Raw genomic sequence first — 70,339 nt, forward strand, 5'->3', positions numbered from 1 at the left:
TGTTCAGCAGGAACTTGTCTAACTTTGTCTTGAATCCCTGGAGGGTGTTTTCCCCTATAACAGCCTTCGGAAGAGCGTTCCAGCTTTCTACCACTCTCTGGGTGAAGAAGAACTTCCTTACGTTTGTACGGAATCTACCCCCTTTCAACTTTAGAGAGTGACCTCTGGTTCTCTTTACCTTGGAGAGGGTGAACAACCTGTCTTTATCTACTAAGTCTATTCCCTTCATTATCTTGAATGTTTCGATCATGTCCCTCTCTCAGTCTCCTCTTTTCAAGGGAGAAGAGGTCCAGTTTCTCTAATCTCTCACTTTACGGCAAGGTAGAATAGAAAACCTGATTACCATAACATAACGTGTATCTCTTCTCTCTCATCTCAACCCCACCCCCCAGCACTTCGCTCATCGGATAAGTCCCTCTTATCTGTATCCTTCTCTTCTACAGCCATCTCCAGACTCCGTCCCTTCTACCTTGCCGCACCGTATGCCTGGAACAAACTGCCTGACTCAATACATCAAGCTCCATCTCTGGCAGCATTTTACTTTATTTATTTATTTTTAAAATTTCTATACCGTTTTATTCCAAAACGGTTTGCAAAAAAGGTTACGTACATAAAATACTGAAACAGGCCAGAACAAATAGAAGCAAAAGCAGAAAGATTCAATCCTTACAAAAGGTCAAAGGCTCAAAGAAAAGCATCAACAAATAGTTGTGTTTTCAACCGTTTCCTGAATGAACTCCTATCGCTACATTTTCAAATTTGGCCAACAAGGCTATTCCACAGTTTTACTCCTGCATATGACAAGGTCATTGCATTCGTTTCCACATATTTAGGATTGGCATTTGTTTTCAACAGTGCTGAACTTTCGGAAAGCAATGATCTTGATGGTTGATAACCAGACATCAAACTCTTAAAAAAATTCAGGGATTGTGCCATATAGAAATTGGTGACATAACACAATTGCTTTATATTGGATTCCAAATACAACTGGCAGCCAATGCCATTGTTGGAGATATGGGGTAATATGCTCATATCTTGGCGTTCCAGTTATCAATCTAGCCATGGCGTTCTGGATCACCTGCAATGCTCTGCACCTGGTTTTGGTTATTCCTACGTATAGGACATTGCAGTAGTCCAGCCACGACAAAATCATTGCTTGTACAACAGCACGAAAGTCAACTGGTGACAGCATTGGTTTTAAGTGACATAACACATGTATCTGTGCAAAACATACTTTATCACTTGACAACTCATTGTAAGTCTTGGGTCTAGTTTTACTCCCAGGATTGTCATTGACTCCCTCACTGGCAATACACTTTTAATGTTTTTGGCCAATTGACCAGGTCAGATTTCCCCCCAAACATTACCTCTGTATTTTCAACATTCAATTTCAAACCTTGACTTTCCATCCATCCAGGAATTTCACTCATATAATTACTCATCAATTTCTCTAACCCATCTCCCCATACACACACTGGGAAGATGATATCATCTGCAATATGCGGTATTCAACCCCTAAAGAATGGAACAGCTGACCAATTGTGGCCATATAAATATTGACACAATAAACAGTAATCCGCTCAATCAGAAAAGTGCATTACAATGTCATTTTCTACTTAATTCAGGAAAAAGGCCTCAGAAAAGGAGCCTACGCACAGTCTTCTCATCAACTAAGGTAAAATCTTAAGTCATATAAATATTGAATAATAATGCTGAAAGCGCTGACCCAAAGCCCACTTCTTTGAAGATGCTTTCAGTCCCAAGCTCCAACCTACCTTCTAAGCACCAATATCTGTATTATCAATTCCTCTGTGCTTATGAAATCTCTCAATTTGTATCTGAAAGCTTGCAAATCAACGTGATAACTCAGTCCCCAAAAGCTAAGTGCAATCGCATCTGCTAACAGCGTTGCCACTGATAATGAGGACTGAGTTACCACGTTGATTTGCAAGCTTCTATATACAAATTGAGAGATTTCATAAGCACACCCCTGAGGAAGGCTTTCATAGCTGAAACACGGACCGTGTTGGGGTCTAGTACAAAAAGGATAAAAGACTCTCTGATAGGCTTGCATTATTATTATTATTTTTTGTATATGTTGTACCCATTTATATGCTTTTAATAAATTGATTGTCCTTATGGCTGATGTGCTTTGTCCCTTCCCCACTCTCTTTTGTGTCTTGCCTTCTCAGATCCAGGCATGCCCTGTGATCCATGCCTGGGTTTTCTAAAAGCTGGAACCGGCCCTCTGTTCATGTAGTTTTCATAGTTTCAGGTCAGTGCCTAATAATACAGGTAGCCTCCATTTCTCCTGTTAATCCCTTTTGTACTGGAAGGAGAGATGTAGGGTGAAGAGGTTACCCATTCCAGAAGGGAGACTTTTAGGCCAGTCCTGGATTTCTGCCAGTTTTATCCTGGTGCATTATGGGACCTGCAGCACCAAATTCTACACTGTTGTGGAATGTAATTTTAAAACCAGGACCGGCCAAAGTCTCCCTTCCGGAATGGGTAACCTGATCAGCCTAGAGAGAAGTTACTTAAGCATAAAATGAACCAGGTCTCACTATAAGCAGAACAGGAAAGATTATTGAGCAAGAAGGGTTTAATTACCACACAATCTAAAGAAGGAATTTTTTATGGTCAGGGCCTGTGCAAGGTTACTAAATGATCTAACTGAAGCTTCAGCCTTACTCTTCCACTTTCCCAAGATTTTGAGAATTAAATTCAAAAATGATGATGCTCCGAGCACTCCCACATCAATCCTGTGAAAATGCACAATTGGACATCATACATTTGAACATTAAATTTTGCTTTGATTGTATATGTGTGCCTGCTCTCCTGCTAGGGTTACCATATGGCTCCAGAAAAAGAAGGACGGATTTAGACATCCGGGTTTTAGACTTCCCCCTCTGTATTCGTGGGGATTAGGGGCAGAGCTGGCCCGAGAATATGGAAAAAATGTGAATAATATTCGGGCCGGTTCTGCCCTTATCCCCCCCTTCGCCTGGCTAATTTTAGCCCTGTGAGCCCCCCCTTAAGCCTTACTTGGTGGTCTAGCGGGTTTTCAGGCAGGAGCGATCTTCCCACGCTCCTGCCCCGTGCAGATCGCTCACAGGAAATGGCTGCTTTGAGCTCCCATAGTCTCTCGAGCCATTTCCTGTGAGCGATCTGCATGGGGCAAGAGCGTGGGAAGATTGCTCCTGCCCCGTAAACCCACTAGACCATCAGGTAAGGCTTAAGGGGGGGGGATGCTTACAGGGCTTAAAATAGCCCGAAAAATGAAAGTAATTTTTTTTGTTTAAAACTGTGAATAAGCGAATCCGTAGATACAGAATTCGCAAATACGGAAGGGGGAAGTGTACTTCCATTGCTTTCAGTGAAAATAATACAGAGATGTCTCTATCTGACCTCCTTACTTCCTTTGTTTCAGTAGAGGACTCGTTCCATCCTCCTTTTTCTGGAGCCATATGGTAGCCCTATGACCCTGCAGGTTTAGTCAAGTGCTGATGGTTCTTTAAGTCTGTGCGGCTGTCAGGCTCAATTGGTTTGGTTTGACAGTTGTTCTTCTTTGCTTCCCCTCAGGAACTGTCGCCCTAGGGGACTGCCTGGTCTTACCTAATGGTTGAGCCAGCTCTGTTCGCTTCCTGTCCTTCTCCCTCAGAACTGTAGTGTAATCACATTCTACTTACATGCTGGACCACAGCACCTGCATATTTCATACGCAGGTCCTCCACACCATCATTCACCATGTCAATCAGCGCAGCCTCTTTGTCATTGCTACCATAGAGACCTGAGGTGGAGACATAAATGGAGAACATAAGCCTTACTGGGTCAGACCAATGGTCCATCAGGTTCATAGATAACGGCGCGAAAGACAAAAGCCCAACCCGACCATGTGCCCAAGGCCCCGCCCCCAGGAGGGGCCTAAGGCTCCCGGGCCTATTCTGATTGGCCCAGGCGCCTTAGGCCCCACCAGTAGGCGGGGCTTTGGGACGAATGGGCCAATCCGGCCTCATTCTGTCGTTGGCTGCCTGCTGGACAGGCGGGTTTGGCTCCCGTCTGTCCGGCCAACTAAACCAAAGGTACAGGGAAGGGGGGTGGGGGTGTCGTGGGGGTCGGCCAGGGGGGTCGTGGGTCGGCTGGGGGGGGCGGTCGGAGGTTGTTGGGGGGGCGGTCGTTGGGGGGAGGGGGGTTTGCGTCGAGGGCAGGAGGGCATGGGATCCCTCCCGCCCGTAATGTAGTGCGGGGTGGGGGTAGGGGGTCGCCGTGGCCAGGAGGGTTTGGGCTCCCTCCTGGCCCGAACAACTAGCGGGGGGGGGGGGGTCGCCAGGGTCAGGAGGACTTGGGCTCCCTCCTGGCCCAAACAACTAGCGGGGGGGAGGGGTCGCCAGGGCCAGGAGGGCTTGGGCTCCCTCCTGGCCCGATATTGTCGGGGAGTCGGCGGGACAAGAGGGCTTGGGCTCCCTCTTGCCCCAATGTTGTCGGGAGGGGGGGGGGGTCGTGGTTTGACATGGCAGGAGGGCTTGGGCACCCTCCTGCCTGGATCGTTTGGGGGGGGATTCTGTAACCGGTGTTGTTTTTGACAGACACCGGTTACAGAATCCAGCTTTTAGGCGAAGGACTGGCTCCTCCTTCGCCTAAAAGCCCTTCTGTTGGACGTTTGTGGCCTAGGCGTGTTTTTGTTTCATTATGGCTAAAAAGTGTAGACGTGCTGTGGGGGTACTTGTAGACGTAGTGGAGATTGGGCATTTAGGCAGAGGAAGGCCATAATCAAAACATGGACGTTTGTTTTGGTTATGGACACTTTCCCTGCTTCAGGGTTGAACGTTTAGGGACTTAGGCCAAAAGGGGACTTAGACGCTTTTTTTGATTATGCCCCTCCACCAGTCTAGTGGACAGTCACCCCAATGTAGTTTTCCATCGGGTGACCAGAAGTCTGTTGTGGCAGAGACATACCTGCTCACCAAGGATTGTAACCAACTTCAACTTTACTTCAAAGTAGAGACAACTTATCACTGTTCAGTTTTGCTGACCAGTAACCATTTCAAGAAACATTTTAAAAAATATCCCCCCTCCCTTTCCATATGTCAGCTTTATGATTTAAAGACTCACATTATGCTTTTTATTAGGTCTGTAAATGTTGTAACAATGCTTTCAGGGCTTGTCTAAAAGCTACAGACAGCCATGTCAGTGTTGCATTATTTCTCTGCAAAACCCCCAATATAGAGCCCCACTCTGTCACACACCCATTTCCAGAGACTTACCGTACTTCCGTCCTAAGTATCGCAGGATTGTGTTTGACTGAAACAGAACAAAATCGCCATCCTGGAACTGTGGTAACTGACCAAACACCTAATGAATAAATCATACAAGAAAGCGAAGATCAGAAACCGAGGAAATAGATTTGCTAAAGCCTTAGCTGGTCAAAGGGAGAAAAAAGATCCGTAAATACCAGGAAATGCAGTCAGAGAACCAAGAAAATGTGGCACAAAGGTACGGAAATATTTTCCATTATATTGGAAGCCACAGGATGAAAAAAATTTCCACATGCAGCTGGATAATTTGTCTGTACATGTTACATCTTATGAACTCCAGAGGAATAATGCAAGCATGAAGAACGTTAGCAGTAAATTTGAGAGACTGAGGCCTGGATTCTGAAAGCGGCACCGTGGTCAGCAGGCACCTGAAAAAAACAGCGCCAGTCACGTGTCACTCTGATTATGACGCCGTTTTCAGAATCACGGCGCCTGCGTCGAAGTTAGGCGCCGGAAATGTAGATCAGGGTTTTACAGCCCTATATTTATAGTAATAATAACTTTAATTTTTATATACCGCAATACCACAAGCAGTTCAGAGCGGTTTACAGAGACAGCGATATTACAAAAACTTTCAAAATTACATTAGCATGGTAAGGTTAATTCAAGTTTTTTTTTCAAGTTTTTATTAATATTTGATGAATCGCTTATTCAATTTGCTAAGCGATGTACAACTTTCTAAATAAACATAGTTATGAAAGATTTTTTAAAGGAAGTAAGATCCTTTTCTTCTCTAATATATTGAGGTAATGAGTTCCACAGTTGAGGAGCCATTACCGAAAACTTATCGTGTCTTCTAGTGCCTACAATTTTCAGGGAAGGGATGGTTAAGAGGTTTTGAGAAGTCGACCGAGGAATTTTTCCTGGAAGTGTTTTAGAAGTACAACATGGTAGAAATGGAGTCAGTGAAATTTGTCAAAGAGATAAGTTTTGATTGACTTCCTGAAAGTTTGGTAAGAAAGTGCGTTCGAGATGAAGTTGGTTCAACATTTATTCCATTTGCCTGCTTGGCATGATAATGTTCTATCGAGGAATCTCTTGTAGATGCAGCCCTTCAAGGATGGAAAAGCGAACAAGTAGGCACTATGGGGTAAATTCTCTATAATACGTCTAAACTTAGGCGTGCTTTAGACATCCATAGTAATTGAATAATTACGGCGTTAAGGATCTTAATAAGCGTTAATTGGGACTTAGACGTAGCTAGACGTCAGGTAGACGTCCAAAAAAGATAGACGTAAGATAGACGTATAATTACAAAAACATCATACAGACATCTGGCGTCTAAGCACGGCCATTTGGAGACATCTAGATGACGTTTCAGAAAGCCGCGTCTGTTCTGCGCTCAGACGTCTACCAGACGCCTAAGTACTGTTTGATTGACACTTGCGTTTTCTGGACGTCTAAAGCACGCCTAAGTTAGATGTACTATAGAGAATTTACCCCTATGTGTGCAAGCTGTGCCTGGAAATTCGAAATGATGAGATAGATAGATTGGGGATGAACCTGTTATGGTTTTGAAGCAAAGGCAAGCAAACTTAAAAATAACCCTTGCTTCCACCTACATTCAACATAGAATCACGTTTAGCGGCACAGAACATCAACCCCGCCCATAACCCCGAATCTTGACATTTGACACCGCTAAGCATCTGCAAAGACGCTATTCCAGCATCGTGTTTTCAGGTGCCTCATGGCACACTCATTTTTTTTTCTTTTGTTTTTGTTTTTTTAACAGCACAGTCAATTACCATGACATTAATAGCCAATTAAAACAATTAACTTAGGTGCTGGCAGAGCGCCTAGAAGGCTTCCTAACAGCGCCGCATTCGGAATCCAGGCCTGAGATCCTACTCCACATATCCTGGCTTAGGAGCGAGGTTCATTACTGTGACTGTATGCACAAAATTAAGGCCCCCTTTTATCAAGCTGCGTAAGGTTTTTTTAAATTGCAGACCGCTGCGGTAAAAGCACTGACGCTCATAGAATTCCTGTGAGCATTGTCGCTTTTACCACAGCAATCTGCAATAAAAAAAAATCCCTTACGCAGCTTGATAAAAGGGGGCCTAAAATAATACCTTGCACAATAATTCACCCCCAAAACTAACCCATTCAGAGACATTGCCCCTGGGGGAAATTCCAGAGAGCATTTCCTTTGGAAAATTGGCTTTTGCAAAATCTGTGGACGTGCAAGCTCTCCATACTTCCTGAAAATTTCCCTTTATAAGACATATGCCTGTAAGCAAAAAAATGCTTTGGCCATACAAATAAAAACATTCCGATATATTTTGTATGCATTTGCGGTTTATCTGATTGAAAGAAATGTTCTTTTGTAAATAAAACATCACTTTCTTAACAATAAATCACCTCAGTTTGTCTCTGGAGAACTCAATAGGAGTGAGGTAAGTGCGTATATCCTACTTGGGTTGCTCAGGTTAACCTTAGACCTTGTTTCAATCTCTCTTTTCTACCTCCAAAAGCCTTTTGTGAAAAATTATTTTTCCATCTTAATAATTCAGTTCAGATATAAATAACATCTTCCTTGTCATAAGGGGTGACTACCAGTTATGATGTTTATAACACCCTTGTTTTCAAGTTTGGGGTATTCATCCCACACAGAGGTTTGGGTTCGATGGCAGGTTGGTAACAGTAGTTTTGTAAATACTCTGTCATTTTACTCACGGTCGTCTTTTTCAGGCCTACTTCTCCAGCCTTCCACTTCTTCTCTGACAGAACTTCTTCTTTCCACTCAACGCCCTGATCTGCGAGAAGTAGGCGGATGGGTTCTGCACGTCCTAGGGATTTAAAATAAAAGAGAAATCATTCTCATTGGCAGGCATTTTAAAAGACAGGCATTTCTCCAGGCAGAAAACCTAGACTATTCTTGGGAATCCCTTCTTTTTTTTGTCTTTTTCCTTTATTCTTTCTGGTAGTCTTTGATGCTTTCTCCTATCAGGAGAAAAGCCAGAATTTCAGACCCTAAGTGCCCCAGTGGCAAGAGTGCTTCGTTCATTGTGTCCTCTGGAATGCTCATTCAACACCTCTCATAGACAATCATGAACCATTGTGGTACTGCAGTGGACTCTGCCCCCTTCCCAGTCCCAAGCTCGCCCACTACCCAGTCTCTCTTTTTTGTCTTTTGGAGAATCATTTTATAGGAAAGAATCCCTTAACTTATTTATTATCATAGTGGAATACCACTAGAGCTGCATTTTGCTTAAAATATTTAATCACTATTAATCACAAAGCTTGCGGGTCAGTGGTTGTGGCCATTCATACTCTGATTCTTATGTGAGCCAAGGATAATGAAGCCATTGTGACATCACTGATGTGATTGGCTCTTAGGCACTGGTGGAATGAGGCATTATGACATCACAATATCTGCTCTGGATACCAGAGACTGTCATTCTGTAGTGTCTGTTTCAACCTCAGTCCTTCTACACCAGCATTCTTCAGAGCAAAGCTTGCGGGTCAGTGGTTGTGGCCATTCATACTCTGATTCTTCCCTCTCTCCTTAAAGAATGACATGAAGATGGTTTCCCGCGGTTATCCGCGGGGACGGGAACGGTGATGAATTTTGTCACCGTGTCATTCTCTACTCTCTATACGGCTGTGTGCATGAACCGCAAAGTAGGGGCTCCTTTTAACGAAGCGGCGGTAGCGGCTTTAACTGCGCGCGACATTTAATCACGCGCTGCCCCCACGCTAGCTGGGAAACTACCGCCTGCTCAAGAGGAGGCGGTAGCGGCTAGCGCGGCCGGCGCTATTACGCGTGTTAAACCGCTACCGCGCCTTCGTAAAAAGGTAGAGAAGAGAGGTTTTTGATCTGGGAAGGGGGCAAAACGCGGACCTCACGGACCTCGTGGATCTAAAACCGCACGTCCTTAAAAGTCCGAGGTCCGTGCACTGACAAGTCCGCCTTCGCTTTCCCTCGCGGACCTCACGGATCTGAACTGCACGTCACATCCTTAAAAATCCGAGGTCTGCGCCACTTTTAGTTTCTGGCTCTGAGAGAGCTCTAGGACAACTTAACTCTGACGGATCCTAAACTAAACTAAACTAAACCTTAAGTTTATATACCGCGTCATCTCCACAGGAGTAGAGCTCGACACGGTTTACATCTGAAAACCTGGTTATTCTCAAAAAGTAACTCTTCCTCCCTCTCTGGTCATTTTAGTCCTCTAATTCTTTTCTCCTCTTTTTGCCCCCACTGGAGTTCCTTTCTACCCTAACTCTTGTTAACCGCGTCGAGCTTTACGAATGTAGAGATGATGCGGTATACAAGCCTAAGGTTTAGATTAGATTAGATTAGATTACTAAAGAAAGGAACTCCAATGGGAGGAAGAAGGGCTTGGTAAAAAGGAAAGAAGGAGGGGACTAAGTAGAGTGGAGAGGGAGGGAGTGGTTACATTTTTAGAGAAAAGCCAAGTTTTCAAATGTTTTCTGAAGCGTTGGAGGGAGGACGAACTCCGAAGAGGGGCAGATAAGCTGTTCCACAGCTCGGCGATCTTGAAGAAGAGGGATGTTCCAAGTTTTCCTGCATGGGAGATGCCTTTTAAAGAGGGGAAGGATAGTATGAATTTTTGAGTGGATCTGGTGGAGTTAGGATTCGGGGAGAGCCAAGATAGTGGAAACAGGGGAGGAAGGATGCCGTGTAGAGACTTGAAAGCTAGGCAGGCGCGTTTGTAGTGAACCCTGAGGAGGACCGGGAGCCGGTGAAGCTTAGACAGAAGCGGGGAGATGTGGTCGAATTTGCTTTTTGCGAAGATTAATTTAGCCGCGGTGTTCTGAATCCGCTGGAGTCTGAGAAGACTTTTCTCTGTTAGGCTTAAGTAGATGGAGTTGCAGTAATTCAGTCTAGATAGAATAATGGATTGAACGAGGACAGCGAAGTGTTGTTGGTGGAAGCAGGATCTGACTTTCCTTAGCATGTGAAGGTTGAAAAAGCATTTTTTTAAACTAAGGAGTTGAGGAGATCGTTGAAGGACAGTGTAGAGTCGATGATGATTCCCAGAATTCCTAATGCTTTTCCCTCCCTATGCTAGGATCCGTCAGAGTTAAATTATCATAGAGCTCTGTCAGAGCCAGAGACTACAAGTGGCACGGAGCTCAAAAGTGGCGCGGACCTCGGATTTTTAAGGACGTGCGGTTTTAGATCCGCGAGGTCCGTGTTTTACCCCTTCCCTTCTGATCTTGCTTTCTCCATCATTCCTGGAGCAAATAAGGAACAGAAGGAGAGAGTTACAGACTTGCCTCGAAGTGGAAAATAGGTGATAACGTAGCCAGGCACTGCAAAAAAAAAAAAATAGAGCGTTTAAATTACAAATCTTAGAGAGGTGAATAACACACAGTAGATATTGTTTTGCCCAAAGGTTTACAATCTGAGTTTTGTACCTGAGGCAACATAGAATGGGGAGGAAGCAGGAGCTGAATGCCTGGCTCTCAATCTGCTGCTCAACCCATTAGTCCCTCGGTGTCAGGTCAAAAGCGCGCCGGGACAAAGGCACGCGCAGACAATTGAGCGCAGCGCGGAGGTGCGCGCCGCAGAAAATTACTGTTTTTAGGGCTCTGACAGGGGGGCGTGGGGGGGAACCCCCCCACTTTACTTAATAGAGATCGCGCCGCGTTGTGGGGGGTTTGGGGGGTTGTAACCCCCCAGATTTTACTGAAAACTTCATTTTTTCCCTGTTTTTAGGGAAAAAGTTAAGTTTACAGTAAAATGTGGAGGGTTACAACCCCCCAAACCCCCCCCAACGCCGGCGTGATCTCTATTAAGTAAACTGGGGGGGGGGCTCCCCAACAAAACCCCCCGTCGGAGCCCCTAAAAACTGTAATTTTCTTCGGCGCGCGCCTCCGTCTTGCGCTCAGTTGTCGGCGCGCGCCTTTGTCTTTCGCGGGGTTGTCTATGAGCCAGTCCCTCTGTCCCAAACATCGCTGTCAGAAGGATGAACCCTTTAATCGGCAGATGGTGAAAACGGCTTTCTTCACGTAACCTGATGTTGAACGAGAGCAACAGTGCCAAGGTGACGGGCATTTGGAGATGCAGATCTCCCGTAAGAGCCATAGAAGACACATGTTGCTTTTGAGCAGCAATGCCAAATAAAGGGTTAACTACCACAAGGTATATGACAGATTCAGCGTGGAGAAAGCAAGCAGGGTGTTAAGCTGAAGGCTGACAGCGTCATTCGTGACTGAAGTGCTTGGAGTAATTTGAGATTCCTCTCTATTGATTTGCAAATTAATCATCTATTCAAAAAGGGGGCTTTCTCCCCCCCCCCACTTTATCTTAAGCAACTTAGATCTATGTGTTCATACTTTCACGAGAAACATTGTAGTATTCTGGTCCAGACTTTAATGTTGCCCCAGCTGGACTATTGTGATATATTGTATCATGGTATATCAGTCAAATTACAGAATTGACTTTAATTGCTACAGAACATGGCTTGCACGTTTAATTTTCAGGTTACGTAAATTCAGTTACGCATCACTGGCTTCTGACAACTGCTCATGTTCCATTGAAATCTTCTTATTTTATTTTCAAGATTGTGCATGGTTTCACTCCAGTCATCTCATACATTTGATTCACATCCCATCTGGGTCTAGGGCTAACCAAACTTTACACTGATTAGAATTGGGCTTTCCGTCTTTCATAGGGATTTGTTTTAAAAAGATACTGAGGCATTCTTCCTCCTATCAAATGGTTTTTATCTGGAATAATCTACCATTAACATTAAGACGTCATTTCCCTCTGCTTTATTTCGTAGAAGATTTCTTAGATTTATATGTTCGATCTGCTCTATAGACACTTCTGCCTCTCTCTCTCTCTCTCTCTATCTCTCTCTATTTCTCTTTCTCTTTCTCTTCCTTTCTCTTTCTCTCTCTTTCTCTTATCCCTCCTGTTTCTCTGTCTTTTTCTGTTCCTTTTCTAAGCAGTTCCAGATACTCTGGATCCTTTTCATTAATCTAGTTCTATTCAAACGATTGTAGATACGAATATTTGATACATGGTTTTTATTATGATTCTATGTGTTTGAGCTGCTTTCTGTTTATAATTCTTATAATATTCAATAAAATTATTGAACTAAAAAAAAAAAAATAAATAAAGAAGTTTGAAAACCTCTTTATTTGATAAATATTTGACAAATGTTAGCTTATACCTAGGGCTCCTTTTTCTAAATGGTGCTATTGATTTTTAGCACGGACCAGCAAGGTAAATGCTCGTAGAATTCCTATGAGTGTTGGAGTATTTACCTCACCAGCCCGCACTAAAAGCCTATAACGCCGTTTAGTAAAACCCAACGTTAATTATCGTACAATGTGTTAGGCCAATCATGAAACTAATTTGCATGCAAAGTCCATCGTCCATCGATCACTGTTTTAAAATCGGACAATGAATCGGCCCACAGCGACCCACTCGGCTAGAGCAACTATTTTTAGGGCATCCGGGCCTTTGTTTACTCTGTTTATAACCAGCTGGGTTGTAAAGAGTATTCATGAATACATTTGATGTTGCATTTTTAACCTTCTGGTTTTAATTCCTGGGATATACTGTTTGTTTAGGACAGGGCTGCCCAAGTTCGGTCCTCGAGATCTACTGGCAGGCCAGGTTTTCAGGATATCCACAATGAATATGCATGAGAGAGATTTGCCTTCACTGCCTTCTTGGTATGCAAATCTCTCTCATGCATGTTCATTGTGGATATCCTAAAAACCTGGCCTGCCAGTAGATCTCGAGGACCGGACATGGGCAGCCCTGGTTTAGGACATTCTTGAGGGACATAAAGCCACTGTCTGGTCTCCATCTTGCCCCCTTGTGTTTAATGGCCTGAACCTAGTGTACTACTCAGGCTTACAGACAGATAAGCACAAAAGCATGATGAACTAGTAACAAAACCTAGTCCAGATCCGATCAGCGTATTTATATACGGTATATGCACAAACAGAGGTGCGCACACAGAAGCAACACACATCCATGCACACACCTGTACTGCCCAGATATGCACAGCCTAAAGCAGGACTGAAACATGGGACACTTACTTCTTACTGTTGGAGCTGGATGTTTTGTACTCGTCAGTTCTGGTGCAGCCTGTCCTTATACTGTGGTATGAGATTTATTTACCTGCAATTCCTGCCGCATCAGCATGAACTCAGACTGTTTAAAGAGTAACAAAATAGGATGGGAGGGGAAAATGTTCTTTTTTTGTTGGTTTACACAACTCGGGGCTTGCAGTCAGGAGAGAGACGGAAGGGTCAGAATAAAGATGGGCAAAAGGGAGAATAAAGGACAGAGATGAGCGAGAAAGGCAAAAGGGAAAATAGCATAGAAACTTATACACTTCTCGTCCTCTCAGGGTTTCCGCAGCTGTCGTTGTGCTTGTTGCAGGTTTCCAGGTCTCGCAGCATCTGGTCAGGTAGAAACCGACGTTTCAGCCATCATGCTGTAACTTTCTTCAGGATATGCTATGAGGTCTGGGAACAGGGCAGTCCACCAATTTGAATTTTGGAGGGAAGAAATCTGAATTGTGTTGTGAAAGTCCATAAAATGAAAAAGTCTCTGGTGGGTTTAAAGGTTTGTTCCCCTTTGTAAAGGGTTACCATACATCAGGGATGTCAAAGTCCCTCCTCGAGGGCCGCAATCCAGTCGGGTTTTCAGGATTTCCCCAATGAATATGCATGAGATCTATTTGCATGCTCTGCTTTCATTGTATGCTAATAGATCTCATGCATATTCATTGGGGAAATCCTGAAAACCCGACTGGATTGTGGTCCTCGAGGAGGGACTTTGACACCCCTGCCATACATCCTCTTATAAGAGACATGTCTTCCTGTTGGACTTCTTCAGATATATCCTCCAGGTTCTTTAAATTTTAGGAAAATATCCTCTCTTTCTTTATGTGCCTATGGCCAACACACCTACCCACATAATGAAACCATCTCTGGCCTATTAGTTAGTCTAGATCAGAGGTGGGCAACTCCGGTCCTCGAGGGCCGGAATCCAGTCGGGTTTTCAGGATTTCCCCAATGAATATGCATGAGATCTATTTGCATGCACTGCTTTCATTGTATGCTAATAGATCTCATGCATATTCATTGGGGAAATCCTGAAAACCCGACTGGATTGCGGCCCTTGAGGAGGGACTTTGACACCCCTGCCATACATCCTCTTATAAGAGACATGTCTTCCTGTTGGACTTCTTCAGATATATCCTCCAGATTCTTTAAATTTTAGGAAAATATCCTCTCTTTCTTTATGTGCCTATGGCCAACACACCTACCCACATAATGAAACCATCTCTGGCCTATTAGTTAGTCTAGATAAGGGGTGGGCAACTCCGGTCCTCGAGGGCCGGAATCCAGTCGGGTTTTCAGGATTTCCCCAATGAATATGCATGAGATCTATTTGCATGCCCTGCTTTCAATGCATATTCATTGAGGAAATCCTGAAAACCCGACTGGATTCCGGCCCCTCGAGGAATGGAATTGCCCTGGTCTGGATGCATGGGGATGCTAGAGAAAAGGGCATTGGTGACCGACCAGCACATCTTCAATCATATGTCATGCAAAGACTTTCACATGTGTCTCGGAAGCCAGCCAAAGTTACTTGAGGGATATCCGTTTGTCTGATAAGTACACTTAGGTTTAGAATCAGTTAAACTCAAATTGACAAGTAGATTATTGTCTACTTCGGTACTGTAAGTCGGTCATTGATGTGTGTTCATTAACTAAAAGACATTTACACATTTGCTATGATTAAATATTTGTTTAGCAAAGGTAGCAACCATTTTTATATCCTCTTATTATTTTTCTCTGCAAATATGGTAACCCTACCTTTGAATCATGAAACTATGGTATCTGAGATACACCCAAACATTTCCCACAACTGCCAGAGACTGTCAACGACTTTGCACAAAACAATAAAGAGGAAAAATGCTTGGGGAGAAATGGAGTGAAAGGTTACGTCCTGCCAGCAGAGCTGACTACACTTGCAGATTACAATAAACTACTGAAGAGTCAGACTATTGAAGTCCCCCAGAGCTTCTTTTATTATATATTTATTAGATTATTTATATATCACCTTTCTGAGGTACAGTCAAAAGCTGATTCTCCTATTAACCCTGGAAATAAGGATTTCTTGACTCTCATGAGTGAGCTTGGTTGTCAATAGTGCGTTCATACCCTGACACATGCTGCAGGCCACACAGACTTTTCTATTTCCGACTTCCTCTGAGACCTTCTCTTTGGATGTTTTGGATACATTGCCGTTGCCATGGATGGATCATTCATTAATCACTTTTTCTGTTTCTTTGCTGTCTCCTGTGACATCTGTTGTAGCTGCCCTGCAAAAGTTTAGCAACTGGAATAAATTAAACTTGACAAATGGATGTTAAAACCTACTTCTGGCTTGACTAATTTATCAATTGATGAGAAAGCCCAGTCCTGGGGTTCAACACTTCTTCAAGTCCAAGACCTACCGTAGAAGCTCTCCTTGGCCTTTATGTTGTGATCACCTCATAGATATCCATGGAACGTACTATCAGGATCTCTTCATGCTCAGACATCAGCTGCATAGGGCAGAAATCTCCGGAGAAGGAAGATAGATCCTATTAGCCTAGCATTCCATGAGAATCAACTTTCTCTGAGGACAAGCAGGCATAATATTCTCACATGTGGGTGATGTCATCCAAGGATCCCAGTACAGGCACTGCCCATACTGTAGATGGGCAGGTGCCTTCCTGCCCAATGTCTGCTCGCAGGGCCATCAATTCTTAATTTTCCGTGGAACCAAGAAGCTGTGTCGTCAGTATCTCCTCAGCACGTCAAACTTAGGAGTCTTTTTTGTGCCTTCCCGAGCTAAAGTTTTTATTCTTTTCTTAACAATTCTTCAACTTTTTCATTTTTTTAGCATTTCCCTTGAATTTCATTGAATTTAATCAATTTTTTTATTTTGGTCTTTGGGCCACTTCAAAGCCCTTTTGATGGTGTTTGGTTTACTTTTCACATGAACTCCCTAGGCTGTCGAGCCTTTTGACTCCATGTTGTCTGTTTTTTTACCTCCATGTTAAAGAGGGTGCTGAGAATCTTCAAGAAATGTACGCAATGTAATTGAACCATTTCAAGCTCTAACCCCCCACAATTGGTGTGTTCAGTGTCTGGGTTCTGACCACTGGGTCATTTGTTGTGAACTCTGTATATGCAAAAGGGGTCACTGAAAGCCAACCTTTTAGTCTGTGACCCTGTGCAAAGCATAAAAAAACACAAATCTCAACCTCGTTCTCAGTCCAAACAGCAGTCATCCTTTTGGCTCTTTTCTAGAGAGCATTGCCAGTATTCTCCTGATTCTACCGTCCACTCTCCTCATCAGAGGGAGATTGATCTATTTTCGCCAATGTTGGACTCTTGTCACAACAGATCAGTGGGTATGAGTCGTAACTCAGGGCTATGCCCTACATTTGATCAGAAAGCCTCTAAACCACCCATCAAAGAGTCTCTTTTCAACCCCCTCCAGAAGCTCCTCCTTCACCAAGAACTTTTGACCCTTTTCCATCTAAATGCAATAGAACCTGTTCCTCTGCAGGGGAGGGGCCGGGGGTTCTACTCAAAGTATTTACTGATACCAAAAAGAGCGGAGGCCTTCAACCTATTCTAGACCTCCACGCCCATAACAAATTTTTGCTGAAGGAGAAGTGCTGAACGGTCTCTCTGTGAACCCTTCTACCCCTACTAGAAAAAGGAGATTTGCTTTGTTCTGTAGATCTCAAAGAAGCCTACATTCTCATATCCATCCTATTTGCTCAAAGGACGTATCTCCACTTCCACATAGATCTCTGGCACTTCCAATACAAGGTCTTGCCCTTTGGACTAGCCTCTGCTCCTTGTGTCTTCACAAAATGCCTAGAGGTAGTTGCGCCAACCCTTCATTTGGAAAGTAATTTTCTTAATAGCCTTCACAACTGCACAAAGTGTGAGTGAACTTCAAGCCCTTGTGTTGGATCCTCCCTACACAAGATTCTATCATGACAGAGTAGTCCTTCAAAAACATCCTAACTTCTGGGTCATGGGACCACCGAGTGACATCAGAGGTAAATCCAACACTGGTGTGAGGAGCATGTTGGAGAAGCCACTTGTGCTGGCTAAGATTTAGAGGTATTGGGGGGGGGGGGGGGGGAGAGCACGAGTGTGGAGTAGGGGGTGCAGAAGGAGTGGGGGCGTGGAGATGAGAGCGTGGGGAACGCCACCACCCTGGGTGCCTCCTACCCTTACTCCAGCCCTTTCGGATTTCACCAGGCTTATGTTTATTCAGTGCTTACCCTCTTCCAGGGGCATGAATCAGGCCTTTCTTTCAGAATGATAATTGGAGGATAATGACCTCATTGGCAGAGTGCCTTGTGAATGTGACATGGTTAAGGGGCTGGAGAAGTTGCCGCACAGTGAGAGATTGGAGAAACTGGGCCTCTCCTCCCTTGGAAAGAGGAGACTGAAAGGGGACATGATCAAAACATTCAAGATAATGTAGGGAATAGACTTAGTAGATAAAGGCAGGTTGTTCACCCTCTCCAAGGTAGAGAGAACGAGAGGGCACTCTCTAAAGTTGAAAGAGGATAGATTCCGCATGAACGTAAGGAAGTTCTTCTTCACCCAGAGAGTGGTAGAAATCTGGAACGCTCTTCCAGAGGCTGTTATAGGGGAAAACACCCTCCAAGGATTCAAGACAAAGTTAGACAAGTTTCTGCTGAACAAGAATGTGCGCTGATAGTGCTAGTCTCAGTTAGGGTGCTGATCTTAGACAAGAGGGCCGCCGCGTGAGCGGACTGCTGGGCATGATGGACCACTGGTCTGACTCAGCAGTGGCAATTCTTATGTTCTTATGCCTCTGACCTCTTGGCAGCAACGCTAGAATCAATTTTTTTTTTTTGCCAACACAATTGCTTCCTTATGGAATACCTTTGTTCAATCCAACAATGCCTCTTTTTTTGGACTGTATACAAGTTTTACTAGACAATGCTCCCCTGAAGACCAGTTTCAACTCCTAGACATTAATCTTTGTGCACTTTTCACCATGATGTCAGGACTTGACATTGAAACTTGGCATTGGACTCTCAAAACATTTTTTGCTGATCTTTGATACTTTGTTCACATTTGATCAGCTAATCTCAGTCACATAATCTTGCTTTGCAGCCTTACATTATTTTATTTTAGTTAGAGGGCACTGGTAATAGGCAGTCATTTGAACTATAAGGCTCGATATTCAGTTGACAACAAAGCACAAAAAAGAGGCAAGTGAGATGAAAACAATCAAATGAGACACGTTTATTAGTCCAACATAGAGAAACACTCTCATCTGTTGTGGTCCCAACTAGAATCCCAGTTTTGGCACTTTGGTTTTTGCTCCAGAGTACAACACAGTGACAAGGCTACTTATGTACACTATATCAACAAGTATCTCACTTGAAGTGGAAGTAGTGGTACCGTTGGGAAACAGCGATCATAATATGATCAAGTTTAAGGTTGAAGTAGGAATACCGAAAGGAAAGAGAGCCATAGCGACAACTTTCAACTTCAGGAAAGGAAACTTCGAAGCAATGAGGGAAATGGTAAGGAAGAAACTTAGGAACACTTCCAAGAAATGGCAAACGGTAGAACATGCCTGGTCTTTTTTCAAGGACATGGTGAGCGAGGCGCAAAATCTGTATATCCCCCAGATTCAGAAAGGGGTGCAAAAAGAGTTGAACAAAAGACCCGGCGTGGATAACTAAAATAGTGAAGGAAGCGATAGGAAATAAGAAAAATTCATTCAAGAAATGGAAAAAGGACAAAACTGAGGGGATCTGGACGATGGAGACAGGAAGGGAGTGGTGAAGGAGGAGAAAGAAGTAGCAGAAAGACTTAACGTGTTCTTTTCGTCTGTATTTACAAATGAAGACACATCCAACATACCGGAACCTGAGCAAATCTTCAATGGAGATCAAGCAGAAAAATTAACATCCATGGAAGTGAGCCTTGAAGATGTACGCAGGCAGCTAGAAAAATTAAAAACTGACAAATCCCCGGATCTGGACAGAATCTATCCAAAGGTTCTGAAGGAACTAAAGGAGGAGGCTACTAAACAAGATGAAATCAATGGGGTTGGGTGAGATGATAACTGCATGGGTCAATGATTGGCTGAGTGGTAGACTTCAGAGGGTGGTGGTCAACGGTACCCTCTCTGAAACATCAGAAGTGACCAGCGGAGTGCCGCAGGGCTCGGTCCTGGGTCCTCTCCTTTTTAACATATTCATAAGGGACTTGACACGAGGAATACAGGGTAAAGTAACATTATTCGCCGATGACGCAAAACTGTGCAACATAGTAAGTGGAAGCTTTTTACAGGGTAGTATGACACAGGACCTTCGTACATTGGAAAACTGGTCCTCGACATGGCAGCTAGGCTTCAATGCTATGAAATGTAAGGTCATGCACCTCGGTAGCAGAAATCCGTGCAGAACTTACACCTTAAATGGAGTAACATTAGCTAGGACCTCAGTAGAACGAGATTTGGGAGTAATCATCAGTGCAGACATGAAGGCTGCCAAACAGGTGGAGAAGGCCACATCCAAGGCAAGGCAAATGATGGGATGTATCAATAGAAGTTTCGTCAGTCGGAAACCAGAAGTCATAATGCCGCTGTACAGAACCATGGTGAGACCTCATCTGGAATACTGTTTGCAATTCTGGAGGCCACATTACCGTAAAGACGTGCTTAGAGTCGAGTCGGTTCAGCGGATGGCCACTAGGATGATCCTGGGGTTCAAGGGTCTCTCGTACGAAGAGAGACTGAGCAGACTGCGGCTCTACACTCTAGAGGAACGAAGGGAGAGGGGGGACATGATTGAGACATTTAAATTCATCACAGGACGTGTCGAGGTGGAAGATGACATCCTCTTCCCCAAAGGACCCTCGACCACAAGACGGCATCCGCTTAAACTTAGATGGGGGAAATTTAGTAGTGACATCAGGAAGTATTTTTTCACGGAGAGGGTGGTAGACCACTGGAATAAGCTTCCGGTGCAGGTGGTCGGGGCCACCAGCATGCTCGACTTTAAGAGTAAATGGGACTTTTAGTGGGATCCCTACGTAGGACGAGTCACTAGCATCTAGACTTATTGGGGTGGGTCAGTAGAGTGGGCAGACTTGATGGGCTATAGCCCTTTTCTGCCGTCATCTTTCTATGTTTCTAACTACTGCAACCAATTTGAAATCTATCCCTGAAAACAGGCGTGATCCCGGAGGATTGGAAGATAGCTAACTTTACGCCCATCTTTAAAAAGGGATCAAGAGGTGACCCGGGAAACTACAGACCGGTGAGTCTGACCTCGGTTCCGGGGAAAATGGCGGAAGCACTGATAAAAGACAACATTGATGAACATTTTGAAAGAAACAAACTTCTGATAACCAGCCAACATGGTTTCTGCAAGGGGAGATCATGCCTAACGAACTTATTGCACTTCTTCGAAGGAATTAACAAACGGATGGACAGAGGAGACCCCATAGACATCATATATCTAGATTTCTAACAAGCCTTTGACAAGGTACCCCATGAACGCCTACTTCGGAAACTGAAGAACCATGGGGTGGAAGGAGACGTACATAGATGGATCAGAAACTGGTTGGCGGGTAGGAAACAGAGGGTAGGAGTGAAGGGCCACTACTCGGACTGGAGGAGGGTCACGAGTGGTGTCCCACAGGGCTCGGTGCTCGGGCCACTGCTATTTAATATATTTATAAATGATCTAGAAACAGGGACGAAGTGTGAGATAATAAAACTTGCAGACGACACCAAACTATTTAGTGGAGCTCGGACTAAAGAGGACTGCGAAGAATTGCAAAGGGATTTGAACAAACTAAGGGAATGGGTGACGAGATGGCAGTTGAAGTTCAACGTTGAGAAATGTACAGTACTACATGTGGGAAGCAGAAACCCGAGGTACAGCTATACGATGGGAGGGATGTTATTGAAGAAGAGTACCCAAGAAAGGGACTTGGGGGTAATGGTGGACATGACAATGAAGCCGACGGCACAGTGCACTGCGGCCGTGAAGAGAGCGAATAGAATGCTAGGTATAATCAAGAAGGGTATTACTACCAGAACGAAATAAGTTATCCTGCCGTTGTATCAGGTGATGGTGCATCCGCATCTGGAGTACTGCGTCCAATATTGGTCGCCGTACCTTAAGAAGGATATGGCGTTACTCGAGAGGGTTCAGAGGAGAGCGACACGTCTGATAAAAGGTATGGAAAACCTTTCATACACAGAGATTGGAGAAACTGGGATTCTTTTCCCTGGAGAAGAGGAGACTTAGAGGGGATATAATAGAGACTTACAAGATCATGAAGGGCATAGAGAGAGTAGAGTGACAGATTCTTCAAACTTTCAAAAAATAAAAGAACAAGAGGGCATTCGGAAAAGTTGAAAGAGGACAGATTCAAAACGAATGCTAGGAAGTTCTTCTTTACCCAACGTGTGGTGGACACCTGGAATGCGCTTCCAGAGGACGTAATAGGGCAGAGAATGGTACTGGGGTTTAAGAAAGGATTAGACAAATTCCTGCTGGAAAAGGGGATAGAGGGGTATAGATAGAGGATTACTGCACAGGTCCTGGACCTGTTGGGCCGCCGTGTGAGCGGACTGCTGGGCATGATGGACCTCGGGTCTGACCCAGCGGAGGCATTGCTTATGTTCTTATGTCCCCTGAGGAAGGCTTGTGCCCAAATTGGGATCCTTTTTGTGCTGCTTTGTTGACTTTATTGAGGCTGGTTTTCTCAATATTCAGTTGGACATACGAGTATCTAATCTAATCTGAATTTTTGTATCGCTGTTATCCAGTACAGGTTCTAGGCGATTTACAAGCAAAGAGGCCCATACAGTCATGGGGAATTACATATTTAGGGTCACCATATGGCTCCAGAAAAAGGAGGATGGATTGAGATATCTGGGTTTTACTTCCATTATTTTCAATGAACATAAAACACGGCTGTCTTAATCTGTTCACCTATCCCTGGAAAATCATACAGATCTATTGTTTAAGAAATGCATATTGGTCCTATGGAAGCTTCGCACCATCAAAAAATTCTTTGACGAATCGTCTTTCCGTTTACTAGTACAATCATCCATCTTGAGTACTCTGGATTACTGTAATATTATATACCTAGGAGCTTATAAAAAGACACTTAATAAGCTGAGACTAATTCAGAACACGGCAGTCCGCCTAATCTTCAGCTAAAAAAATGGGAACACATTACCCCTTATTTCCAGAAACTTCACTGGCTGCCTGTGGAATCTAGAGTTCTCTTCAAGTTTGCCTGCATTAGCTACAAAGCTGTTTTCGAGATGCTACCAGCTTACCTCGCCTCTCAGTTCACTCTAAACTGTTCTAATAAGAACACCAGCAGACTAAATCTATTTAATTATCCCTCCCTGAAATCATGTCAATAAAATAAGTTTTTTGATAGAATGTTATCATTCCAGGCAGCTAAATCGAACATATGGCTTGGGAAACCCATACTTGAGGCTACTTCTTACCTCGACTTTAGAAAATTACTGAAGACACGTCTGTTTGACAAGTTCTAATCTCTAATCATGTTCTCCTATCTCATTTTCAGTTCTCAACAGCCGTCCACTTCCTACTTACGCCACTGTTCCAACTTTTAGATTTTAGATTCAACTGATGCCTTTCCAACTGTAATTGTTTTCCAGACTGAATTTTTACCTTGTTTCAGATTGAACGTTTTTACCTTGTATCTGATTAATGGTTCTTACCTTATATCTCAATCACTGACTGTATGTATCCCTGTTGTAAACCGCTTAGAACTTCTGGTATAGCAGTATTTAAGAAATAAATTATTATAATTATTATTTTTCTGGAGCCATACGGTAACCCTATACATAGCAGAAGTAGCTTCTACCTAGATAGGCTCCACTCATTGGATCATGCTTGGATTTTGGGTATTCTACACATGTTGCAGTATCCTAGAGAAATTCTCTCACGGGTGGGAAAAAGACTTCAAACGCTCACAGGTACTGCAATCAGATTGAACTAGTGCAGTCCCTTAGATGTGACCTATCATTAGTGCTTACTTTTTGTTAGTTTAAATTTTTCTTTTTTACATTATTATTTTTTGTTTTTTTATAACTCTTGCACTTATATTAACGTAAAGCACTTAACTCAAAATGAAAACTGTAGGTTCAACAGAGCTTCAGTTTCATTATAGGAGCTTCTTTCAGGAAGTACTTAATTTCATTTTCCAACATGTGCCTTTTGTAGACGTGCTCATCTCATGCATATAGCTGAGATGTGAATGACACGTTGTTTTCCTAGGCACCTTCCGAGTTAGGCACCATTTATAGAATCAGGCCCTATCTGTCCACTTAGATATCATTAAAGAATGGGATCTGTGACACCCCCCCCCCCCCCCACAGAAAAATGCCTCCACTGTGAAAGCAGTGTGGAGGATTTTTCAGGTGGTCACTGAGATTTCAGACTGTGGCTAGCTGGGTTTAAAGAAGAGGAGCAGGAGGTCCTTCGTCTCCTCCCTCCCCCCCCCCCCCCACCATGGAGGAGGGGAGTATAAAAAGGACTGCAATAGGAAGTTCCTGGCTTCTGGCTACTCTTTTCCCTTGCCGGAGCCTTGTGACTGAGGGGGACTCCTTAATGTCTTTGGGATGGAGCAAGGAGAGAAGCTTGTGGTTACCCCCTGGATCCTGCTCAAGATGTGATATTTGGTGGGAGGCTCTCTGAGTTACCCAGGGAGTGGGCAGATAACTAAAGAATTTGGCTGATAAGTTTTGGACCCAATCTCCTGCTGAGCCTGGACCCTAGAAGGAGATCCCGCTTCATTTGGTACCACCAAGGGGAACGGGTAGACAAAGAAGAAAAAAGAGGAATTGGACTGTACTCTATGAGGAAAAAATGGGAAACTTTCATCCTATGTAGGGTTACCAGATGTCTGGATTTCCCCGGACATATATCCTCTTTTTGAGGACTATGTCGGAAGTCTGGGCAGCTTTTTAATTTTACAACTTTTGCCTGGGGAAACTGGACACCTAGTAACACTATAGCAGCTTGTGCACCTATCTGGAGTCCTTGTCCCCCGTCCCCCCCAGACACCCATCTAGAGTCCTCCTTCCTTTTCCTCCCCCTCAACAGGATCCAGTGCTTGCTCACCCGGCGCTGCTATAACTTGGCCGTCAGCAGCGTGAGCAAAGCAAACACATTGCCTTCGGCGACCCGGAAGCTTTCTCTCTGCTGCTGCTTCCTGTTCCCACATAGGCGGGAAGTAGTAGCAGAGAGAAAGCTTCCAGGTCGCTGAAGACAGCGTGTTTGCTTCACTCATGCTGCCGACAGTCAAAGAGTTACAACAGTGCCAGGTGAGCAAGCACTGGATCCCATGTGTGTGTGTGTGTGGGGGGGGAGGATAGCATGGGGAGGATAAGAGAGATGCTGGACCGCAGGGATGGAGAGAAAGGAAAGATGCCAGACCTCCAGGGGAAGAAAGGAAAGGGACAGATAGAGATGGCAGACCACAGGAGGGGGGAAGGAGAGAGATATCAGACCACTGGATTGGGGGGGGAGGCGGAGGGGGAAAGACGTGAAAGATGCCAGACCAGGACAAGGAAGGTGGAGAGAGAGAGATTCCAGACTAAGGCACAGGAAGGGGAAGGGAAAGACAGAGAGATGCTAGACCACAAAGGAGGGAGAGAGGGAAAGTACAGAAGAGAGAGAGATGCCAGACTGTGGGAAGGAGAGGATACAGATCCCAGACCATAGGAAGCTGAAAGGGGGGAGACAGATGTCAGTCCATAGGAGAGGGAAAGAGAGGGAGGACATGGTGCACAGGAATGGGAGGTCTACTTTGGCTTTACTGAAAGGTAGGGCGATATCTCTTTTTTATAGCATCTTAAGAGATCACACCTTCACCTTTACACCTCAATCCATGAACCATTGGGGCTCTATCCTAAAGACCACGCTTTCTGAAATAGATTGGGAACTCTTCTGGTCATCTACAAATCGTCCTCTATTATCCTCAAGAGTTTCGCAATCAATGTTCTTTGTTATGTGGAATGCAGTATGGACTCCATTTCGAATGTGGAAAGCGAAACTGAAACAAGACCCTACCTGTTGGAACTGTTTGAAAGAGCCTGGAACTCTTGATCACATGCTTCTTCACTGCACTATGGTTCATTCCTTTTGGACTCGTATATGGGACACCATAAAATCTATTACCGAATGTTCAGAAGCTATTTCCATAGACATTATAATCCTTCGTTCTCAACACCCTTGTTTCGCACTATCAAACTGCCCTCCTAAACTTATTGACACCATGATTGTGACAGCTCTTATGCACATTTTGTAAAATTGGAAGTCACCCACACTACTAGACTACACCTTTTGGTGGAACTCCTTGAGCATGTACCACAAATTCGAATCATATGCATATGAAAAGAACACGATATCTCGTTTATCTACAAATTTGGTGCGAAATAAATCACCTTGGTCATTCTTAGATTCATATGTTCATTCTGCCTTGTAGACACTTCTGCCTCTCTCTCTTTCTTTCTCTCTCTTTCTTTATCTCTCTTTTTTCTTTTTTATTTCAATTCATCTTCTCTGCTTTTCTATCCTTTCTATTTCTTTTCTTAGCAGTTTCAAATACTCTGAATTCTTCTTACTAATCTACTATATGCAAATAACAGCAATTATGGTTTCTTTTGTTTCTACATCACTATTTCTTATTCAATTTTTATGTATTTGAACTGCTTTCTGTATATTACTTATAATATTCAATAAAATTAATGAACTAAAAAAAAAAAAAAAAAAAGGAATGGGAGGAGTGGGTAAGGGAAGGAAGAGAGATGAAATAAATGCTGTTTATGGATAGATGAGAAAAGGAGAAAAGAAAAAGTGAGGAGATAACACACATGGATGGTGGGGAAGGGCAGAGAGAGGGAGGAGATAGTGTGCATGGATAGATGGGAAGGGAAAACATGGAAAGGTGGATAGATTTGAGGAGGAAGCAGAAAAATGGAAGAACGTTGAATGTTAAAAGTTGATGCCAAAGATGGATGTAGGGTAGAAAGTGAAGGAGAGAAAAACAGCAAATGGATAAGAAGGTTCTGGAGACAGAGGTAAGAGCAACCAGAGACTAGGAAAAGATGAGTAGAAAACTAAAATCACCAGACAACAAAGGTAGGAAAAGTGATTTTATTAGCAAATGGTGCTAATTGGGGGGGTTTTTGTCTTCATTTATTTATTGAAATTTTCCAATTTACAGTACAAGTAAGTTATACAATGATTGAACAATTGAATGGGTGAAATTACATTAAAACACATTATAAAGTGGGAAAGAGGGGAATAAACATAATAAATGATTTAACAAGATTAATCAGCATTGCTTAATATAGACAAATATACTTTTAATGCAGGCCATTTGCTATTGAATTTACTAATTGAATCAGTTTTCTTAGCATAGTAATATTCATATCTATAAGTTAAGCAGGTCAAATTCTACCACTTATCATATGACAACTGCCTTAGATCTTTCAAAGAAGAGCAGATTATATAGGGTTACCAGAAGTCCGTGAAAATCCACACATGTCCTCTTTTTAAAGGACTGTTCCAAAACCTGGCAGTTTGTCTGGGTTTTGGAAAGCCCCAGTGAGCTCCAGCTGCATCTGGAGGGCGTCCGAGCATGCGTAGATTAACATCCGCGCACACTTCAGGCCCTCCAGACGCGGCCGAAGCTTGTCGGGGGAAGAAGAGAGGAAGTTTGTGGGGGCAGGGCTGTTGGCTGAACTGGGAGGGGCTGTGGCAGAATGGGGCGGAGCCAAAGGCAGAACTGGGCCGGGCCCAGGGCAGAACAGGGTGTGGCTATGTGTCCAGTTGTTTTGTGGCCTGAAAAATAGTAACTCTAATTTTATACCTTGGAAGTGAAAGGGCGGCTTTTGCAGGCCTCTGATTCCTGGTATGTTTTGAGCTTGGGGCGGGAGGTCATCCTCTCTACATAAGCTGACAGGAGAGGGAAGGACTCCAAGCAGTCTGGATCCAGATGCTGGTGATTCTGGAGAAGATCCAGGAGGCTGTAGTCTGCATATGAAATCTGTGCCAGAAAAAGCAATACACGGTAATAATTAATGACATGCATTTATTATCCACCTTCCTGAAGCAAAGCATTGCACTTATTAAAAATGGGCCCGATATTCATAATTATTTCTCCCTCCCACTTTTTACAAAACCGTACAAGAGGTTTTTAGTGCCGGCCGGCGTGCTGAATGTTCTGTGCTACTCCAACACTCATAGCAACTCTATGACTGTCAGAGCAGCACAGAGCATGCCAGCTGGCTCTAATAAATGGTTTTGTAAAAAGGGGAGTTAATCAGGAGAGGTTCCTGCCTAGTTAAATTGTGCTGAGCACCTGGGAAGGGAATATTCAGTGATATTTAACTGGGCAGTGTTGGGAAGTTATATGGACATCAGCAATAACAGGGAGGGAATGGGATTTTTATATACCGCTTGGACCAGGTGTATTAAGTGGCTTGCAATCAGGTACTCAATCATTGTTTCCCTATCTGTCCTGGTGGGCTCACAGCAGGGGTGTCAAAGACCCTCTTGGAGGGCCGCAATCCAGTCGGGTTTTCAGGATTTCCCCAATGAATATGCATGAGATCTATTAGCATACAATGAAAGAAGTGCATGCAAATAGATCTCATGCATATTCATTGGGGAATCCTGAAAAACCAAATGGATTCCGGCCCTCGAGGATCGGAGTTGCCCATGTCTGGTCTAGTTCAATGGTTCCCAAACCCTGTCCTGGGGGATCCCCAGCCAGTCGGGTTTTCAAGATATCCCTAATGAATATGCATGAGAGAGATTTGTATATAATGGAAGCGACAGGTATGCAAATCTCTCTCATGCATATTCATTAGGGATATCTTGAAAACTCGACTGGCTGGGAGTCCCCCAGGACAGGGTTTGGGAACCACAGGTCTAGTTCAATAGTTCTGGATTAGCAGACACTTGGAGCCTGAAGCATGTACAGCAGGGGTGTCAAAGTCCCTCTTGGAGGGCCGCAATCCAGTCGGGTTTTTAGGATTTCCCCAATGAATATGGCATGAGATCTATTAGCCTACAATGAAAGCAGTGCATGCAAATAGATCTCATGCATATTCATTGGGGAAATCCTGAAAACTCAAATGGATTGCGCTCCTCCAGGAGGGACTTCGATACCTCTGGCTCACAGTCTAATGTACCCGTGGATTTCAATAAGATTTCTCAGGCTTTACAAATTGGTGAATCTCCAGTTAGGTCTTCTCAGAAGAGACTCACACAAGAGGTGACTCGGAAGGATTCATGGGAGCTTAATCAACGTATGGAAGAAATGTTGGTAACTGTAGTTTTCCAGAATCAACTTTTTGTCCACGAGGTGGCAGACAAATTTGTGAATGTAGACTCGAATATACTGTAGCTTTGTTGGATAAATGCTCCCAAGTGGTAGTAGCAGGTTACAGCTCTTCAGGCTACTTTGATTTCTTCAATAAAAGATTTTCATAATTTACATTTAAAATTAGAGGTAATGTAGAATGCTCGTCAAACTAGAAATTTGCGCTTTATATAATTTTCCTCTTACTCATTTGCTTTCTTTTGAGATATTGCTGAGGAAATACCTCGGTGAGACCTTAGCAAAACTCTACCTTGCTTCCAGTGATGAATCCACTGCCCTTGGAATATTTGGACAGAAGTCCCTCGAAGGGGCTCAGGTGTTTGGGCAGCTCCTCTAGGTACTTCTGTTTGCCAGTTTCCTGTGGTAGAAGAAAGAAACTAAAATTGTTTAAGGGTCCATTATATCTTTGCTGGGACTAGAACAGGACTGACAGCAAACCTATCTTCTTCATAAACTGCATCGTGTTCCCAATCTGTACTTACATAGTTCTGGAGGACGAGATATAGGTAACCCTGGCGCACGTCCTCCATGCCATCATTCACCATGTCAATCAACGCTTTTTCTTTGTCATTGCTCCCGTAGAGGCCTGCAGTGAAATTAAAGAACATAAGAATTCTATATTATCCTGTTCAAACTGGGAAGTCATATCCTACATCTTTCGCAACATTGTAGGGTAAAAAAAATCTCCAGGTGAAGCATCGTTTCTGGGAGTCCTGCTTATGTAAATTTATCTCATGCATATTCATTGTGAATATGCTGAGAACCTGGCTGGCTGTGGGTCATCAGGATAGGTCAGGAAATTTAGGAGGATTTTCAGCCAGATTTATGGATCTAAGTCTTTTGCTAAAAATCTTCCTATATTTGGGCGCCAAGGAATAGATTCTATAAATGGCGTCTAATTTTTAGGCGCTGGTCTGCACAGTTGTCAGTTAACCTCTAGACACCGCTTGTAAAATCACACCTAGCGATCAGGACAGGATTAATTCGTCGAGGGCCCCTAGGCACCCAAGTACACTGGGCCCCCTGCCCTGCCCCGCCCCACCATGCGCCCAGACGGAAACAGGAAGCTGCGTCAGAGGGAAGCTTTGGGCAAGCTGCACCACTTGCACAATTACAGTTCCTGTTGCCTTTCTTACCCGTGTTGCTTGCTTGTCTTACTTTCCGTCGATGGGGGGGGGGGGGCCCGCATTGCCGATTGATGCTGGAGGGGTCATTCGCCGTTTGGAAAAAACAATGTTCATGCGCTCCTTCATCGGGCCTCCCTGACCATTTTGGGCCCTAGGCATGTGCTTATCTGGCCTATTGGTTAATCCTGCCTTGCTAGCGATGCCTTAGCAGACTTAGCTGCTGCTAGGCGCTGATACATTAGGCTAGGCTTTATCTGACCTAATTTACTGCCGCCTATTTAATCTAATCTAGTATTACTCCTGTAATTGGATATGAGCTAGCTTGTTACTCCCAAAATTATGAGATATCTGTTTGATCACAAACCAGGTAAGGTAAAAAAAATCATGGCCACTAGGGGAGCAGTTAAATTTCCCGTATGTATCCTGCTCTTATGCTCCCCCAGTCTGATCTTAATTTTTCTAATTGTCTGGCCCACATATAGCAGACCGCAGGGGCACATTATAACATATATGACCCACTGAGAAGAGCAATTTGTCTGAAGTCTCAAAACAAACAATTGGTGAGTCTGAGGGTGACACCAGGTGGACATATGGAACAAATTCCTACATATGGTGCATGAGCCACAAAGCTTGTGTTCTCCATTGCCCTCCCCCCACCCAGTGGGCCATTTGGTGTTCAAAAGATTGGCAAGGTTCATAGGACGACGGTAAGCCACACAAGGTTTTTCCTTAAAAAGCTCATGAGCAGAGAGAACATTTCAATGTTTTTGGATGATACTGGCCATAGATTGAGCCTGATTAGAGTAGGCTAACACACAAATCTATCTATCGGTTCCTGTTTTGGTCTGAGGTTGAAGGAGCATATTCGGGTTAGCATAGCGGGCTCGATGGTATGGCCTTTGTATAGACCACTCTGGGTAACCCCTATCCCTGAATCGTTGAGATAATGTCTTAGCTTGCATCTTGAATTCTCTAGTAGTAGAGTATATCCGTCTCATCCGGAGAAACTGACTCACTGGAAGAGACTGTTTCAATCTTGGATGGTATCAACTGCTATAATGCAAATGAATGTTTCTGTCGTTCTGTTTGCGATAAACTGAAGTAGTCAGTTGCACTCCTTCCTCGATGACCCTAGTATCCGAAAAAGTAATGGCTTGTTCCTGAATAGAAGCAGAGAGCTTGAGATGACGACCCTGGAAATTAAGCCACACAAGGAAATCTTGAAAATGTTCCACGGTATCGGTACAGATCAAAAATACATCATCAATGTATCGTAGCCTCGGTATGACATGTTACTCTGTGCTAGTGTGCAGCATCTTCCCAATGCCTCATCCTGGTATATAGGTGTGAGTGTTTTTTATGGAGTGTGTGGCGCATTGGTTGGAGCTACAGCCTCAGCACCCTGGGGTTGTGGGTTCAAACCATGCACTGCTCCTTGTGACCATGGGCAAGTCACTCAGTCCTCCATAGCCCCAGGTACAGTAGATAGATTGTAAGCCCTCTGGGACAGATAGGGAAAATGCCTGTGTACCTGATTGTAAAACCGCTTAGATAACCTTGATAGGCGGTATATAAAAATCTAATAAAGTTGAATTTGAATTTTGGTTTTGGGTTTTTTTTTGGGGGGAGAGGGAGAAATATGGAGGATGCTCATTTTTTTGATGTATTTCAGGGCCTATAAGAACACAAGGGTTTGGTAATAGGCTGTACTGCTATGTTAAGGCTGACTTCTGGGAGGGTGGGCGGGTTTTAAAGGTATTGGTCGCTATAACATATTGAAAACTTTTGATGGTACTGTTTGCAGTTGTAGTCCCTGATTATTTTCGTTTGGACTTACGTGCTCTTTTGCTGCTGTTTGGTAAATTCTTGCTTTTCTGTTTCATCAATAAAAATTGTTTCAAAGTAAAAGGTACAGGAAAGGGAGCGTGTGCGTGCGGCAGGGGGGCGGGGAAGAGGATGGGTGAGGGGCACCTCTTACCCTCGCTACGCCACTGCTGAATAGCACACTTCTCTGGGTAGGAGACAGCCGACTTTGTAAACCTGGATATTCAATGCTGGTGCTCAGACATGGTCTGCCACTGAATCATGCTAGCAGTGGCCAGAAAAAAATGCCGCCGGCTGAATATCTTTTCCATAAACTTGGAGTGTTTAATTTCTAATTAAAGACTCCCCTTCTGCTTTTATCCGAGACTTTTAGAACTTCTTTAAATGGCATGAACAGCGGTAGCCGTGTTGATGTCGTGTCCTCTTTCTCCACAGAACCCCCAAACACCACTGCAAGGAAACCCCTCCCCAACTCTAGCACTCACCGTACTTCTGCCCGAGGTATCTCAGCATTGTGTTTGACTGATACAGAACAAAATCTCCATCTTTTAATTGTGGTAACTGACCAAATACCTAATGAATAAAGAATACCAAAAAGGGAGAAGTCACAAGCTGAGGAAATAAAGACCTGATATCACGATTTTTGCTAGTTGGGCTCTGTGCCCAGGTAATGGTAATTATTATTATTTTTTTTTAAATATAGCCTTGCTACTCACAGTTGTTTTCTTGAGGTCCACTTCCCCAGCCTTCCACTTCTGTAGAGACATCACCTCTTCCTTCCACTCAGCGCCTTGGTCCGCAAGAAGCAGCCGGGTGGATTCGGCACGTCCTATGGGTTTAAAATTAACCTTTATCTACTGTATATTGTGCTACTTAGACATATGTATTGCTGTACAAATGCATCTAAGAGATGGATTATTGCCAACATGGTACCAGAAGACTGGAGGGTGGCAAATGTAACACCAATTTTTAAAAAGGTTTCAAAAATTATAACCAGTGAGTCTGACATTGGTGCTGTACAAAATGATGGAGACTATTATAAAGAACAAAATTACAGAGCATGGGTTAATTAGCCAACATGGATTTAGTCAAGGGAAATCTTGTCTCACCAGTCTACTACATTTCTTCAAAGGGATGAATAAACATGTGGATAAAGGTGAGCTGGTTGATATTGTGTATTTGAAATTTTAAAAGGCATTTGATAAAGTACCTCATGAAAGACTTCTGAGAAAATTAGAAAGTCATGAGATAGAAAGTATGATTAAAACTACCAAAAGATTGAAAACCATCCAAAAAACAGTCATACGACTGATTTTCGACCTGAAAAAATCCAAACACTCCACTCCACTCCACTCCAATTGACTCCACATCAATCCAACCACATCACTCCAAAGATTGAGAACCATCCAAAACACAGTCATACGACTGATTTTCGACCTGAAAAAATCCAATCACTCCACTCCACTCCACTCCAATTGACTCCACATCAATCCAACCACATCACTCCAAAGATTGAGAACAATCCAAAACACAGTCATACGACTGATTTTCGACCTGAAAAAATCCAATCACTCCACTCCACTCCACTCCAATTGACTCCACATCAATCCAACCACATCACTCCAAAGATTGAGAACAATCCAAAACACAGTCATACGACTGATTTTCGACCTGAAAAAATCCAATCACTCCACTCCACTCCAATTGACTCCACATCAATCCAACCACATTACTCCAAAGATTGAGAACAATCCAAAACACAGTCATACGACTGATTTTCAACCTGAAAAAATCCAATCACTCCACTCCACTCCAATTGACTCCACATCAATCCAACCACATCACTCCAAAGATTGAGAACAATCCAAAACACAGTCATACGACTGATTTTCGACCTGAAAAAAATCCAACCAAGTCACTCCATATTTCAAAAAACTGCACTGGCTACCAGTCAAGGCCAGAATAATTTTCAAATCTGGTTGCCTATGCTTCAAAACACTATTCCCCTAGTGCACAGCTTTAGATATAGTTAAAGGGAGCTTCAACTATCAACCAATATCTCCACCTGATAGTATACCTTTCTATCAGTTAACTTGCATCCCTTCACTTTTTAACTTTTTTAGAACCTCAGCGCCACCACTCAGAGCTCAATTGGATTTCATTGCTCTAAGCTTTATGTGCCAGCTCCTCATCGGTTCCTTAATTTTTATATCCGTTGGCGGCTAAATTTATAGGTAAGTGAGAGATGTTAGACAGCTTAGCTTTAAACAAATGTAGCCATGTCTGTCTTTTTTCAGGGTAATGCTGATAGCTTTTGTTCTGTTTTAGGGGCAAAGCCTTGATAAAGCTCTAGCAGCGAAACATGTCGGCGTGATGTTTCCCCTAGCCAGAGACCACAAGTTCCAAGTTAAGTACATGCTTAAGTACATGCTTATAAATCAAATAAAGTAAAATAAATTACACAAAAGCTAATACACTAAAAATAAATAACGGATATCAAAATTAAGGAACCGATGAGGAGCTGGCACATAAAGCTTAGAGCAATGAAATCCAATTGAGCTCTGAGTGGTGGCGCTGAGGTTCTAAAAGAGTTAAAAAGTGAAGGGATGCAAGTTAACTGATAGAAAGGTATACTATCAGGTGGAGATATTGGTCAAAACACTATTCGGCACTACACCCACCTACCTTCTGAATCACTTTGTCCTCCAAGACAAGCTCCGCTTCTCACGCAGAACATTACTATTCGCCTTCCTGACTCCCAAAGGAAGCCAATTCAAAAGATTCCTCGACAAGACACTTTCCTTCCAAGCAGAAATCTGGAACAATACTCTAAGTGACTTACTCCTTAACTCATCGTCATACCAATCATACAGAAGATCACTGAAAACCCGTTTATTTGACAAATTTGTTTAACTCCCTTAATCGTTTTCCTCTACGCCTTCCAACGTGCTCCTATCTCTTGTTGTATATAACTATGTTACACGCCTGTTTGTTTCCTCCTACCTCATGCTCAAGATATAACTTAGCTGCATTCATGCAGCCTCTCTTGTTGTAAACCGTCTTGAACTGAAAGGTATGATGGGATATAAATAAAGCTATTATTAAAAGATAGAAAACAGAGAGTAAGGTTACAAGGTTAATATCCTCAGTGGATAAGGGTATATAGCAGGGTTCACTATCAACAATATGCAGGTAGAGTAAGGTTTGTTTAAATTCGTGTATCAAATATACATGCTCACTCTTTTGAACAAGTTAAACTTGCATTTCAAACTTATACCAGCACTCTACTTATATAAGGAGGAAAAAAGCTTCAGATCCCCGTGCTCATCCAGAACGAATCTTGCTGAAGACTAGAAAGGGTAAGAACCTCACGGACTAAATAAAAAACCTCCTTACTCACTAATAAACCAACACCCTCCCCCCCCCCTTTTCTCTCCCTCCCCTCCCCGCCTTTGGCCTCTTCTCCCTCCCCCTTTTCCTTGCAATCCAACTCTGATAAATTCCTACTATAACTCAAACATTTCCTTCCCCGTTGCTTGTGATTCCGACAAAATGTTGTAAATCCGTGTTCAGATCGGTTACTAATTTAATTGATGTGAACCGCCTAGAACTCTTTGGGTATGGCGGTATACAAGAACATAATAATAATAATAATAATTATTTGTACTTTTAAACTCTGTATGGAGGTATTAACACTATCATTTGCTCTGAAAACACAGTTCTGCAACACAGTCCCATAACCGTAATTCAAACAGTTCTAATCCATTGATACTTATAGAATGGCGTGTTTGTACAATGAACTGAGGTAGGCAACAGTAATTACTTATCTTGTCAATCAGCACCATTGTTATAATCGTGTTGCAAAACCAGCTGCCTGCTCATGTAAGAACTGCTTGCCGAAGCTGTTCGGTTTACCGGACATCTGGTAGCCCTAACTTTGGTATCATTAAGTACCGTTGAGGTAGGTGCTGGTACATTAGGCCAGGTTTTACTGAGCCTAATTTACCAGTGCCTGTTTCGTATGCCTAGTGATGACCTATTCCTTGCTTCTAACCACGCCTACTTTTCAGGTAGGCATTAGTAGGTATCGGAGGGCTCCTCGGCTTAGGCGTTGCTCTGAGATCTGCACAGAACTCTTAAGCGCTCTTTAATCAAGCCGCGTTAGGGTATTTATTGCAAACCGCTGGGGTAAAAGCTCTGACATTCATAGAATCCCTATGAGCATTGCAGCTTTTATCGTGGCGACTCGCCATAAAAAACCCTAACGCAGCTTGATAAAAGGGGGCCTTAATTAATTTTTTTAAAATTGATGTCAATTAACTTCAATGGCGCAGTCTATTACCACACAATATAAGCTAATTAACAGTTTAGTTAGGCATCATTGTGTGTCTGCGAGCAGGACGCTTAGCGACTCCTAACCTAGGTACTATTTATAGAATCTAGCCCTTAGTTGCTTTGATGATACTTATGCACTTAAATGTACATTTACCTGTGAAAGCGCTGGCATTCTATAAATTTATGTATAAGTAGCTTGTATATGAGGATGCCCAGTCATAGAATTTCTCTTCGCATGTTCCTGTATTGGTGCCCCCTGCTGGGCTGTGTGTGCACCTGCATATCTTTGTATATCTTTTGTGATGCTGCAGAGCCCTCTGTGGATATGCACCCTCTGCTGGGCTGTATGTGCATATGCATATTTTTGCTTATACTTTATGTGGGCCTGTGTGTCCCTGTGTATGTGTGGCAGTGTCTGCTACCTATGTAGCTCTATAGAATCCTCTGTGTGCCCCCTGCAGGACTTTGAGTGCACCTGCATGGTTTTGCATATCCCTTGCATGGTTTTGTATGGCTTTGAGTACATCTGTGTGGCTGTGTTCCTGGTGCTTAAAGCCTCCTTTCCTTACAGTTCCTGAGGGAAAGAAAGAGAAAGACTTTCAGACTTACCTCTCACGGGAAAATATGTGAGAATGTAGCCAGGCACTGCAAAAAGATAGAAGCATATAAATTACAAATTAAACTTGGGGGTGGGGCTGAGAGAAAAGAAAGTAGGAGAAAGGTGAATTTTCTTTTGTATCATATGAAGGAAACAAATATGAGAGTGTGACACTTGTAGAATTTCTTTCCATGTTGCCTCGGGCAGCGTTACATAGTACAGAAAATGTGCTGAAGACTGTAACATAGCATAACATTTTATTTCTATCCTACAAAACCCTTCGGATCAATGCGGGTACCAAAAGAAAACTACTGCACATACACAGCGAATTGCAATTGCAATAGATCACAGTTCACAAATTACAAATAGTGGCAGCCTATGACCTTCTGGGGCTCCCAGGCACCAACAGTTTGGAAATCTTCCTTCATAGTTTGTAATAGTAAAAAATAAACTATGGTATCATACAGAAAGCAGACTTTTTACTATAACAATTACAAATATGACAAAATATCATGTGCTCGCTATGTCAATTGGATAATGCAACTGTGTATAAGGGGCTGCAGCAAGACACGCACACGGACACCAGCTGATGAGGCATTGGATCATCCCCACCCTCAAGGATTTCACACACATGCATACACAGACACGCAAACATGCACAGACACATGCATGCACACACAAGCTAGACACACCCACCCTCAAGGGTTTCACACACATGCATACACAGACACGCAAACATGCACAGACACATGCATGTCCACACAAGCTAGACACACCCACCCTCAAGGGTTTCACACACTTGCATACACAGACACGCAAACATGCACAGACACATGCATGCGCACACAAGCTAGACACACCCACCCTCAAGGGTTTCACACACATGCATACACAGACACGCAAACATGCACAGACACATGCATGCGCACACAAGCTAGACACACCCTCCCTCAAGGGTTTCACACACATGCATACACAGACACGCAAACATGCACAGACATGCATGCGCACACAAGCTAGACACACCCTCCCTCAAGGGTTTCACACACATGCATACACAGACACACAAACATGCACAGACACATGCATGCACACACAAGCTAGACACACCCACCCTCAAGGGTTTCACACACATGCATACACAGACACACAAACATGCACAGACACATGCATGCACACACAAGCTAGACACACCCACCCTCAAGGGTTTCACACACATGCATACACAGACACACAAACATGCACAGACACATGCATGCGCACACAAGCTAGATACACCCACCCTCAAGGGTTTCACACACATGCATACACAGACACACAAACATGCACAGACACATGCATGCACACACAAGCTAGACACACCCACCCTCAAGGGTTTCACACACTTGCATACACAGACACGCAAACATGCACAGACACATGCATGCGCACACAAGCTAGACACACCCACCCTCAAGGGTTTCACACACATGCATACACAGACACGCAAACAAGCACAGACACATGCATGCGCACACAAGCTAGACACACCCTCCCTCAAGGGTTTCACACACATGCATACACAGACACGCAAACATGCACAGACACATGCATGCGCACACAAGCTAGACACACCCTCCCTCAAGGGTTTCACACACATGCATACACAGACACACAAACATGCACAGACACATGCATGCACACACAAGCTAGACACACCCACCCTCAAGGGTTTCACACACATGCATACACAGACACACAAACATGCACAGACACATGCATGCGCACACAAGCTAGACACACCCACCCTCAAGGGTTTCACACACATGCATACACAGACACGCAAACATGCACAGACACATGCATGCGCACACAAGCTAGATACACCCACCCTCAAGGGTTTCACACACATGCATACACAGACACACAAACATGCACAGACACATGCATGCACACACAAGCTAGACACACCCACCCTCAAGGGTTTCACACACTTGCATACACAGACACGCAAACATGCACAGACACATGCATGCGCACACAAGCTAGACACACCCACCCTCAAGGGTTTCACACACATGCATACACAGACACGCAAACAAGCACAGACACATGCATGCGCACACAAGCTAGACACACCCTCCCTCAAGGGTTTCACACACATGCATACACAGACACGCAAACATGCACAGACACATGCATGCGCACACAAGCTAGACACACCCTCCCTCAAGGGTTTCACACACATGCATACACAGACACACAAACATGCACAGACACATGCATGCACACACAAGCTAGACACACCCACCCTCAAGGGTTTCACACACATGCATACACAGACACACAAACATGCACAGACACATGCATACGCACAGAAGCTAGACACACCCACCCTCAAGGGTTTCACACACATGCATACACAGACACGCAAACATGCACAGACACATGCATGCGCACACAAGCTAGATACACCCACCCTCAAGGGTTTCACACACATGCATACACAGACACACAAACATGCACAGACACATGCATGCGCACACAAGCTAGACACACACGTATGCACACAGACTCAGCCTAGAACAGCTCTGCAACTGGAACTTGGCACTTGCACAGCGTCGGCACTTACTTCTTACTGGTGAAGCAGGTGTTTCAGAGTTAAGTTGTCTCACACTCTTGTCTCTGGTGCTGTTTTGTCCTCCCACTCTGACCTGAGGCTTTATCTATCTGTGTTTCCTGCTATGTCATTGTGAATTCAGGGCAGCACTGAAAGTAAGGCTGGAGGCAAGGCCCATGGGAGTAGAAAAGCATTCAGCAGCTTTAGATGGCTTTGAGCCAGAGGGCTTGGATTCCTAAGAGGAAAGAAAGAGGCAGAGACTTAAACTGAAATAGGGGAAGAGACAGGGGGGGGGGGGGGGAGACAGCAAACCCATATTTGCCTCTGTCTCCCATAATTCTCTAGTTACTGAAGGCGTGTATGGCAAAGGTGGTCACCTAGAGCAATGTTTCTCAACTTCTTCAAGCCAAGTACCCTCTAAGCCTAGCAAATACCAACTGAGTACCCCCGCCCAAGCTCCACCCCAGGCCCACCCAAACTCCGCCCCTGACTCCACCCCCATAATAATAGTGCTAATTGTACTGCAATTTCTTCTGTCCATTTTTCATATACACACACAATATAATCTTATGGTACAAACTATTTTATTTAATACTAGACCCACAAACATAAGTGTGGAAGGAAAATATTTTAATAAGTACAACACCCTCCTACTCAATAACACACTCAACGGAAGAGAGGAGAAATAAGGAAGAGTGCCACAATTCCTGTCAAATGCGAAGGCTAAATAGACATATGAGAGACCCAATGTGAAGGAAAAAGCCTCAGAACCCCACCCACACCACCTTGAATAGAACAAAGTGTGGGAAAATGACTTGGGGTAAGTCAACTCATCGGCATAAAAAAACCTTTCACATTAATAATAACAATAACTTTATTTTTCTATACCGCCAACACCCAAAAAGTTCTAGGCGGTTTACAGAATAAAAAGGACTGGACATTTCAGTGATGATACGAAGCACACAGAAAAGCAGTACAATATTTCAATAGTGAAAAATACAAAAAGAAAGTATGACATAGTCATCAATCAGGTAACAAATTTTTTGAACAAATAGGTCTTAACCAATTTTCTAAAGGTGCAATAAGATGCACCAGGAGTGATTTGTGTAGTGGAGGGAGAGCCTGAGGAGCACCGGTGTGTCCGGTAATATGCATATGGAGCAGTGAAACTGATACCCCTGACGCAGCAAGATACCGCGAAACGGGTGGTTCCCCGTTGGGTTCACTGGCTGCTTTGCCTTGGATTGTGAACTGAGAAGTGTCTGGAGAACGGTTTTCTTTTTCATTGACCTCTTTTGCTTGATTTTGGACCGCAGTGCCACAGTGCCCCTCGTCCACATTTTCACGTCTTGGGGTTGTGTACCCCGGGTGCTATTGGACAGTACTCTGCAGGCTATTATAGTGCCTTTTTGCTTTACAGTTTTTTGTGTGCATGCAGGAGTGTTTTATAGAAGTGGAGATTTTTTGCCAAATGAAGCAGAACTGAGGCTTTTTCTCCACTTCTTTTTTTTCTTTGTTTTTTTTTTGTCTCCTGGTTTAACAATTGAGCTTACAATTAAGTTTACAGTAAAATGTGGAGGGTTACAACCCCCCAAACCCCCCATAACGCCGGCGCCATGTCTATTAAGTAAAGTGGGGGTTCCCCCCCACGCTCCCCCCCGTCGGAGCCCTAAAAACAGTAATTTAGAGCGACGCGCGCCTCCGCGCTGCGCTCAATTGTCCGGGCGCGCCTTTGTCTTTCGCGCCGTTGTCTATGAACCCTTGTCCGCTGTTGATTCCTGCAGTACAGTGTGGCAGCCCTCGTCACTGGCTCACCCAAATGTGTCCTCTATTCTATTCTAATCTCTTTTTTTTTCTCTTTTTTTGTATTCTTCACACTTTCTACTTCTAATTTTTTATCCTGTTTCTGTGCTCTTTAATAAATAAATAGATATACTAATAACATCTTCAAAGTCATTTCCAGGATCTCAATTCATTGGATTTTTTTTTATCTCTTCCATATGTTTTCATAGTCATTTCATTCATTTCAATTAGAGAATGACACGGTGACAAAATTCATCACCGTTCCTGCCCACGCGGATAACCGCGGGAAATAATCCCATGTCATTTTCTAGTGTCTATTTCAACCTCGGTCCTTCTACACCAGCATTCTTCAAAACAAAGCTTGCGGGTCAGTGGTTGTGGCCATTCATACTCTGATTCTTATGGGAGCCAAGGATAATGAAGCCATTGTGACATCACTGATGTGATTGGCTCTTAGGCACTGGTGGAATGAGGCATTATGACATCACAATATCTGCTCTGGAATGTTGCTGCTCAATCTCAGCATTCTTCAAAGCAAAGCTTGCGGGTCAGTGGTTGTGGCCATTCATACTCTGATTCTTCCCTCTCTCCTTAAAGAATGACATGAAGATGGTTTCCCGCAGTTATCCGCGGGGACGGGAACGGTGATGAATTTTGTCACCGTGTCATTCTCTAATTTCAATAACTTATGATTCTTTCTAATTCATTTTCAAGTAGTATACTGAAAATTTCTTATCCCTTAGATAACTTAGCTTTGTTAGTGCAATGGCGCTGTTACACTACGCCCCACCAACGCGTTTTGTATCTTCCTCAGGACGGGGGAAGTGCCTTAACAACTACCTTTCATTCATTCGCTTTCTCGCACTGCACATTTGGGTGAGCCAGGGACGAGGTTCTGCCACACTGTACTGCAGGAATCAACAGCGGCCAAGTGGCATTCTGAGATTCCCATTGTGTCTTTTAAAAGTATTATAAGCTGCTTCATAAGGCATGATATAAATTTAAACAATAGTTTGAAAAACCTTTGAGTGGATTGATATTATAGAGCGCCTAATAGGATTGTGATAACAATGGTGCCATTTACAGACTGGACCTTTATAAATAAACAAAATAATTAATTAATTAGTTAATTAATTAAAAGAAGGATTTACGTGCAGTAATGGCTTTCTATTGTATTGTTAACAAGTACATAAGTAAAGCCAGGCATCCAAAATCAATATGTATCAAAGCCATTAATTTAAACTCATTAAAGAATTAATTTACAAACTCATTTAATGAGTCTCAGACCCTTTCAAGCAAGTCTTGTAAAATGAACTCATAATAAATTCATGATTTATTTAATGAGATTAATTAATGCAAGCAAGTATTGCATGCTTTTGCTGGGATGTTGGCACAACACTTATTTTAAAATATCTGGAGCTCTCTATAATGTTCCCCCGTGAATTTGTGGTTCGCGAATCGCGGACTCGCTCATTCGCAGTCTGCTCCGACCGCCTCTTCCTGTAGTAAAGTTGGGCTACACCAATCAGGAGCTGCATGTCAAAGGAACTGACCCCCTGAACAACCAGTTCTTCATAATTGATTCCTATTATTGGATAGTCCTATCACTATCCCCTATTTCTCTGATAGTACCACCCTCCCCCACCCCCCGATTAATCAGGTAGGTGCAAAGATTGCCTGATAATAAATTGACTACCCAATCATTAGTAATAGTACAGAAGCTTTCAATAAATAACAAACTCTTCCTAACCCCATGCATCCCAAGTCATTGAGTCATGGCAAGTACATGAGTTTCTTGGAGCAGATTCTGAGGGTGATCATAAGAAACATAGAAACATTATGGCAGATAAAGGCCAAATGGCCCATCCAGTCTGCCCATCTGCTGTAACCATTATCTCTTCCTCTCTCTAAGAGATCCCACGTGTCTATCCAAGGACCTCTTGAATTTAGACATAGTCTCTGTCTCCAGCACCTCTTCCGGGAGACTGTTAGATTACTCCGGAGCCTCTTAACCTCTTAACTTCATCCTATGCCCTCTCATTCCAGAGCTTCCTTTCAAATAAAAGAGACTCGACTCATGCACATTTACGCCACGCAGGTATTTAAACGTCTCTATCATATCACCCCTCTCCAAAGTATACAGATTGAGATCTTTAAGTCTGTCCCTATACGCCTTATGACAAAGACCACATACCATTTTAGTAGCCTTCCTCTGGACCGACTCCATCTTCTTTATATCTTTTTGAAGGTGCGGCCTCCAGAATTGTACACAATATTCTAAATGAGGTCTCACCAGAGTCTTATACAGCAGGGGTATCAATACCTCCTTTTTCCTACTGGCCATACCTCTCCCTTTGCACCCTAGCATCCTTCTAGCTTTCGCTGTTACCTTTTCAACTTGTTTGGCCACCTTAAAATCATCACATTCAATCCCACCCAAGTCCCGCTCTTCTGTCGTGCACATAAATTTTAACTGGCAGCAGTTGTAAGTCACTCAATCATCATGCTAAATTCAAGGGTTATCAGATGAAGCCACAGTACTAGGTCTGGCTAATTCAGTCCTGGTTTTCCTTCACTGGATTAAGTGACTAAATGAAGGAAAGAATCTCAGAATTGCCACTCCAAGAATCATAGTAATATAAGGAATTGTGGCACGGGTATCTTTCATCGATCCAAAACCTTCATATACTAAAAAACACTCTAAGACCTTCTCTGACAGCGATTGAAAGCAGAATTTTCCAGCCAAGGGCGGGAAGACAGCAGACACCAAGCTCCTATGCCAAACAGTTATAGCCCGATTTGTAAACCCTGAAGAAGCCGCTTGTTAGCGGCGAAACGGGTCCCCGTCGGATATGTACTATATGGGGCTATAGTGGCAGATTCTTTACAGCCGTTTGACACAAGTTGAAGCAAAAGATAAGTGCTCACTTTTACAATTACTAATGTTGGTTGTGATTGCATACGTGAATGTCTAGAAACGCTAATATTGGTCGAGGCTAAAAATTGTGTTTTCCATAGTGATTAATGCATAAGCTGGTTGGTATCAGTAAAAAATTTTCTCTAACAAAAAAAGAAAAAAAACCAAAATGTATTTAATTAATTTTTGAGTAATAATAATTTATTAAATAGATCAAGAAAGCCTTTTTTTTAGTATATGAAGGTTTTGGATCGATGAAAGATACCCATGCCACAATTCCTTATATGGATCATATTACTATGATCCTTGGAGTGGCAATTCTGAGATTCTTTCCTTTATTTAGTCACTTAATCCCTGTATGATTAACTTTGTGTGGATCTGTATTGGTTTTTAGTTAATCCTAAATCTTTTTCACTTCTTTGACCTTTTCCTTCACTGGAGCCTGAAGCCTACTTTTCTTAGGAAAACAGAAATATATCTTTATGCACATAGTGAAGAAAAGCCTGAACTGAATAAACCTGTCTTAGGAGACATGGAGTAATTTGCTAAGCCTACTTTTTATGTGCACTTTTTAACCAGACTGTAACAGCAAGGATTTTTAATGCAAGAGTTCTTTAGCAATGATCACATTTGCCGACCCGATGCACAAAATGGTTCACCGAGTATTTTTTCACCCCACAGCAACGAAAACGGCAGCAACGAAAACGGCACCCTCCTGCCATGCTGACCTCATCCCCCCCCCCTCCACATACACACATGAAAAAAATGGCAGTTGGAATACCCACTCCCTCCTGCCAACTGAGGCCCCTCCGCACCAGGCAGCCCACCCCTGAACCATTCCCTCCCCTCCTCTCTTCCCCCATCAACAACAAAAAAAAAAAAAAAAGACAGGAGGGATGCCCACTCCCTCCTGCCACCATATGGCCCCCCAGCCCCTCACCCCCCACCCCCCAAACCCACCCGGTACTTTTTTCACAAGTTGGGAGCAGGAAGGATGTAGTCCCACCTGCTCCGAGGCTTGCCAGTCCATAATGGTGAACCTTTGCATCCCCAGTGCATCATGTGATGCACGGGTATTGGCTCAGTCACCTAAGACCCCTCCCAAGGGGACGGAGGAGGCTAAGGTTCTGATTGAGCCAATCGGGACCCCTAAGACCCCTCCCAAGGGGAGGGAAGAGGCTAAGGTCCTGATTGAGCCAATCGGGACTTTAGGCTCCTCCCTGCAGTTATCACCCAATTTGCATACACACAGTTTAATTCCATAACAAGCCAATTAGCTCTGCTAATTGGGATTTTGACAAGCAATTATCGGTGCCAATTAGTTTTAATTAAAATTTATGCATGAAGATGTAAAGTTAAGTGTGATTTTCAGTGCTAAGTATTATTTCTTTATTTCTAAAATTTCTTGACCGCCTATAACTAAGCGGTTTACAATGTAAAACATTCACAGTGGTTCAGAGGACAACATACATAACAATACTTTCAGTACACACATTTAGTCCACTAAAAATAGCAGAAAAAAAGTACTATTCTGTAAAGGGCACCTAACTTTAAGCACTGTTTATAGAATAACGCTGTGCGCTATTTCTTTCAGTGCTGACTTTTTAGGCACCATTTATAGAATTCAGGACTAAGTGGCTCCTCCAGGTCAAATGTGAGTGTCTTTTCCATGTCTGTGTTACCCTTTCTGGAGAAGCAGCCCAGTAAAAGAAACAAGTTTACAAGAAATTAACAACAATATCTGGAACTGCTGTCCTCACCGACCCTGCTTCCTAATGGAAGGTCACTCGCACTTGTGACTCACATAGCTCAAGATATTTTTTCTTTACAATTGTAACGTGTTTTGATAAAAGAAATATCCCAGTTGCATTATTGTTAAAGGCTTGGAGGTAGCTAGCTGCCAGGTCCCTGCCTTCTCTTCCAAAATGACACCCCTACTTCCGCCCTTCTACCCTTCCCATTATGCTCTCCTGATGCTCAGTTCTAGATCTTGGGCGTGAAGGGGCGGCTCTTGCAGGCCTCTGATTCCTGGTATGTTTTGAGCTTGGGGCGGGAGGTCATCCTCTCTACATAAGCTGACAGGAGAGGGAAGGACTCCAAGCAGTCTGGATCCAGATTCTGGTGATTCTGGAGAAGGTCCAGGAGGCTGTAGTCTGCATATGAAATCTGTGCCAGAAAAAGTAACACACGGTAATAATTAATGACATGCATTTATTAGCCAGCTTCCTGAAGCAAAGCATTACACCCAAGGCAACGAACAAAGTCAAAATACTTATTAAAAATGGGCCCGATATTCATAATGATTTAACCAGGAGAGGTTCCTGCCTAGATTGTGATCCCACCAGGAAAGAAAGGGAAAATGCTTGAAGTACCTGTATGTAAACATCTTTGAGCGAGGTTGTATTATTACATAAAGGCAGTATATAAGCCAGAATCCCTTTCCCCTAGGGCAGGGGTGTCCAATGTCGGTCCTCGAGGGCCGCAGTCCAGTCGGGTTTTCAGGATTTCCCCAATGAATATGCATGAGATCTATTTGCATGCACTGCTTTCAATGCATATTCATTGGGGAAATCCTGAAAACCCGACTGGACTGCGGCCCTCGAGGACCGACATTGGACACCCCTGCCCTAGGGGAGCTGAAAACGGTTTACATAAATTTATTCATGTACCCAAGCATAATTCCCTATCTGTCCTGGTAGGCTCACAGTCTACCTAATGTACCTGGGGCAGTGGAGGAGTAGGTGACTTGCCCAGGGTCACCAGGAGTAGCCTGGGCCACACTTATATCCCGAGGGCGCATGTAGTCACTTTTCTTCTTGCAAGCGAAGTGGTCAATTTGGGGCTTAGAGCGGAAGTTTGGAAGTCATGCAGACCGGTATCATGTCATGGAAGAGTTTGCAGGCCATCACTAGGCCTTTGAATATACATGTTTGTAGATTGGTAGCTAGTAGGACGCATGCAACACCAGGATGATCAGGTCTTGTATGTGGAGGTTCTTCAGGAGTCAGATGGTGGCATTTTGTACTCATAGTCGATGGCAGTTTTTTACAGTAAGCCCATTTAGGAGTGCATTATAGTAATCGATACGGGAGAGGTTGAAGGCATAGAGTAATTGAGAGAAGTCCGGTTCCGAGAAGTATCGTCTGATTTTCCACAGCTGTCGGAGGTAGTAGAATGAGGTGGATACTACTTGGGAAATATGGTTAGAGAGTGAAAGTGTGCTGTCAAGGATTACCCCCAGGCTTCGTACTTTGTCTTTGGCCATCTGGGTGGTGGATTCCCATGTGATCGACAGGCTGGCAAGTTCTGGGACATCTACATATCCAGAGGAGCTTGGTTTTCACTGTGTTTAGTTGCAGCTTGTTTCTAGTCATCCAACTTTTTATTTCTGAGAGGCAGTTGTGTAGTTTGGAGATTTGAGCATCTCAGTTTAAGCCTAGTGGTAGGTGCAGTTGTATATCATCAGCAAATGAGTGGATCTTTATGTGGCATTTTAAGGCGATGTCTATAACTGGTTTGATATAGAAGCTGAAAAGCAGAGGGGACAGGAGGATGCCTTGCGGTACTCCATACTTTTTCAGTTTGGGTTGCAATAAAGTAGATTTTAGTAGGACGCTTTGGATCCTAAGGCTCAGAAATTACGAGAACCACCAGAGTGCTCTGACAAGGAGGCAGGAATGATTGATGGCATTGAAGGCAGCACTGAGGTCTAAGAGAACCAGAATCCTTTCGCTTCCTTTGCTGAGTATACTCCAGCAGTCATCAATAATGTCCGCAAGGACTGTTTCTGTGCTATGGAATTTTGCTAAAGCCAGATTGGTATGGGGAGAGGGCGTTCTGTCTGTTGACAAAGGTGTGGAGTAGTAATAGTATGGTCTTTTCAAGGAGATGAAGGGAAGGTTGGAGACTGGTCTATAGTTGTGGGGTTCGTTTGGATCCAGGGTTGTTTTTTTTAGGATTGGCATGATGATTGCCAATTTCTAGCTTTGCGGTACCATTCCTGATTGCAGTGAGGAATTTATTAGAGGTAGGGGGGGAAGTCTCCCTGCTTCCAACAAGTCTCCGGTGGTACTGCACTGTGCTGGAGAAGTGTTACCTGGCAGTTTAAGAAGGAAGACCTCAACTCATGTATTACCAACTATTGAAGAGAGTCCAGTTATTGTGGGAAGCCTATCGACAACATTTGGTGGGGAGCGGCCACCTGCTGATATTTGGTGGGGAGGGACCTTCCTGCTGACATTTGGTGGGGAGGGCCTTCCTGCTTCCTACAAGTCTCCCGTGCTACTGTGGCATATGGTTGTTGGGGCAAAGCCAAAGGGGCATAGCTAAAAGTGCATATTAGGAACACCAAGGAACACTTTGTAAGATTGTTTTTACTCTCCAGGTACTTTTATGAGCTTTCTTTTTAAATATTAATGGAAAAGTGGAAGGCTAAGATCAAAGCTTCTACTCCAGTAGTTAAAGGATCAACATTTGACTAATTCAATGGCACTGGGGGCAAATGGAGGGAAAGTTCTATCTCTATCAGATATTTCCCTCAGTTCTCCGGATTGTCATCTTCCTCCCTTTCTGAGGGTTTCTTGTGGGTTGAGGTCAGTAATGAATAATCCCCTGACACCCACCTGTAGTCTGCAGGAGATAATTCAGGGAATTCAGGAAACGCCTAAAAACATATCTGTTCCTGAAGTATCTAGGCAGCTGACCCGTACAACTCTTTCTCCTCAATAACGATCCCTTGAGCTGTTAATCACTAGCTTTTACCTCTGTTAAGTTCAATCAATTTGTACCATATTTTAATCTTTGTAAACCGCATAGAATTTCACGGTCCTGCGGTATATAAACTGTTATTATTATTATTATTATTATAAAGCCCTCTTTGAAAGTGTCACTCTCTGGTGGGGTCTTCTCAGAGGGGAGTCACACAAGAGAATCTTTATGAAGAATTTATTGGAGTTTAATCAATATATGGAAGAGATGTTGAAACTGCAGTTTCCGAGAATCAACTTTTTACCCAAGAGGTGGTAGACAAATTTGTGAATGTAAACTCAAATATAGCTTTGTTGGATAAATGCTCCCAAGTGGTAGAGTCTTCAGGCTATTTTGATCTCTTGAATAAAATATTCTCATAATTTACATTTAAAATTAGAGATAATGGAGAATGCTCGTCAAACTAGAAATTTGCGCTTTATATAATTTTCCTCTTACTCATTTGCTTTCCTCTGAGATATTGCTGAGGAAATACCTTGGTGAGACCTTAGCAAAACTCTACCTTGCTTCCAGTGATGAATCCACTGCCCTTGGAATATTTGGACAGAAGTCCCTCGAAGGGGCGCAGATGTTTGGGCAGCTCCTCTAGGTACTTCTGTTTGCCAGTTTCCTGTGGTAGAGGAGAGAAACTAAAATTGGTTAAGGGTCCTTTATATCTTTGCTGGGACTAGAACAGGACTGACAGCAAACCCTTCCATCCCCTGTGCAGCAGAACCCCACCGATCCTCCCACCGTGAGACTGACATACCTCTGCTCCGAGGCCTCCAAAAACAGCAGATATCAGTGACGCGGCAGAGGGAAGGCACCGGCGGGGAAGGCCGTGAAGCAACCCATTCAGAGCACTGCTGCTGCTGCTGCTTTAAGAGACCTCAGAGCCAGAGGTATGTGAGGTCTCACCGGGGTGGGGGTTGCTGAATCGACGAGTCTGATTTTTATATGGGCGGGGATGGAGTCAGGGAGTGTCGGGGACATTCGAGGGAGGGGGCTTCGGGGGTTGATCTTAACTAGGGCTTATTTTGGGGGTAGGGCTTATATTAGGAGAATCTTTAAAAATCATGCTAGGGCTTATTTTCGGGATAGGTCTTATTTTCAGGGAAACAGGGTACTATGCCAATTACATGCCAGTAATCATTAGTTTTCAATTGCTAACTGCGCAAAATATCATTCTAAATGCCTGGTTCATCATAGAGAGAGAATCAGAAAAAAGCCCTATTGATTTCAGACTTAAGATGTATAAACAGCCTATTGGTAACACTTTAATTGTGGAAAGGAGAGGAAATGTCAAAACCCCCAAATCACTGATGCAAAGTACAGATTGGAAATGCACGCTGACCAATCAGACATCGTCATAAACATGAAAAATAATGGGGATGGGAGCAGGTCCGGTTTTAAGACATTGTGGGGGCAGAAATTAAGATGGGGGCTCCCGATCCCATCTCCCCCCCTCCCCCCCTCACACACACACACACACACACTGAACAGGACACAATCACTGTTTCTCTTTCTGCAGTGTCTTCTTAAGGGTTCCATTTAATTTTTGTCTACATAGTTTCAAGTTTCAAGTTTAATTTTCATTTGATGAATCGCTTATAACAATATCTAAGCGATGTACAATTAAAAAAACCATCAGAATGTGGTAATACATTTAGTTTAAATAGGGTAGACAATAGACAAAACAAATTGGACAAACGGGAGATAGTGGGAAGGAAGGGGAAAGTTACAATTTCGTTATTTGTTAAAATTTTACATCAAAAGGAAAACACATTAGGTAATAATGGGGCGAGAAGAAGAAAAAAAAAAAAAAAAAAAAAGAAATATTGAGAGAATCTAGGATGTTATGTTTCATGAATCAAATGCATCTTGAAATAAATATGTTTTTAAAATTTTCTTAAAAGAGACGAGGTCTTTTTCACTTTTAATAAAATTTGGAAGAGAGTTCCACAGTGTGGGGGCCTTCACGGAAAACATATCATTACGTCTTGTGCCTATAATTCTTAATGAGGGGACTGAAAGCAGTTGTGATGAAGAAGATCTTAGAGAGCGAGAAGAGTTATATGGGACAATCATTTTTGATATAAATTGGGGTTCATTAAAGATTAATGTTTTGTATACTAGAAATATAATTTTGAAAGTGATTCGGTGAGATATAGGGAGCCAGTGCGATTTAATAAGTAAAGGGGTAACGTGTTGTATTTTATCTATTAACCTTTAGAGCGGAATGACACAGCTTTGACACTAGTGTCTCAGTAGTAAAATGTGGTAGCCCTACACTGGATACGCTAAGTGGGAGTCCCTGCAGATCCACCAACCCAGGGTTCAAAATCTTCACTTTTACTACCTGTTTGCTGTTTTCTGCAAAATTGATTGTGTAATTCTAAGACGGGTACCAGTCCTCTACTCTTACAGTTTCCACGCTGTGTATGCCTAGGAATGCAGATGGCCGCCACATTCCCTGTTAACCCTTATGTCCACATTGGGCTAGGTTCACTAAAGCCCTCTTACCTGTCCGATCCTGTTCTGATCCGTTTCCGAGTCTTGCTGGGCAACCCATTCACTAAAGCAGGGGTGTCCAACCTGCGGCCCCGTGAAGTATTTTGTGCGGCCCCGGTCGAGGGCGATGCAGTGTTTTCCTCTGCTGCCCCTGGGTGTTTACCGTCTTGCCGGCTCCCTCCTCTGTCTTGCTGCAGGGTTTGCGCGTTTGTGCGGCCTCAGAAACATTTTTTTCGGCCAATGCGGCCCAGGGAAGCCCAAAAGGTTGGACACCCCTGCACTAAAGGCTTCCCATGCAAATGACCTAATCAGAAACACGCCCACAAGCGATCCCACGGATCGCTGAAGACCGATCGCGATGCATGTGCAGACCATCATGCGATCCGCACATGTGCCGCTCTTCTAGATCAAAACAAAGGGGGAAGGGTTGCGCAAGTAATGGCAGGCAAAGGCAGGAAAAGGCGGACTCGCTGCAGCCTCTTTTGAAAAAGCCGAGGGGAGGGAACTGTCAGACTACAGAACTGAATACGAAACCCGCCTTTTCCCGCAGTGCGAACGCGTGGTTTTAAAGCGGGGCTGCACTGTGGGGAAGGGCGGCAGAGAGCAGGAGAGTCGGGGGCGGCATTTTCCCCCACAGACTCAGCAGGCTTGCTGCTTGAACACAGGAGGCAGGTAGGGCGGCAGAGAGTAGAGTTTTTTCAGGGCTGAACCCTTTATAAACTTATTTTCCTTAAGCTCTTCTTTATTAACTCCCCCAAGGACTGTTTCTGCTGCTGCACTTGCTTTAAAAAATGCACTGTGGTGGTCTGGCTCCTCCATGTAGCGCCACACATGGCTGCCCCACACTTCACAAAAAGTACGGATAGAGTTTCTCCTGCTCCATGTGGAAATTAACCTATCTGTATCCATGGTCAGCTGCAAACAGGGAGTTTCAGCGCGGGAGAGAGCTGGAAAGGAGTGAGCGACTGGTTTCAGATCGGCCAGCCCGGTCGGGGTGCTTGAAAAATGTTGGTGAATCGCTGCCTTCCTAGATTTGCATGCCATTTCCCTCATTTGCACGCGCGGATCGGATCGGGTGCGGACAGGATCGGCCAGAAGATTAGTGAATCGGGTCGGGGTCGCAAGCCGATCAGCACACGATCGGTTTGCTTAGTGAATCTAGCCCATTGTACAAGAAGAAGAATCTGCCCCGGGTGGAAAACGCACCTATTGTCACCCCAGACAGAATGGGAAAACCTCCTTCACCAGGCTAAAGTTCAAGCCCCACACCTTCTGGAAGGGACTTTTTGCCACTCCCACTCTTCTTTGGAGCTGCGTTGCCTTGCCCTGTACTTACAAGGTTCTGGAGAACGAGACGAATGTAGCTGTGTCGCACGTCCTCCACGCCATCATTCACCATGTCAATCAAGGCTTTTTCTTTGTCATTGCTCCCGTAGAGGCCTGCAGTGAAGAAAAGAACATAAGAACTCTGTATTATCCTGTTCAAATTGAGAAGTCATATCCTACATCTTTCGCAACATTGTAGGGTAAAAAAAAAAACAACCTCCAGGTGAAGCATCGTTTCTGGGAATCCTGCTTATGTAAATTTATCTCATGCATATTCATTGTGAATATGTTGAGAACCTGGCTGGCTGTGGACAGGTGTGGAAATTTAGGAGGATTTTCAGCCAGATTTATGGATCTAAGACTTTTACTAAAAATCCTACTATATTTGGGCGCCAAGGTTCTATAAATGGTGCCTCACCGTGCCTAAATTGTAGGCACCAGTCTGCATGGTTGTCAGTCAACCTCTAGACGCCGCTTGTAGAATAACACCTGGTGGTGCCATAGCAGACTTAGGTGCCGCTAGGCGCTGTAGAGGTAGGCGCTGGGCCAGGCTTTATCTGACCTAATTTACTGGCACCTATCTCGCATGCATAGTGTCACCTACGTTTAACCATGCCAACTTTTCAGATAGGTGTTATTAGGCATCAGAGGGCACCTTGACTTGGGCATCGCTAAGCGCTGTGCAGAATTCCACGCTTAACTTTTAATTAGTTAATTTTTAAAAAATGTATTTTCAATTGACTTCAACGGCGTGGTCAATTAAGCTAATGGACACAATTTTGGTTTCGTGCGAATTGTAGTCAGGCATTCAATATTAGGGCACCGAGAAACGCTTAACACAGGCGCCATTTACAGAATCTGACCCCCAAAAGCCTAGGATTTTCACATTTAGGCCTACTGTTAATTTGCCTTAACTCTGCCTCATAGGTACCATTTTTAGTGACCTGAATTTACATAAAATGAACCTCTAAATTGGGGCAACTCAAGTCAATGTGTTGCCTGAGGTGATGGATGAGTTGGTGCCCTTGTTGGCTAACAAAGCTCCCAAGGAGGGCTTCAAACTTCCAGTCACAGAGCAGTGGGTCCCCCTCGCCCAGAGCACGTGTCAGGCGGTTTGCCCAAGATATAAGAAAGTTGGAATGTTTAATTTCTAATTAAAGACTCCCGTTCTGCTTTTATTCGAAACTTTTAGAACGTCTTTAAATGGCACAAACAGCGGTAGCCATGTTGACGTCGTGTCCTCTTTCTCCACAGAACCCCCCAAATACTGCCGCACAGAGACCCCTCCCCACCTCCAGCACTCACCGTACTTCTGCCCGAGGTATCTCAGGATTGTGTTTGACTGATACAGAACAAAATCTCCATCTTTTAATTGTGGTAACTGACCAAATACCTAATGAATGAAGAATACCAAAAAGGGAGACGTCACAAGCTGAGGAAATAAAGACCTGATATCACAATTTTTGCTAGCTGGGCTCTGTGCCCAGGTAATGGTAATTATTATTATTTTTTTTTAATATGGCCTTGCCACTCACAGTTGTTTTTTTGAGGGCCACTTCCCCAGCTATCCACTTCTGCAGAGACACCACCTCTTCTTTCCACTCAGCGCCTTGGTCCGCAAGAAGCAGCCGTGCGGATTCTGCACGTCCTATGGGTTTAAAATAAAACTTTGCTATGATTTAATAATAACAATTTATAGACCGCAGGACCGTGAAGTTCTATGCGGTTTACAATGATTAGAAATGTTACAGATTGAATGGAATATGTATATTGTGCTGCTTATTATCAATTCAAACAGCACTTTCCTTTTCATTTTTTTAAGCACTTAATCATCAATTATCTTGTGCTACTTAGATATATGCAGTGTTGTACAAATGCTTCTAAGAGATGGTTTATTGCTGATATGGTACCTGCTGGCGCGCCTGTGTTGGCTTTTCTTCTGAAGTCATTTCCTGGACTTGCACCTAGGAAGTGGCATCAGAGGGAAAGCCCACGCTGCTCGCTCCAGGAACGTTTACAGAGGTATGGTGGAAAGGAAATGGCTCGCGCATGTGGCAGAGTGGGGGTGGGGGCGGGGTGGGGAAGGAACGTGTAGGAGTGAGGGGGTGGAGAAGAGAGTAGGGGAGGGGCGCCTCTCACCCTCGTTAAGCCACTGGTGCTCAGCTTTTTGAAAGACCTCCGCCTAGAGAATGGCATGGGGACGGAATTTGTTCCCGTACCTACAGTTAACCATGGGAAACTATCCCCATGTCATTCTTTAAGGAGAGAGGGAAGAATCAGAGTATGAATGGTCCCAGCCACTGACCCTCAAAACTTGCATTGAAGAATGCTGGTGTAGAAGGACTGAGGTTGAGATAGACACTAAAGAATGACACGGGATGGTTAGAACATAAGACAATAAGCATTGCTATACTGGGACAGACCGAAGGTCCATCAAACCCAGTATCCTATTTCAAACAGTAGTCCACCCAGGCCCCAAGTACCAGACAGAAACCCAAAGACATTCCAGAGCTGAGATTGTGATTTCATAATGCCTCTCATTCCACCAATGCCTAAGAGCCAGCCTTATCAGTGATGTCACAATGGGTTCATTACCCTATACTTGGCTCACATAAGAATCGGAGTATGAAAGGGCCGAGCCACTGACCCTCAAGACTTGCATTGAATAATGCTGGTGTAGAAGGACTGAGGTTGAGATAGACACTAAAGAATGACAGTCTCTGGCATCCAGAGCAGATATTGTGATGTCATAATGCCTCATTCCATCAATGCCTAAGAGCCAGTGATGTCACAATGGGTTCATCATCCTATAGTTGGCTCACATAAGAATCAGAGTATGAATGGGCCCAGCCACTGACCCTCAGGCCTTGCATTGAAGAATGCTGGTGTAGACGGATTGAGGTTGAAAGAGACACTAAAGAATGACACCGGATGGTTAGTCCAGTTATTTGCACTACCAGCAAAAGGCAAAAAAGTATTACCAGTTCCTCATTAACACTAACACAGAGCAGAGCCTTTCAGAAGCTGCGGAATGCCATAGATCAGAGGTGCAGAAATATGACGGCAAACACCCCACAATATCTCCCAACAAGCAAGGTCCAAGTGTTCAGAAGAAGAATCGATCGATCGGCTGGTACAAAACAAGACTGGCCAACAAACAAGGCTTAATGTATGTTGTTCCCTTGTATTGTTAGGCTGGAGGCCAGTTCCAATGAGACCCAACTAGTCAGGAGGGATCATTAACAACCTTCTCTCCTGCAATAAAACCGAAGCTGGTATATAGCCTCACATTTCATGTTGTGGAATGGCTACTGACACCGCATTCCCCTGCACCCGTGTCACTCTGTGTGGGGAGCGCTGATGATGCAGGGCGAGAGAGCCCTATTTTGTAACTGCGTCTGGGCGCCAGATTCTGTTAACGAGAACCAGTGTAACCTGACACTGTTGCACCTAACATTCACACCCCTGCAGTTACATCGGCCATAGATCTGGCGTAACTGCGGTCAGTTAAAGTGGAAAGGGCGTGCATAACTTGCAGTATTCTGTCATTTTGGTGCATCAGTGGTGGCTCCGTCCATGTCCCTCCCATGCTCCGCCCATGTCCCTCCCATGCTCCGCCCATATGAACACTCCTTCCATTTATGTGCTATCAGGAGAATTCTAGAACGCTTTTCTGTGCTGAAAAGTTGGTAGAGAAGTAGCGTCTATTGTTCGGTGGCCTTACAAAGAGTTAGGCGCTACTTCCACGCCAGGTTTTCAGCACAGAAGTATTCTGAAGTTTGCAAGGTACTGAAAAGACTTAAGAGACTGGGGTTGTTCTCCCTTGAAAAAAGGAGACTACGAGGGGATATTACATTACATTACATTACATTAGGGATTTCTATTCCGCCATTACCTTGCGGTTCAAGGCGGATTACAAAAGGTTAATTTAAAAAACAGAGTTACAATGATTAGCTAGAGAGGTAAGTTGTAGATCTTATGAACATTTTGCGGGTTGTTGAGGTGGTTTGTAAGAGAGTTAATAGGTGGTCATAGTGGAGATTCTTTTGTTATTATTAGTGCAGTAATGGGTAGATCAAATGTCAGTTTTAGAGTTACTAAGAGGTCGTGGTGTTATTGCTGCTTCAGGAATTTCTTGAAAAGTGTGGTTTTTATTTCTTTTCTGAACGTCCTATAGTCTGTGATCGAGACATTCAAAATACTGAAAGGAATCGACAAAATAGAGCAGGAAAAAACGTTATTTACAATGTCCAATGTGGCACGGACAAGAGGACATGGGCTGAAGCTAAGGGGGGACAAGTTCAAGACAAATATCAGGAAGTTCTGCTTCACGCAACGAGTGGTGGACACCTGGAATGCTCTCCCAGAAGAGGTAATTGCGGAATCCACCGTTCTAGGATTTAAGGGTAAGTTAGATGTACATCTCCTTATGAGTGGCATGAAGTGACATGGGTAAGGGTAAGCTAGATGCACTTCTCTTTACGAGAACCCCCCCACTTTACTTAACAGACATTGCGCTGGCGTTGTGGGGGGTTTGGGGGGTTGTAACCCCCCACATTATACTTAAAACTGAACTTTTTCCCTAAAAAACAGGCAAAAAGTTTGGTTTCAAGTATAATGAGGGGGGTTACAAACCCCCAAACCCCCACAACGCCAGCACAATGTCTGTTAAGTAAAATAGGGGGGTTCCCCACCAACACCCCCCGTCAGAACCCTTTATAATAGTGCTTTTCTTCAGCGCGCCGTCAACCTTGCGCTCAGTTGTCTGCGCTCAGTTGTTGGCACGCCGTTGTCTCGCGCGATTTTGTCTATGAACCGCCTAAGTTTACCACACCTATTCCCCGCCTCTAACCACACCTACTTTTTGGAGGGCTCCTCGGCTTAGGCGTTGCTCTTAGGCGCTCTTTAATCGAGCCGCGTTAGGGTATTTATTGCAAACCGCTGCGGTAAAAGCTCCGACACTCATAGAATCCCTATGAGCATCAGAGCTTTTATCGTGGCGACTCACAATTTAAAAAAAAAACCCCTAACGCAGCTTGATAAAAGGGGGTCTTAATTAGTTAATTTTTTTAAATGGATGTCAATTAACTTCAATGGTGCAGTCAATTTCCACACAGTATAAGCTAATTAACATAATTTGGTTTGTGTACAGATGTTAGGCTTCGCTAGGTGTTCATGATCAGGACGTCTAGCGACTCATAACTTAGGCACCATATATAAAATCTATCCCTTAGTTGCCTTGATGATACTTATGCACTTAAATGTACATTTACCTGTGAAACTGGCATTCTATAAATTTATGTATAAGTAGTTTGTATATGAGGATGCTCAGTCATAGAATTGCTCTTCACATGTTCCTGTATTGATGTGTGCCCCCTGCTGGGCTGGGTGTGCACCTGCATATCTTTGTATATCCTTTGTGACGCTGCAGAGCCCTCTGTGGATATGCACCCTCTACTGGGCTGTATGTGCATCTGCATATTTTTGCTTATTTGTGGGCCTGTGTGTCCCTGTGTATGTGTGGCAGTGTCTGCTACCTATGTAGCTCTGTAGAATCCTCTGTGTGCCCCCTGCAGGACTTTGAGTGCATCTGCATGGCTTTGCATATCCCTTGCATCATGGTTTTATATAGGCCTACATGGCTGTGTGTACCCTCTAAATGCCCCTCTGTGGATGTCTCCTCCTGTATGGCTTTGAGTGCATCTGTGTGGCTGTGTTCCTGGTGCTTAAGCCTCCTTTCCTTAGAGTTCCTCAGGGAAAGAATGAGAAAGACTTTCAGACTTACCTCTCACGGGAAAATATGTGATGACGAAGCCAGGCACTGCAAAAAGATAGAAGCATATAAATTATAAATTGGAAAAACTTGGAGGTGGGGGGAGCGGTGAGGGGTGAGGAGAAAAGAAAGAAGGAGAAAGGTGAATTTTCTTTAGTATCATATGAAGGAAACAAATATGAGTGATTGACACTTGGAGAATTTTGTTCCACATTGTCTTAGGCAGTGTTACATAGTACAGAAAATTTGATGAGGACTGTAACAAAATATTTTATTTATATCCCGCAAAACCCTGCAGATCGATGCGGGTAACAAAAGAAAAAAGAAATAAATCACAGTTCACAAATTAGAAAAAGTGGCAGCCTACGACCTTCTGGGGCTCCCAGGCACCAACAGTTTAGAAATCTTTCTTCATAGTTTGTCTAATCTAATCTAATCCTTAGGTTTGTATACCGCATCATCTCCACGTTCGTAGAGCTCGACGCGGTTTACAGTAGGAGAAATAGGAAGGAACTACAACAGAGGGTTAGAGGTAGAAGTGTGAAGAAAATTTAGAGGACTTGGGATGCCAAGATAGAAGAGTTTCCTTGATTCCTAAATTGGAGGGAGACTTACATTTTTTGAGAAAAGCCAGGTTTTCAGATGTTTGTCATAGTAAAAAAATAAACTATGGTATCATACAGAAAGCAGACATTTTACTATAACAGTTACAAATATGACAAAATATCATGTTTTAGTAACCTGCTCGCTATGCCGATTGGAGAATCCGATTGTGTATAAGGGGCTGCAGCAAGACAAATACACACACACACACAAGAACATCAACTAATGATGCACCCGATCATCTCCACTCTCAGGGTTCCACATGCATGCACACACAACCTAGACACACATGCATGCACACAGACACAGCCTAGAACAGCTCTGAAACTGGCACTTACTTCTTACTGATGAAGCAGGTGTTTTGGAATAAAGCTAATGTCTCCCACTCTGTCTCTGGTGCTGTTTTGCCCTCCCACTCTGACCTGAGGCTTTATCTACCTGTGTTTTCTGCTAAGTCACGGTGAACTCAGGGCAAAACTGAAAGCAAGGTTAAAGGCAAGGCCTATGGGAATATAAAAGCATTCTTTTCATAAGCTTTATGTGGCTTAGAGCCAGAGGGCTTGGATTCATAAGAGGAAAGAGGCAGAGACTTAAACCGAGATAAGGGAAGAAACAAAATCAGGTAGGGTAGCAGAATGACTTTTTCTTGGGGGGGTGGGGGAGACAACAAACCCATAAGAACATAAGAAGTTGCCTCCACTGGGTCAGACCAGAGGTCCATCCCGCCCAGCGGTCCGCTCCCGCGGCGGCCCATCAGGTCCGCGACCTGTGAAGTGGTTACTGACCACTTCTATAACCTACCTCAAGTTCTATCTGTACCCCTCTATCCCCTTATCCTCCAGGAACCTATCCAAACCTTCCTTGAACCCCTGTACAGAGTTCTGGCTTATCACCTCCTCCATCTCGTGTGGCTGAACGCCACTTGTCCCTCTAAGAAGTTGGACGCCGACCGCCGGGGGTCGCGTAACTAGTTAGCATGGAGGAGTCTCGTTCGTTATCGGAATTAACCAGACAAATCGCTCCACCAACTAAGAACGGCCATGCACCACCACCCACAGAATCGAGAAAGAGCTATCAATCTGTCAATCCTTTCCGTGTCCGGGCCGGGTGAGTTCCTGAAGGCATGTAGGGCAAAGGTGGTCACCTAGAATGACAGCTAATGGGAGATGGCAAAGAGCAGCTACAGCTGAAGCAAATCAATAGGTGTTGACAGGAAGAAAACTCATGTGGGGTTTATGGGTAACTCTTTTTTACCAGGATAAGTAGCCCTGGCAAAGTGGGGGAATTGTCAAGCTGCATTCAGGCCTTAAGTTGTGTTATTTGCCCCTGAATGCATCTTAAAGGGCTCCAATGCAACTTATCTTGCCCAACCACAGTAGTATGTAAATCACCTCAGATTATATAGAAATGAGATGCAAAAGTATGTAAAGCAGTTCGTTACAATGTAAAAAAAAAAAAAACCAATGCAACTTGCAAAAGCTGAAGCCTAAAGGTGCCATTCCGCTTTCTCCCTAATCACATCTCCCCAATCAAACACCACCTACCTCCCCCCCCGGGTCCCCCATTATCTTCATGGACCTACTACCCTGTTTCCAAGAAAATAAGTCCTATTCCGAAAATAAGTCCTAGTGTGATTTATAAAGATTCTTCTAATATAAGCCCTACCCCAAAAATAAGCCCTAGTTAAGATCGACCCCTGAAGCCCCCCTCCCCCCGAATGTCCCCGACACTCCTTGACTCCATCCCTGACACTAGTGCTGCCTGATTCGCTGAAAAAATCAGACTCGTCAATTCAGCAACCCCCACCCCTGCTGCTGTAGGAGGCCTTGGAGTGGAAGTATGTCAGTCTCACGGTGGGAGCGTCGTGGAGGTTCTGCTGCACAAGGGGATGGGTGAGAGGGGAGGAATGATGCTGCACTGGGGGGGGGAGAGGGAAGAATTGGGGTAGAGGAGAAGAAGGGAGAGATGATTGTTGTACATGAAAAAAATAAGACATCCCCAAAAATAAGCCCTAGTGCATTTTTTGGACTCAAAATTAATATGACACTGTCTTATTTTCGGGGAAACACGATAGTACTTTCCTTATGGGCACAGTGGTCTTAGGGCAGGAGCAATCCCCAGCTGATCCTGCTCTGCCTGAGCTGTTTCCAAAATGGACCACTAATGGTAGTTTTGCGCAACTATCACTAGGGTTTATGTTTCCCTAAAGGGGAGCTAGAGGCATGACAAATAATTGAAGGGGGTGGGATCATAAGGCTAAACGTTTGCTTAGGGCATCTAATATCCTTGCACCCGCTCAGCTGTTTAGGCCACCCCATTCTACTGCCTGTCTGTGAGAGAGTCATGGATCTTGTTCCTTGCTATTTTCACTTTCTGACCACTCCTTGAGTAAAAAAAAAAAAAAAAATCCTATGGAAGACAATGAAATAAAGACATTTGAGTTTAGGCAGATATTGAGATGAATGAGGGTGTGTAAGTGTGTGTACACAAACATGGGGATGAATGGTATGAACTGAGTTGTGTGCCTACCTGTAAGGATAAAGGAAGGGTTGTGTGGAGATTTGTGAGTTTGTGAAGAGATATGCGGAGGGTTGTGTGAGAGTGTGGAAATGAAGAATATAGGAGGGGGGGGGGGGTGCGCGCCTGCATATGAGAAAGAATGCAAAATATTTTTATCATGGAACAATTGTTAATGTCCACCTGTTTTTGCTACAGTTAGTAAAGATAGGCTGTTGTCTGCAACAACATGGAAAATTTATGAGAAAGTATCTTTATTGTCATTGAAAAATATAACATGGATAGCATTAAACAGTGCCAAATAACAATTCAAGAGTTTAAATCGATAAAACACTCAAGGTCAATGACAAATGTTTTATGTATAATGCATATATTGTCCTCCCATCCCCCCATAATCTCCCATGAAACTTCTGTCTTCCTCTCCCATCCCTCCACAATTATTTAGATAACTCTACAATGAATATCTGGAAAGCAAGCTAACATGGTCCACCTTTGCGTATAGTCAGAATGAATAAATCTTACAACTCTGATGTATTCAGAAGAACTAAAAGAACCCTCATAGCAGGAGAATTTAAATTTGGAGTCCATAATTTAAGAAATTTCTTCTTAGCTCTTTTGCCCAGAGGGTCCACCGAGAGACATTCCATGCATAAGAATTCATGTAGTTGACTTTGCCATCGCTCTTCACGTACCTTGACACCAAGACCTGGAACAACCTCCCAACTGACTTCAGGATGGAAACACTCTACAACAGATTCTGAAAAATATTAAAAACTCTCTTCTTTGAAAGCGTTCACACCATAGTGTAAGTTCGAAATACCTAGTGTCACTAGATCCCATACTCAACTCGAGTGTTATACCAGTACAGTCATAGAACCTCAATTCTCCCTTCCCTATTATTCCATTCATAACTCTGCCCTCCTCAAACTGCTTTCATGTTGTGTATGCATTCTGTAATTCCTTATATTGTAAGTCGCTTTGAACCTGTTTAGGCATAGCGCGATTCAGAAATGCTAGATTAGATTAGATAAACCACCGAGGAGTTTGTTGTTTTGTTGGGTTTTTTTTTACCAATATGGAATACACATTTTGGCCAATGTTCTATAAATGGCACCTTAAATTAGCCCATAGTAGCTGCCTAACTTAAGTTGAAAATGCCGTTTAAAAAATTATTTTAAACGGAAAAAATGTAGGCGCCTACTGGCGTCTTCAAAAACAGCAGATGTTTCGCGGATGTATGGCACTTTATGATGTCCAACACACTGTAGGCCTGGGAGCGGCGTTAGGCATCGTAAAGCGCCTCTGTAGGCACGATTCACGTAAAAGGAAGGTGCCGCAAATGAAGGCCTTGACCACCCTGGCCAACATTTCCAGCGCCAACCTGTGCTGAAGCCCCCATACCATAAACAGCACCACCACGTGACTGACATGCGATCGGTGGCCATTTTTATGGCGACCGCCAACAAAGGTGCCATTTATAGAACCTGGACCTACTGAATTGTTAAAAGCGCAAAAGTTAAGCCAGGTATCCAAAATCAAATGAGAACTCACTTCAACTAAGTGGCATATCAAAAAAACGTATTGAAGTTATTAATTTAAGCTCATTAAACAATTAATTTACAAACTCATTTAATGAGTCTCAAAACCTTTCAAACGGGTCTTGTAAAATGAACTCATAATAAATTAATGATTTGCTGAATGAGTTTAATTCATGTACGTAAGTAATGCAAGCTTTTGCTGGAATGTTGGTATACCACTTGTTTTAAAATATCCTGGAGCTCTGTATACAAGGTCTGTTCAAAAAGTTCCGGGACAGTTTGAATTGTGCGCCAATGGGAAGCTCTTTCGAGACACGCTAGGTGTTGTTGCGTAGCTTGAAACCTCAAGAGTAACCTCCTTTCTCCTGTTTGTTGATATCTGTTTAACTCTCCGAGTTACGGCAGTTTTTGTGAAAGCGTGTTTCCGTGATTGGCTATTTTTCATCTTAGGCAATCTCAATGAGCAGCGCTAAAGCGTGAAGTTCTGTTTTACATTGGCTAAGACCGCCACAGAAACTTATGAAATGTTGAAAGTGGCTTATGGGGAACCCGTCATGAGTCGTGGACGGTGTTTTGAATGTGTCAAAAATCATGAATTTTGCACAAAAACGTGATGACAGTTCTTCCCCGGCCACCTTACCCTCCTGACTTGACCCCGGCTGACCTCTACTTGTTTCCTAAACTTAAATCCACGCTGAAAGGAAAGCGATTCGACACCATTGAAGACATAAAGCAAAATTCGACACAGCAAATTTTGGCAATTCCTGAAGAGGAAACGTCTATAGTCTGTTATTGAGAAAGACATGGCGGAAGCCACTGCTTGCCCTAGATCGGTAGCATGGAATGTTGCTACTCTTTGGGGTTCTGGAATCTTACTATTCTTTGAGATTCTGCATGGAATCTTGATACCCTTTGGGGTTCTAGAATCTTTTGTTGCTTTTAGGGATTCTGGAATGTTGCTATCTTTGGGTTTTGGCCAGGTACTAGGGACCTGGGTTGGCCACCATGAGAACGGGCTACTGGGCTTGATGGACCATTGGTCTGACCCAGTAAGACTATTCTTAGGTTAAAAATTTGTCCCCGTGTCATTCTCTAATTCATAACAAACTGAGACCCTTTTTTTTACAAAGCTGCAGTAATGTAATGTAATGTAATTTATTTCTTATATACCGCTACATCCGTTAGGTTCTAAGCGGTTTACAGAAAATATACATTAAGACTAGAAATAAGAAAGGTACTTGAAAAATTCCCTTACTGTCCCGAAGGCTCACAATCTAACTAAAGTACCTGGAGGGTAATAGAGAAGTGAAAAGTAGAGTTAGAGGAAAAATAAAATAACAAGACAGCATTGATCTAAATACTTGGAAGGTAGAAGAGAGGAGAGAAAGGAATAGAAGCAGAATGGGTTAGCGTCAGTGATGAAGTGGAGCAAGTAAGTTTAGGAGGAGCGATTGAAGTTTCCAGAAAGGGCTTCTTCAGGGAAGAGACTTGGCCGACAGTCCCAGGATGCCTATGTCTCCTCCCCTGCGATGTTCTCCCATCCATGCATTCCCTCCCAGACACACTGCCCATGCCCCATCCGCTCCAAGGAGGCTGCCCCAGATGAGGCCCACGGTGAATGCAGGATTCTCTCCTCTGCGGGAAAGCCGCCCGGAGCCGACAGTCGATCTTCTTAGCAGATTGTAGGGTGGGAAGAGTTCACACTCTTGGTAGGATCGGGTCTGTGTGCTCTCGGTGGTTGTGGCTGGTCTCGTTGCTGCTTAGGTGTAAAAGCAGTTGATCTCCACTGCTGCTGATATTTAAAAGCAGGCAGATTGATCTCTCCAATGGACTGCAGGGGGAGGAGTTCACGCTCCTGGCAGGATCGGGTCTGTGGGCTCTTGGTGGTTGCGGTAGGTCTCGCTGCTGCTTGTATGTAAAAGCAGTTGTTTTTCTACTGCTGCTGATATTTAAAGCAGGTAGATTGATCTCTTAAACGGGATATTGGGGGAGGAGCTCACATGCCTGGTTGGATCGGGGCAAGGGCTCCTATTATAGGCAGCTGGTCTTGCTGCTACTTAGGTTTTAAAGCAGTTGATCTTCCTAGCGGACTGCAGGAGGTGTGGAGCTCACACTCCTGTCATGATCTGGTCTATGGGCTCTTGGTAGTTGCGGTTGGTCCCAATGCTGCTTAGGTGTAAAAGCAGTTGTTCTCCCACTGCTGCTGATATTTAAAAGCAGGTAGATTGATCTATCCAATGGACTGCTGGGGGAAGATCTTATATGTCTGGTTGGATCGTGGCAAAGGGTTCCCGGTAGTGGCGGCTGGTCCTGTTGCTGCTTAGGTGTAAAAACAGTTGATCTTCTTATCGAATTGTAGGGGGGGTGGATCTCACATTCCTTTACATCACATTACATTACAAATTACATTAAACTTTCAAGAGCCTGATCCTGGTTTCATTGAGTTTACATCATGGTAGTGAGTCTGGGGAGCACTGGGAGTGCGTGCGTGTGATTGGCACTCCTGTTCACAGGAGACCTATTAGTAAATCACTAACTAAACTTTCATCTGTTGCTAAGGGATGGAGTGAACAAGACTCTGCCGAAACATAAACCCGCCTAGCTGGAGTAAACACAGCAGGAGGCATCCCCGTGGCACTCCCTAATGAAGCAGCTAATGAGCAGTTTGTATTTTCTTATGTAAAACTTGACAATCTCATCGAGGTGAGACAGTCTCCCTGCCCACCTCCGTTTCCCTCAATGCGGACATGCTTTGCTTTCATCACCAAAATGGAAGTCCTTCAGCTTCTGCCTCTGAACTGTAGAAACCAAGAGCTCCAGATTCTCATGAGGCAGATGGTGGGGGGTGACCGTATCCCAGATGCTACCTTGCCCATACTCTGGACACTCTCTGCCCTCTGCCCGCCTGAAAGAGGTGGAAGTCCTGACTGCTGACTTACCTCGAACAGGGAAATAGGTGATAGTGACAGCCACTACAGAGAAACACCAAGATGAATAAAAGGTTCCAGCCAGGATGTGAGCAGAGGGAGGAAAGAACAGACCTAGAGACTATCCTTCCCCTAGCTAAAAGGCATTTCCCACACAGGAAAGCTAGGGACCTCCCTCCACTTCAAAATCACTGAGCTCTGGAACAACCTTACCTCCCCTCTTCGGAACTTGAGCTCTCTCCAAGTTTTCCGCAAACATCTGAAAACCTGGCTTTTCTCAAAAAATGTAAGTCTCCCTCCAACTTAGGAATCAAGGAAACTCTTATATCTTGGCATCCCAAGTCCTCTAAATTTTCTTCACACTTCTACCTCTAACACTCTGTTGTAGTTCCTTCCTATTTCTCCTACTGTAAACCGCGTCGAGCTCTACGAACGTGGAGATGATGCGGTATACAAACCTAAGAATTAGATTAGATTAGATTAGCATGAATTAGAAACACAGTGATGAACAGGGCAGTTGCTATATAAAATGGCACCCGAGTAAAATTGTGTTCTCTTCTCTTTCAGTCACATGGTTTGGCGTGGAAAGGCAGCAAGGTTCCTCAGCTTGGTGCCCGGGGCCATCACTTTGCTTGCCCACCATTTGTGACAGAAAGGTGACTGGACACAGTTCACTCCCTGCAAGGATGGGTGTTGCTGTAGTTTGCTGGCTTGGTTGGGGGTTGGGGCAAGATTGAGGAAGTCATATTGGCAGGAGGGGCATAGAGACCAATTCAGGATCAGCAGCACCCACAATATTTTGGGAGGCACTGCCCCCTCCATGACCACCCGAAACTAGCCCTACTCATTTGAAGCCAATGATACCCTCTTTCATCTGATAAAGAGTGAATCTATGAATCCAGTTTACTTACTAATACCCTAATTGATCCACACATTTGTTTTTTGATTGACAGCCGAGTTGTGCAATGGCCACCAGCTTGGACTGTGGGTAGCTCATGAGTTGACACTAGAGCTGTATGATTGAGGGAAACAATTTTTGATTCAATTCGATTGGACTTTGCCAATTGAATCAATTTTTCAATTTGGTACAGTTCAATTCACTTTCGATGACATCGCTTTAAAATTAGCTAGAAAAATGGATTATATGAATTACATCTTCCGGTTCTTATTTAGAAATGTTAGTTTGTCAGCTCTGGCTGGTTTCAGACAACTCCGCCGAGCAGCAATTATTTGACCTGCTGCAGAGAATATACTTTCCGAAGGAACAGAAGTTGCTGGCGAACATAGAAATTTCTGTGCAGGACGGTTTAGGAGAGGTAAAATCTCTTGTGCTAGTATGTAAATATATCACCACCTGTTTCCAAGGTTCTTCACGTTTATAGCCTCTGCTTGCCCTGGATCGGTAGCATGGAATATTGCTATTCTTTGGGTTTTGGCCAGGTACTACGGACCTGGATTGGCCACCGTGAGAACGGGTTACTGGGCTTGATGGACCATCGGTCTGATCCAGTATGGCTATTCTAATGTTCTTATGTGAGCCAAGTATAGGACAATTAAGCCATTGTGACATCACTGATGAGGTTAGCTCTGAGGCATTATGACATCACAATCTCAGCTCTGGAATGTCGCTCTCATTGGGGTTCTTGAATCTTGCTATTCTTTGAGATGCTGGAATGTTGCTACTCCTTTGGTTTTGATCAGGTACTAGTGATCTGGAGTGGCCTCCGTGAGAACAGGCTACTGGGCTTGATGGATCATTGGTCTGACCCACAGTAAGGCTATTCTTATGTTCTTACGTGAGCCAAGTATAGGACAATGAAGACATTGTAACATCACTGATGAGGTTGGCTCTGAGGCATTATGACATCACAATCTCAGCTCTGGAATGTCGCTCTCATTGGGGTTCTTGAATCTTGCTATTCTTTGAGATGCTGGAATGTTGCTACTCTTTGGGTTTTGGCCAGGTACTAGGGACCTGGATTGGCCACGGTGAGAACGGGCTACTGGGCTTGATGGCTATTCTTATGTTCTTATATAGCATGCAAGCTCTACACTTCATCTGAGGCTGATTTCACCATCATAGTCGGACATCGATGGAAGTCTGGCTTTAATGACAGCTACATTATGTTTATCGGTATTTATAGACCACTATTCAATACATCATCATAGTGGTTTTCATAATACTAAACAAAAAAAAAAAAGAAAATAGCTCCATAATCAATAGGAAAGTAAAATACACAGAAAATAATAATTTACAAAGTAAATTCTAATTGGTATCTTTAACTGTTTTCCAAAAGCTGTGCTTATGTTGCGGTGAGGTAAATCTGTACTGTGCGTATGAAGTTGATCGGATGCCCACAGGAGTGCTTTCTTGTACGGTCAGTGTTGCCAGCGGGAGGCTCGATGTTTGCACCTTCATGGTCTCTCGTATAGCAAATGTGGTTAATCTGATACCTCGCCATAGGTAGACTTGAATCTTTGGACGCAGGTTTTCATGCAGGACAAAAAATATTTTTATTCTGTAATGTTTCTCTGTTGCAATGAGCCCATCTCTTCCACTCCACCCCCCCCTCCTCCCCCCGTCACTCATAGGTGCATTTCATTCCCTGGTGGACCAATCCATATAGGAGGGAGCTAAGGTGGGTCTGATGTAACTGTGTAAATGCCAAAAATTCACCATCATGCTATTCTGTAACTAAACTCATATCCTTGATAGCACAGTTTGCAGGAGGGTGTAAGGATGGGTGGAGTCTGGGTGAAGTATGTGAGGGGTTTACACTTTCACACTTAAGTCATATATCTCTGGCAATCTAGGCATGCCTAATTATACACGAGTGCATACACACCCTGTTATGCCAATAAACTATAAAGGAAAGTAGTCCCTGGCTTATGTACAAGTTGCATCAGACCATATAAATTCAGGAGTACAGCAAATAAACCTATTGTGTAATTTTTATGCAATCCACTGCAGTCACAAGATTCAATAATAAAAAAAACCCCCACTCTTTTTATGTGAAATGTGATGTGCTCAAACCCACAATCAATATGCTTTATTCAAATAATTAAAGCAAAGGTTATCCACGGGACCATCATAGCACCCTCACGGTCCCACGCCGCCCAAATACACACAAAATTATATCTTAAATCTTGTGACTGCAATTCCATATAACCCCCCCCCCCCTTTTTAACAAAACCGTGCTAGCATTTTTAGCACTGGTTGCGGTGATAACAGCTCAGAAACTCATAGAAGTCCTATGAGCATCAGAGCTGTTACTGTCGTGGCCAACGCTATAAACCACAGTACGGTTTTGTAAAATGGGGGGGAGGTAAATTGGCCAAGGTTGGGCACCTAAATTTGTTTCAATCAATGTTTATTAAATTGCCGGGTTTTGAAAAGCCGTCAGGACCCCCTGGACATGTCTGGGGAAATCCAGACCTCTGGCAACCCTACCTTGGCTGTATGATAAGCTGTCTTATCGAATAGCGTCGGCATCATATCTATGTTATTTGAATGTTCTTTTTTTTAATTCTTTATTAATTTTCAAACTTTGACAGTGTATTACAATTAATATAACTTTAACAGATTGTATAAAATACACCATATTACACACATTATTAAAGAAAACATCAATTTTTCCCCCTCCTCCCAATTATTAATATATTAAATCATATTATTTATTATTTAAATATTTTTAAACTCTTCCAAATACTTTCCTCTCCCCCCCACCCTGGATGTGTAAGGAAATCTAAGAAATAAAAGATATCTCTCTATTATTGTATGTTAACATATGCAATCAATGGGCTCCATACTTTATTAAATGTTTTGCAAAGACCCAAGCATTCCGCATTCGTTCTTTCACACTTGCCCACCAGAATGTGTAGTTAAGTCTGTTATGACATTTCCAGTTCCTTGTGATCTTTTGGATGGCTATTCCTGTCATGATCAATAAAAGACGGCTCTTGTATTTATCCAAAACAGGCTTTACCTGTAACAACGTACCACAAATTATGGTTTCATAAGATAAAGGAATCCGTACATCTGGTAACCCTACCTTGGATGTATGATAAGCTGTCTTATAGAATAGCATCGGCATCATATCTATGTTATTTGAATGTTCTAATGTGTACTTATTAGGTGCTAACATTGTATTATATCTCTGCTATTTGAATTTCAGTGCTGTTAAGTAAGAATATTGGGTTTCGGGGGTTTAGTTATTGGGTTATTTTATTTCTTTAATAACAGATTTAAATATAATTTAAAAAGGGTTGGGATGGGAGGAGGAGGGAATTGATTTAAAAAGGGTTTGAATTTGAGATTATATTAAGGTTTATTGTAGATAATATGGAAATATATTTTGGAGGAATAATAGAACTATGTTTGATAAATATTTTTATGAATATTCTTGTTATAAGC

At 43.6% G+C, this 70,339-nt stretch overlaps 3 protein-coding genes across 3 annotated transcripts in view; all 3 read right to left on the reverse strand.

Moving 5' to 3' along the window:
• Window positions 1-13,448, reverse strand: part of LOC117348635 (glutathione S-transferase P 1-like) — a 19,674-nt gene extending 6,226 nt beyond the window's left edge. Inside the window, exons 1-5 of the mRNA XM_033920974.1 lie at window positions 13,347-13,448; window positions 10,563-10,598; window positions 7,992-8,104; window positions 5,265-5,352; window positions 3,690-3,790 (exon numbers count right to left, since the gene is read on the reverse strand). Coding sequence (XP_033776865.1) covers window positions 3,690-3,790; window positions 5,265-5,352; window positions 7,992-8,104; window positions 10,563-10,598; window position 13,347 — 339 coding nt within the window. The 5' untranslated portion in view covers window positions 13,348-13,448. The remainder of the gene's footprint in view (window positions 1-3,689; window positions 3,791-5,264; window positions 5,353-7,991; window positions 8,105-10,562; window positions 10,599-13,346) is intronic.
• Window positions 13,449-26,530: 13,082 nt separating this feature from the next.
• LOC117348633 (glutathione S-transferase P 1-like) lies at window positions 26,531-39,499 on the reverse strand. The gene is made up of 7 exons (XM_033920971.1): window positions 39,277-39,499; window positions 36,677-36,712; window positions 32,449-32,561; window positions 32,218-32,305; window positions 29,264-29,367; window positions 29,032-29,139; window positions 26,531-27,440 (listed from the first exon to the last, which is right to left on the reverse strand). Coding segments are annotated over exons 1-7 (633 nt in total). The 5' UTR covers window positions 39,278-39,499; the 3' UTR covers window positions 26,531-27,257.
• Window positions 39,500-45,349: 5,850 nt separating this feature from the next.
• On the reverse strand, window positions 45,350-59,571 carry LOC117348634 (glutathione S-transferase P 1-like). The gene is made up of 7 exons (XM_033920972.1): window positions 59,282-59,571; window positions 58,353-58,388; window positions 54,103-54,215; window positions 53,873-53,960; window positions 52,578-52,681; window positions 49,254-49,361; window positions 45,350-46,150 (listed from the first exon to the last, which is right to left on the reverse strand). Coding segments are annotated over exons 1-7 (633 nt in total). The 5' UTR covers window positions 59,283-59,571; the 3' UTR covers window positions 45,350-45,967.
• Between the last annotated feature and the right edge of the window lie 10,768 nt (window positions 59,572-70,339).

This window comes from Geotrypetes seraphini, chromosome 14 (genome assembly GCF_902459505.1).
Source record: "Geotrypetes seraphini chromosome 14, aGeoSer1.1, whole genome shotgun sequence".
Lineage (NCBI taxonomy): Eukaryota > Metazoa > Chordata > Amphibia > Gymnophiona > Dermophiidae > Geotrypetes > Geotrypetes seraphini.

Coding starts and splice junctions, on each gene's coding strand:
- LOC117348633 (XM_033920971.1), bottom strand. Junction 32,306..32,448: donor TGGACCTCAAGAAAACAACT/GTGAGTAGCAAG, acceptor TTTATTCATTAG/GTATTTGGTCAGTTACCACA. Junction 27,441..29,031: donor GATTCATCACTGGAAGCAAG/GTAGAGTTTTGC, acceptor TTTCTGGCACAG/ATTTCATATGCAGACTACAG.
- LOC117348634 (XM_033920972.1), bottom strand. Junction 54,216..58,352: donor CACATATTTTCCCGTGAGAG/GTAAGTCTGAAA, acceptor TTAAACCCATAG/GACGTGCAGAATCCGCACGG. Junction 49,362..52,577: donor GTCTCGTTCTCCAGAACCTT/GTAAGTACAGGG, acceptor CCTCTACCACAG/GAAACTGGCAAACAGAAGTA.